The sequence below is a fragment of the Heptranchias perlo genome, chromosome 4, assembly GCF_035084215.1.
Source record: "Heptranchias perlo isolate sHepPer1 chromosome 4, sHepPer1.hap1, whole genome shotgun sequence".
Taxonomy (NCBI): Eukaryota; Metazoa; Chordata; class Chondrichthyes; order Hexanchiformes; family Hexanchidae; genus Heptranchias; species Heptranchias perlo.
The window spans coordinates 103703940-103767682 of NC_090328.1; the positions used below are offsets into that span (position 1 = coordinate 103703940).

Consider the following 63743-nt stretch of genomic DNA (forward strand, 5'->3'; position numbering starts at 1 on the left):
GGTGTATAAAATTATGAGGGGCCTAGATAGAATGGTTAGAAAGGACCTATTACCCTTAGCAGAGAGGTCAATAACCAGGGGGCATAGATTTAAAGGAATTGGTAGAAAGATTAGAGGGGAGCTGAAGAAAAGTTTTTTCACCCAGAGGGTGGTGGGGGTCTGGAACTCACTACCTGAAAAAGTGGTAGAGGCAGAAACCCTCATCACATTTAAAAAATACTTGGATTTGCACTTGAAGTGCCATAACCTACAAAGCTGGAAAGTGGGATTAGGCTGGGTAGCTCTTTTTCGACCGGCACAGACACGATGGGCCGAATGGCCTCCTTCAGTGCCGTAAATTTTTCAATGTTTCTGGACTAGGTCATGAGCGAGGTAATGAGAAGTAGACACATCGAGACACTGAAGGTGGTTAACTTGGTAAAGAACCTGGAGTATGGATGGTGTTGGCATTCTTACTGGATCCTTGGTTGTCATCATCACAAAGCCTAAGGAACTGGGTGATGAAAGAAAGAAGTTGGAGCTCAGTGTCAATTTTCCAAAGACCAAGGTAGACCTACTTTATGAAGAAGAGCACAGAAAGATGAAATGATACTGAACAACAACGACTTGCATTTATACAGCACCTTTAACGTAACAAAACATCCTAAGGCACTTCAAGGGAGGGTAATCAGACACTGAGCCAAAGAAGGAGACATTACGACAGGTGACCAAAAGATTCTGGACCGGGAGCCAATGTGAGCCAGTGAGCACAGGGATGATGGGTGAAAAAGACTTGGTGTGAGTTAGGATACGGGCAGCAAAGCTTTGGATGAGCTCAAGTTTATGGAGGGTGGAAGATGGGAGGTCGGCCAGGAGACCATTGGAATAGTCAAGTCTGGTGGTAACGAAAGCATCGATGAGGGTTTCAAGGGCTGAGGCAGGAGCAGAGACTGGCAATATCATGGAAGTGGAAGTAGGCGGTCTTGGTGATGGAGAGGATCTGGGGATGGAAGTTCAACTCAGGGTCAAATAGGACATCAAGATTGCGAACATTCTGGTTCAGCCTGAGACAATATCCAGGGAACAAGTGGACTTTGATAGTGAAGATGGTGAATGCGGTGGATGAGTTTATATTCCTGGGAAGTTTTATGCTCAATGAGAGGCTTGCAAGAAAGGTGCAAAGCCATAGTTCTCTGTCGGAAAGTGTTTTTGACAGATTATGAAAACAACTTTGGAAGAGGAGAGACATATCATGGGATGTGAAAGCTCATACACGTGTAGCTCACATGTAGTCAACACTTCTATATGGCACTGAAATTTGGATGCTGAAAAAGGCACAGAAGAAAGGCTTAATGCTTTTAGGATAAGCTGTGGATAGAGGATATTGAGTACCAGCTGGGAGCACAAAGTAATCAATGCTGAAAAACGACAAGAAGTGGCCTGTGTATCGTAATAGAATGACTTAAGCTGAAAAGATTGCATGGTCGGAGATGTTTACAACATAGTGGAAAATCTGTAGCAAGGAAAGGGCCACACAGGGAAAACCAAAACTGAAATGTGGTTCTGTGTGTGGGAAGTCTTGAGTAGAAGATTACCAGCAGACAGCTGCAAAAGCTAGCAAAGGAGAGTAGGGTTATGGCGAGGCTTTGTGGTGTCTGATTATGTTGATTGCAAATATGTGGATGTGTAAGAAGAACATGCCATTAAGCCATCTAAAATTTTTAACAGAAATCATTCCCAAATTGAAAATCTGTGTAAATGATTTGGTGTGGGTTAAGACAACTTATTGATGAGGGAACTTTCACCATCTACCCTATGGTACCTGACCTGGGAATGATTGATGCTGATGGGGAGTACTAAAAGTGGAAAAGGGTTTCATTCACCAGCTCATCTTCATGTTCATTTGAAAATAGGAAACATTTGAAGCACATTATTTTATTCTTTTCCTTTATTGAATTAAAATATGAGACAAAAGAGTTGCCTTGCCCCTTGTTACTTTTCAGGAAAGAAACTCCCGTTTAGCGATTTGCTTTACTTCTGTAAATATGGTGGCTTAGACTGTGATCATGGTCTTGTGTTAAACAGATAGCTGTGTGCAGATATGTTACTTTATTTATCCCCTTTCCATGGTGTGAACCAAGTACCAAGCATGGAAGCAAATCTCTCCTCCATCCATATCAACTGAAGTGACAGAAGGAATATCACACCTATCACAGCATCATCTACCGTCGGGGGTTGGGGCCGGGGGGGGGGGGGGGGGGAATCAAGGGGCAGAAATCAAGGGGCAGATAAATGTTTCTGAATAGCTGCAGTCTCCTGAGCCTGCCCACAATTAAAGTGGTTGCAGGAATTCTACTTTTGTAAACACTTTTGTATGAACTTATATGTTCTCAGTTGGCAAATTGTTAGTGATACAATCTTAATATTAGCAATTCTATCATCAATGCTAATTAAAGAAGTGTCATAAGGCTTTTGACACAAAAGAATAATGTCTAATATCATGATCATTCCACCAACAATTTGCCAATAAAAAATATATCGGCTATAATTCTACCACCTTTAGCAATATTACTGTCTATGGCTACTATTGGTATGGGTATTTAGGCCATAGTGCTACTCTTTCGGATGAGGCGTTAAACTGAGGCCCAGTATGCCCTCTCAGGTGAATGTAAAAGATCTCACGGCACTATTCGAAGAACAGCAGGTTCTGGTGTCCTGGCCAATATATATCACTCAACCAACACCTAAAACAAATCATTTGGTCATTTATCACCTTGATGTTTGTGGGACCTTGCTGTGCACAAACTGGCTGCCGTGTTTCTTACATTACAACAGTGACTACATTTCAAAAGTACTTCATTGGCTGTCCCGTGGTTGTGAAAGGCACCATATAATGCAAGTCTTCCTTTTTAATTACCAAAAGTTTAAATTTTTCACATTGAATTCAACATATCTGTAATAGTTTTGTACATACAGACCTAAATCACAATTAAACTGCTGTTTAAGGTGCAGACCAGACCAAAATAAGAATAGCGATCATTTCTCTTAATGTTCTGCCTGTCGGAGGTGCTGCCTTTTGGATGTAATATTCTTACCTTCTCAGGTGGATGTATAAAGATCCCGTTCCTCTCTTTGAAGAGGAGTGCTGGTGCCCTGGCCAACATTTATACCTCATACAACATCACTTAAAACAAATTATCTGGTCATTTGTTTCATTGCTGTTTGTGGGACTTTGCTGTGTGCTAATTGACTGCCATATTTGCCCACATTACATAAGAACATAAGAAATAGGAGCCCCTCGAGCCTGCTCTGTCATTCAATAAGACCATGGTTGATCTTTGACCTCAACACCACTTTCCCGCCCTATCCCCATATCCTTTGATTCCCTTAGAGTCCAAAAATCTATCGATCAAAGTCTTGAATATACTCAACAACTGAGCATCCACAGCCCCCAGGGGTAGACAATTCCAAAGATTCACAACCCTCTGAGTGAAGAAATTAATCCTCATCTCAGTCCTAAATGGCTGATCCCTTATCCTGAGACTATGCACCCTAGTTCTAGACTCTCCAGCCAGGGGAAACAGTCTCTCAGCATCCACCCTGTCAAGCCCTCTCAGAATCTTATATGTTTTTATGAAATCACCTCTCATTCTTCTAAACTCCAAAGAGTACAGGGCCATTTACCCAATCTCTCTTCAACCCAGTAAACAACCCAGTGAACCTTTGTTGCATTGCCTCGAAGACAAGTATGTTCTTCCTCAGGTAGGAGACTAAAACTGTACACGGTACTCCAGGTGTGGTCTTACCAAAGCCTGTACAATTGCAGCAAGAATTCCTTACTCTTGTATCCAACCCCCTTGCAATAAAGGCCAACATACCATTTGCCTTCCTAATTGCTTGCTGTACCTGCATGTTAACTTCTGTGTTTCGTGTACAAGGGCACCCAAATCCCTCTGAATACAAACATTTAATAGTTTCTCACATTTAAAAAATATTCTGTTTTTCTATTTTTCCTATCAAATGGAATAACCTCACAGTTCCCCACATTATACTCCATCTGCCACCTTCTTGCCCTCTCATTTAACCTGTCTATATCCCTTTGCAGACTTTTTATGTCCTCCTCACAGCTCACTTTCCCACCTAGCTTTGTATCATCAGCAAACTTGAATACGTTACACTCGATCCCTTCTTCTAAGTCATTAATATAGATTGTAAATAGCTGAGGCCCAAGCACTGATCCTTGAGGCACCACACTAGTTACAGCCTGCCAACCTCAAAATGACCCGTTTATTCCTACTCTCCGTTTTCTGTCCGTCAACCAATCCTCTATCCATGCTAATATATTATCCCAATCCCATGAGCTCTTATCTTGTGTAACAATCTTTTGTATGGCACCTTATCGACCCTGCTAGTTACACCCTCAAAAAACACCCGCCCTGATTACCGCTCCCCCCCCCACCCCCAGACTACATCCCCTCCTGGATTATAGCCCCCTCCCTCGCAGATTATACTCCCCACCCCTACCAGATTATGCCCCCCCACTCCCGGATTATACCCTCCCTCCCCTACCGGATTAAAACCCCCTCCCCTCCCAGGTTAAACTCCCCAATCCTCCCGGAATATAGCCCCCCTCCCCTCCCAGATTATAGCCCCCCTCCTGGATTATACCCCCCTCCCCCCAGATTATACCCCCCTCCCCCCAGATTATACCCCCCTCCCATCCCTGGAGTACTGTGTACAGTTTTGGTCTCCTTATCTCAGGAAGGATATACTTGCCTTAGAGGGGGTGCAACAAAGGTTCACTGGATTGACTCCTGGGATGAGAGGGTTGTCCTATGATGAGAGCTTGAGTAGAATGGCCCGAAACTCTGGAGTTTAGAAGAGAGGTGATCTAATTGAAACATATAAGATTCTGAGGGGGCTTGACAGGGTGGATGCTGAGAGGGTATTTCTCCTGCCTGGGGAGTCTAGAACTAGGGGAAATAGTCTCAGGATAAGGGGTTGATCATTTAAGACTGAGATGAGGAGGAATTTCTTCACTCAGAGGGTCGTGAAGGCTAAAATAGATAGATTTTTGGACTCTATGGGAGTCAAGGAATATGGGATCGGGCGGGAAAGTGGAGTTGAGGTTGAAGATCAGCCATGATCTGATTGAATGGTGGAGCAGGCTCGAGGGGCCGTATGGGCTACTCCTGCTTCTACTTCTTATGTTCTTATCCCAGATTATACTCCCTCCCATCCGTGATTATATACCCCCCCTCCCTCCCCTCCCCTCCAGCATTATAATCCCCCTCCCGGATTATATACCCCCCTCCCTCCCCTCCGGGATTATAATCCCCCTCCGTACCCCTCCCCTCCGGGATTATAATCCCCCTCCGTTCCCCTCCCCTCCGGGATTATAATCCCCCTCCGTTCCCCTCCCCTCCGGGATTATAATCCCCCTCCGTTCCCCTCCCCTCCGGAATTATAATCCCCCTCCGTTCCCCTCCCCTCCGGGATTATAGACCCTCCTCCCTCTCTACTCCCGGATTATAGACCCCCCCTCCCCCACCTCTCCCGGATTAAAGACCCCCTCCCACACCCCTCCTGGAATATAGACCACCTCCCCCTCCACTCCAGGATTAAAGACCCCCCTCCAGGATTATAGACCTCCCTCCCCCTCCGGGATTATAGACCTCCCTCCCCCTCCGGGATCATAGACCTCCCTCCCCCTCCGGGATCATAGAGCCCCCCTCCTCCTCCAGGATTATAGACCCCGCTCCGCCTCCGGGATTATAGACCCCCCTCCCCCTCTGGGATTATAGACCTCCCCCTCCCCCTATCCTCCAGGATTATAGAACCCCCTCCCCCTCCGGGATTATAGACCTCCCTCTCCCTCCGGGATTATAGACCTCCCTCTCCCTCCGGGATTATAGACCTCCCTCCATCCTCCGGGATTATAGACCTCCCTCCCCCTCCGGGATTATAGAGCCCCCCTCCCCCTCCATGATTAGAGACCACCCTCCCCCTCCGGGATTATAGAGCCCCCCTCCAGGATTATAGACCCCCCACCCCCTCCAGGATTATAGACCCCCCTCCCCCTCCGGGATTATAGACCTCCCTCCCCCTCCGGGATTATAGAGCCCCACTCCCCCTCCAGGATTATAGACCCCCCTCCCCCTCCAGGATTATAGACCCCCCTCCCACTCCGGGATTACAGACCCCCCCTCCCCCTCCGGGATTATAGACCTCCCTCCCCATCCGGGATTATAGACCTCCCTCTCCCTCCGGGATTATAGACCTCCCTCCATCCTCCGGGGTTATAGACCTCCCTCCCCCTCCGGGATTATAGACCTCCCTCCCCCTCCGGGATTATAGACCTCCCTCCCCCTCTGGGATTATAGACCTCCCTCTCCCTCCGGGATTATAGACCTCCCTCCATCCTCCGGGATTATAGACCTCCCTCCCCCTCCGGGATTATAGACCTCCCTCCCCCTCCGGGATTATAGAGCCCCCCTCCCCCTCCAGGATCATAGACCCCCCTCCCCCTCCAGGATTATAGACCCCCCTCCCCCTCCGGGATGACAGACCCCCCCTCCCCCTCCGGGATTATAGAGCCCCCCTCCGGGATTATAGACCCCCCTCCGGGATTATAGACCCCCCTCCCCCTCCAGGATTATAGACCCCCCTCCCCCTCTGGGATTATAGACCCCCCTCCCCCTCCGGGATTACAGACTCCCCTCCCCCTCCGGGATTAGAGACCCCCCTCCCCCTCTGGGATTATAGACCTCCCCCTCCCCCTATCCTCCAGGATGATAGACCCCCCTCCCCCTCCGGGATTACAGACCCCCCCTCCCCCTCTGGGATTATAGACCCCCCTCCCCCTCCGGGATTATAGACACCCCTCCCCCTCCGGGATTATAGACACCCCTCCCCCTCCGGGATTATAGACCCCCCTCCCCCTTCGGGATTATAGACCCCACTCCCCCTCCGGGATTATAGACCCCACTCCCCCTCCGGGATTATAGACCCCCCTCCCCCTCTGGGATTATAGACCCCCCCTGCCCCTCCGGGATTATAGACGCCCCTCCCCCTCCGGGATTATAGACCCCCCCTCTGGGATTATAGATCTCCCCCCCCCCTATCCTCCAGGATTATAGACCCCCCTCCCCCTCCGGGATTATAGACCTCCCCCCATCCTCCGGGATTATAGACCTCCCTCCCCCTCCGGGATTATAGACCTCCCTCCCCCTCCGGGATTATAGACCTCCCTCCATCCTCCGGGATTATAGACCTCCCTCCCCCTCCGGGATTATAGACATCCCTCCCCCTCCGGGATTATAGAGCCCCACTCCCCCTCCAGGATTATAGACCCCCCTCCCCCTCCAGGATTATAGACCCCCCTCCCACTCCGGGATTACAGACCCCCCCTCCCCCTCCGGGATTATAGACCTCCCTCCCCCTCCGGGATTATAGACCTCCCTCTCCCTCCGGGATTATAGACCTCCCTCCATCCTCCGGGATTATAGACCTCCCTCCCCCTCCGGGATTATAGACCTCCCTCCCCCTCTGGGATTATAGACCTCCCTCTCCCTCCGGGATTATAGACCTCCCTCCATCCTCCGGGATTATAGACCTCCCTCCCCCTCCGGGATTATAGACCTCCCTCCCCCTCTGGGATTATAGAGCCCCCCTCCCCCTCCAGGATTATAGACCCCCCTCCCCCTCCAGGATTATAGACCCCCCTCCCCCTCCGGGATTACAGACCCCCCCTCCCCCTCCGGGATTATAGAGCCCCCCTCCCCCTCCGGGATTATAGACCCCCCTCCGGGATTATAGACCCCCCTGCCCCTCCGGGATTATAGACCCCCCTCCCCCTCCGGGATGATAGACCCCCCTCCCCCTCCGGGATTACAGAGCCCCCCTCCCCCTCCGGGATTATAGACCCCCCTCCCCCACCGGGATTATAGACCCCCCTCCCCCTCCGGGATTATAGACACCCCTCCCCCTCCGGGATTATAGACCCCCCTCCCCCTTTGGGATTATAGACCCAACTCCCCCTCCGGGATTATAGACCCCACCCGCCCTCCGGGATTATAGACCCCCCTCCCCCTCTGGGATTATAGACCACCCCTGCCCCTCCGGGATTATAGACGCCCCTCCTCCTCCGGGATTATAGACCCCCCCTCTGGGATTATAGATCTCCCCCTCCCCTATCCTCCAGGATTATAGACCCCCCTCCCCCTCGGGGATTATAGACCCCCTCCCCCTCTGGGATTATAGACACCCCCTCCCCCTCCGGGATTATAGACCCCGCTCCACCTCCGGGATTATAGACACCCCCTCCCCATATCCTCCGGGATTATAGACCCCCCTCCCCCGCTGGGATTATCGACCCCCTTCCCCCTCCGGGATTATAGACCCCACTCCCTCCCCCTCCGGGATTATAGACCCCCCTCCCCCTCTGGGATTATAGACCTCCCCCTCCCCCTCCCCTATCCTCCAGGATTATAGACCCCCCTCCCCCTCCAGGATTACAGACCCCCCTCCCCCTCCGGGATTATAGACACCCCTCCCCCTCTGGGATTATAGACCCCCCTCCCCCTCCGGGATTATAGACAACCCTCCCCCTCCGGGAATATAGACTCCCCTCCCCCTCTGGGATTATAGACTCCCCTCCCCCTCTGGGATTATAGACCCCCCCTCCCCCTCCGGGATTATAGACCCCCCACCACCCATCCTCCGGGATTATAGAACCCCCTCCCCCTCCGGGATTATAGACCCCCCCTCCTCTCATCCACCGGGATTATAGACCCCCCTCCCCCTCTGGGATTATAGACCTCCCCTGTCCCTCCGGGATTATAGACCCCCCTCCCCTTCCGTGATTATAGACCCCCATCCTCCTCTGGGATTATAGACCTCCCCTGTACCTCCGGGATTATAGACCCCCCTCCCCTTCCGGGATTATAGACCCCCCTCCTCCTCTGGGATTATAGACCCCCCCTCCCCCTCCGGGATAAAAACCCCCCTCCCCCTCCGGGATCATAGACCCCCCCTCTGGGATTATAGACCTCCCCCTCCCCATATCCTCCAGGATTATAGACCCCCCACCCCCTCCGGGATTATAGACCTCCCTCCCCCTCCAGGATTATAGAGCCCCCCTCCGGGATTATAGACCCCCCTCCAGGATTATAGACACCCCTCCCCCTCCGGGATTATAGACCCCCCTCCCCCTCTGGGATTATAGACCTCCCCCTCCCCTATCCTGCAGGATTATAGACCCCCCTCCCCCTCCGGGATTATAGACCCCCTTCCCCCTCCGGGATTATAGACACCTCCTCCCATTCCGGGATTATAGACCCCCCTCCCCCTCCGGGATTATAGACCCCCCTCCCCCTCTGGGATTATAGACCCCCCCACCCCCTCCGGCATTATAGACCCCCCTCCCCCTCCGGGATTATAGACCCCCCTCCCCCATCCTCCGGGATTATAAACCCCCTCCCCCTCCGGGATTATAGACCCCCCCTGCCCCCATCCTCCGGGATTATAGACCCCCTCCCCCTCTGGGATTATAGAACCCCCTCCCCCTCCGGGATTATAGACCCCCTCCCTCCCCCACCGGGATTATAGACACCCCTCCCCCTCTGGGATTATATACCTCCCCCTCCCCCTCCCCTATCCTCCAGGATTATAGACCCCCCTCCCCCTCCGGGATTACAGACCCCCTCTCCCCCTCCGGGATTATAGACACCCCTCCCCCTCCGGGATTATAGACCCCCCCTCCCCCTCCGGGATTATAGACCCCCCTCCCCCTCCAGGATTATAGAGCCCCCTCCGGGATTATAGACCCCCCTCCAGGATTATAGACACCCCTCCCCCTCCGGGATTATAGACCCCCCTCCCCCTCTGGGATTATAGACCCCCCCCACCCCCTCCGGGATTATAGACCCCCCACCACCCATCCTCCGGGATTATAGACCCCCCTCCCCCTCCGGGATTATAGACCCCCCTCCCCTCATCCTCCGGGATTATAGACCCCCCTCCCCCTCTGGGATTATAGACCTCCCCTGTCCCTCCGGGATTATAGACTCCCCTCCCCTTCCGTGATTATAGACCCCCCTCCTCCTCTGGGATTATAGACCTCCCCTGTACCTCCGGGATTATAGACCCCCCTCCCCTTCCGGGATTATAGACCCCCCTCCTCCTCTGGGATTATAGACCCCCCCTCCCCCTCCGGGATAAAAACCCCCCTCCCCCTCCGGGATCATAGACCCCCCCTCTGGGATTATAGACCTCCCCCTCCCCATATCCTCCAGGATTATAGACCCCCCTCCCCCTCCGGGATAATAGACCTCCCTCCCCCTCCAGGATTATAGAGCCCCCCTCCGGGATTATAGACCCCCCTCCAGGATTATAGACACCCCTCCCCCTCCGGGATTATAGACCCCCCTCCCCCTCTGGGATTATAGACCTCCCCCTCCCCTATCCTCCAGGATTATAGACCCCCCTCCCCCTCCGGGATTATAGACCCCCCTCCCCCTCCGGGATTATAGACACCTCCTCCCACTCCGGGATTATAGACCCCCCTCCCCCTCCGGGATTATAGACCCCCCTCCCCCTCTGGGATTATAGACCCCCCCACCCCCTCCGGCATTATAGACCCCCCTCCCCCTCCGGGATTATAGACCCCCCTCCCCCATCCTCCGGGATTATAAACCCCCCTCCCCCTCCGGGATTATAGACCCCCCTGCCCCCATCCTCCGGGATTATAGACCCCCTCCCCCTCTGGGATTATAGACCCCCCTCCCCCTCCGGGATTATAGACCCCCTCCCTCCCCCTCCGGGATTATAGACACCCCTCCCCCTCTGGGATTATAGACCTCCCCCTCCCCCTCCCCTATCCTCCAGGATTATAGACCCCCCTCCCCCTCCGGGATTACAGACCCCCTCTCCCCCTCCGGGATTATAGACCCCCCTCCCCCTCCGGGATTATAGACCCCCCTCCCCCTCCGGGATTCTCGACCACCCTCCCCCTCCGGGATTATAGACCCCCCTCCCCCTCCGGGAATATGGACCCCCCTCCCCCTCTGGGATTATAGACCCCCCCTCCCCCTCCGGGATTATAGACCCCCCTCCCCCTCCGGGATTATAGACCCCCCTCCCCCCATCCTCCGGGATTATAGACCCCCCTCCCCCTCCAGGATTATAGACCCCCCCTCCCCCCATCCTCCGGGATTATAGACCCCCCTCCCCCTCTGGGATTATAGACCTCCCCCTCCCCCTCCCCTATCCTCCAGGATTATAGAACCCCCTCCCCATCCGGGATTACAGACCCCCTCTGGGATTATAGACCCCCTCCCCCTCCGGGATTATAGACCCCCCTCCCCCTCCGGGATTATAGACCACCCTCCCCCTCCGGGATTATAGACCCCGCTCCCCCTCCGGGAATATGGACCCCCCTCCCCCTCTGGGATTATAGACCCCCCCTCCCCCTCCGGGATTATAGACCCCCCTCCCCCTCCGGGATTATAGACACCCCTCCCCCCATCCTCCGGGATTATAGACCCCCCTCCCCCTCCAGGATTATAGACCCCCCCTCCCCCCATCCTCCGGGATTATAGACCCCCTCCCCCTCTGGGATTATAGACCTCCCCCTCCCCCTCCGGGATTATAGACCCCCCTCCCCTTCCGGGATTATAGACCCCCCCTCCCCCTCTGGGATTATAGACCTCCCCCTCCCCCCTATCCTCCAGGATTATAAATCCCCCTCCCCCTCCGGGATTATAGACACCCCTCCCCCTCCGGGATTATAGACCCCCCTCCCCCTCTGGGATTATAGACCCCCCCTCCCCCTCCGGGATTATAGACCCCCCTCCCCCTCCGGGATTATAGACCCCACTCCCCCTCCGGGATTATAGACCCCCTCCCCCTCCGGGATTATAGACCCCCCTCCCCCTCTGGGATTATAGACCCCCCTCCCCCTCCAGGATTACAGACCCCCCTCCCCCTCCTGGATTATAGACCCCACTCTGGGATTATAGACCTCCCCCTCCCCCTATCCTCCAGGATTATAGACCCCCCTCCCCCTCCGGGATTATAGACCCCCCTCCCCCTCCGGGATTACAGACCTCCCTCCCCCTCCGGGATTATAGAGCCCCCCTCTCCCTCCGGGATTATAGACCCCCCTCCAGGATTATAGACCCCCCTCCCCCTCCGGGATTATAGACCCCCCTCCCCCTCTGGGATTATAGACCTCCCCCTCCCCCTCCCCTATCCTCCAGGATTATAGAGCCCCCTCCCCCTCCGGGATTACAGACCCCCCCTCCCCCTCTGGGATTATAGACCCCCTCCCCCTCCGGGATTATAGACCCCCCCTCCCCCCATCCTCCGGATTATAGACCCACCTCCCCCTCTGGGATTATAGACACCCCTCCCCCTCTGGGATTATAGACCCCCTCCCTGCCCCTCCGGGATTATAGACCCCTCTCCCCCTCTGGGATTATAGACCTCCCCCTCCCCCTCCCCTATCCTCCAGGATTATAGATCCCTCCCACTCCGGGATTACAGACCCCCCTCCCCCTCCGGGATTATAGACCCCCCTCCCCCTCCGGGATTATAGACCCCCCTCCCCCTCCGGGATTATAGACCCCCTCCCCCTCTGGGATTATAGACCCCCCCTCCCCCTCCGGGATTTTAGACCCCCCCTCCCTCATCCTCCGGGATTATAGACCACCCTCCCCCTCTGGGATTACAGGCCTCCTCCTCCCCCTCCGGGATTATAGACCCCCCTCCCCTTCCGGGATTATAGACGCCCCTCCCCCTCTGGGATTATAGACCTCCCCCACCCCCTATCCTCCAGGATTATAGACCCCCCTCCCCCTCCGGGATTACAGACCCCCCCTCCCCCTTCAGGATTATAGACACCCCTCCCCCTCCGGGATTATAGACCCCCCACCCCCCATCCTCTGGGATTATAGACCCCCCTCCCCCTCCGGGATTATAGACCCCCCTCCCCCTCCGGGATTATAGACCCCCTCCCTCCCCCTCCGGGATTATAGACCCCCCTCCCCCTCTGGGATTATAGACCTCCCCCTCCCCCTCACCTATCCTCCAGGATTATAGACCCCCCTCCCCCTCCGAGATTATAGACCCCCCACACCCTCCGGGATTATAGACCCCCCTCCCCCTTCGGGATTATAGACCACCCTCCCCCTCCGGGATTATTGACCCCCCTCCCCCTCTGGGATTATAGACCTCCGCCTCCCCCTCCGGGATTATAGACCCCCCTCCCCTTCCGGGATTATAGACCCCCCCTCCCCCTCTGGGATTATAGACCTCCCCCTCCCCCCCTATCCTCCAGGATTATAGACCCCCCTCCCCCTCCGGGATTACAGACCCCCCCTCCCCCTCCGGGATTATAGACACCCCTCCCCCTCCGGGATTATAGACCCCCTCCCCCTCTGGGATTATAGACCCCCCCTCCCCTTCCGGGATTATAGACCCCCCTCCCCCTCCGGGATTATAGACCCCACTCCCCCTCCGGGATTATAGACCACCCCTCCCCCTCCGGGATTATAGACCCCTCTCCCCCTCTGGGATTATAGACTCCCCCTCCGGGATTATAGACACCCTCCCCCTCCGGGATTATAGACCCCCTCCCCCTCTGGGATTATAGACCCCTCCTCCCCCTCCGGGATTATAGGCCCCCCTCCCCCTCCGGGATTATAGACCCCCCCTCTGGATTATAGACCTCCCCCTCCCCCTATCCTCCAGGATTATAGACACCCCTCCCCCTCCGGGATTATAGACCCCCCTCCCCCTCCGGGATTACAGACCCCCCTCCCGCTCCGTGATTATAGACCTCCCTCCCCCTCCGGGATTATAGAGCCCCCCTCCCCCTCCGGGATTATAGACCCCCCTCCAGGATTATAGACCCCCCTCCCCCTCCGGGATTATAGACGCCCCCTCCCCCTCTGGGATTATAGACCTCCCCCTCCCCCCCTATCCTCCAGGATTATAGACCCCCCTCCCCCTCCGGGATTACAGACCCCCCCTCCCACTCCGGGATTATAGACACCCCTCCCCCTCCGGGATTATAGACCCCCCTCCCGCTCCGTGATTATAGACCTCCCTCCCCCTCCGGGATTAGAGAGCCCCCCTCCGGGATTATAGACTCCCCTCCAGGATTATAGACCCCCCCTCCCCCTCCGGGATTATAGACCCCCTCCCCCTCTGGGATTATAGACCTCCCCCTCCCCCTCCCCTATCCTCCAGCATTATAGACCCCCCTCCCCCTCCGGGATTACAGACCCCCCCCCTCCCCCTCCGGGATTATAGACCCCCCTCCCCCTCCGGGATTATAGACCCCCTCCCCCTCTGGGATTATAGACACCCCCTCCCCCTCCGGGATTATAGACCCCCCTCCCCCTCCGGGATTATAGACCCCCTCCCCCTCTGGGATTATAGACCCACCCTCCCCCTCCGGGATTATAGACCCCCCTCCCCCTCCGGGATTATAGACCCCCCTCTGGGATTATAGACCTCCCCCTCCCCCTATCCTCCAGGATTATAGAACACCCTCCCCCTCCGGGATTATAGACCTCCCTCCCCCTCCGGGATTACAGACCCCCCCTCCCCCTCCGGGATTATAGACCTCCCTCCCCCTCCGGGATTATAGACCCCCCTCCCCCTCTGGGATTATAGACCCCCCCCCTCCCCCTCCCCTATCCTCCAGGATTATAGACCCCCCTCCCCCTCCGGGATTACAGACCCCCCCTCCCCCTCCGGGATTATAGACCCCCCTCCCCCTCCGGGATTATAGACCCACCCTCCCCCCATCCTCCGGGATTATAGACCCCCCTCCCCCTCTGGGATTATAGACTCCTCACCCCCTCCGGGATTATAGACCCCCTCCCTCCCCCTCCGGGAGTATAGAGCCCCCTCCCCCTCCGGGATTATAGACCCCCCTCCCCCTCCGGGATTATAGACCCCCTCCCCCTCCGGGATTATAGACCCCCCTCCCCCTCTGGGATTATAGACCCCCCCCTCCCCCTCCCCTATCCTCCAGGATTATAGACCCCCCTCCCCCTCCGGGATTACAGACCCCCCCTCCCCCTCCGGGATTATAGACCCCCCTCCCCCTCCGGGATTATAGACCCACCCTCCCCCCATCCTCCGGGATTATAGACCCCCCTCCCCCTCTGGGATTATAGACTCCTCACCCCCTCCGGGATTATAGACCCCCTCCCTCCCCCTCCGGGAGTATAGAGCCCCCTCCCCCTCTGGGATTATAGACCTCCCCCTCCCCCCTCCCCTATCCTCCAGGATTATAGACCCCCTCCCCCTCCGGGATTACAGACCCCCCCATCCCCCTCCGGGATTATAGACCCCCCTCCCCCTCCGGGATTATAGACCCCCCTCCCCCTCCGGGATTATAGACCCCCCTCCCCCTCTGGGATTATAGACCCCCTCCCCCTCTGGGATTATAGACCCCCCCTCCCCCTCCGGGATTATAGACCCCCCTCCCCCCATCCTCTGGGATTATAGACCCCCCTCCCCCTCCGGGATTATAGACCCCCCTCCCCCATCCTCCGGGATTATAGACCCCCCTCCCCCTCTGGGATTATAGGCCTCCCCCTCCCCCTCCGGGATTATAGATCCCCCTCCCCTTCCAGGATTATAGACCCCCTCCCCCTCTGGGATTATAGACCTCCCCCTCCCCCTATCCTCCAGGATTATAGACCCCCCCTCCCCCTCCGGGATTACAGACCCCCCTCCCCCTCCAGGATTATAGACACCCCTCCCCCTCCGGGATTATAGACCCCCCTCCCCCTCCGGGATTATAGACCCCCCCTCTGGGATTATAGACCTCCCCCTCCCCCTATCCTCCAGGATTATAGACCCCCCTCCCCCTCCGGGATTATAGACCTCTCTCCCCCTCCGGGATTACAGACCCCCCCTCCGGGATTATAGACCTCCCTCCCCCTCCGGGATTATAGAGCCCCCCTCCCCCTCCGGGATTATAGACCCCCCTCCAGGATTATAGACCCCCCTCCCCCTCTGGGATTATAGACCTCCCCCTCCCCTTCCCCTATCCTCCAGGATTATGGACCCCCCTCCCCCTCCGGGATTACAGACCCCCCCCTCCCACTCCGGGATTATAGACCCCCCTCCCCCTCCGGGATTATGGACCCCCCTCCCCCTCCGGGATTATAGACCCCCCTCCCCCTCCGGGATTATAGACCCCCCTCCCCCTCCGGGATTATAGACCCCCCTCCCCCTCCAGGATTATAGACACCCCTCCCCCTCCGGGATTATAGACCCCCCTCCCCCTCTGGGATTATAGACCCCCCTCCCCCTCTGGGATTATAGACCCCCCTCCCCCTCCGGGATTATAGACCCCATTCCCCCTCCTGGATTATAGACCCCCTCCCCCTCCGGGATTATAGACCCCCCTCCCCCTCTGGGATTATAGACCCCCCTCCCCCTCCGGGATTATAGACCCCCCTCCCCCTCCGGGATTATAGACCCCCCTCTGGGATTATAGACCTCCCCCTCCCCCTATCCTCCAGGATTATAGACCCCCCTCCCCCTCTGGGATTATAGACCTCCCTCCCCCTCCGGGATTATAGAGCCCCCCTCCCCCTCCGGGATTATAGACCTCCCCCTCCCCCTCCCCTATCCTCCAGGATTATAGACCCCCCTCCCCCTCCGGGATTACAGACCCCCCCCTCCCACTCCGGGATTATAGACCCCCCTCCCCCTCCGGGATTATGGACCCCCCTCCCCCTCCGGGATTATAGACCCCCCTCCCCCTCCGGGATTATAGACCCCCCCCTCCCCCTCCGGGATTATAGACCTCCCCCTCCCCTTCCCCTATCCTCCAGGATTATAGACCCCCCTCCCCCTCCGGGATTACAGACCCCCCCTCCCACTCCGGGATTATAGACCCCCCTCCCCCTCTGGGATTATGGACCCCCCCTCCCCCTCCGGGATTATAGACCCCCCTCCCCCTCCGGGATTATAGACCCCCCTCCCCCTCCGGGATTATAGACCCCCCTCCCCCTCCGGGATTATAGACCCCCCTCCCCCTCCGGGATTATAGACACCCCTCCCCCTCCGGGATTATAGACCCCCCTCCCCCTCTGGGATTATAGACCCCCCTCCCCCTCCGGGATTATAGACCCCCCTCCCCCTCCGGGATTATAGACCCCACTCCCCCTCCTGGATTATAGACCCCCTCCCCCTCCGGGATTATAGACCCCCCTCCCCCTCTGGGATTATAGACCCCCCTCCCCCTCCGGGATTATAGACCCCCCTCCCCCTCCGGGATTATAGACCCCCCTCTGGGATTATAGACCTCCCCCTCCCCCTATCCTCCAGGATTATAGACCCCCCTCCCCCTCCGGGATTATAGACCTCCCTCCCCCTCCGGGATTATAGAGCCCCCCTCCCCCTCCGGGATTATAGACCTCCCCCTCCCCCTCCCCTATCCTCCAGGATTATAGACCCCCCTCCCCCTCCGGGATTACAGACCCCCCCCCTCCCACTCCGGGATTATAGACTCCCCTCCCCCTCCGGGATTATGGACCCCCCTCCCCCTCCGGGATTATAGACCCCCCTCCCCCTCCGGGATTATAGACCCCCCCTCCCCCTCCGGGATTATAGACCCCCCTCCCCCTCCAGGATTATAGACACCCCTCCCCCTCCGGGATTATAGACCCCCCTCCCCCTCTGGGATTATAGACCCCCCTCCCCCTCCGGGATTATAGACCCCCCTCCCCCTCCGGGATTACAGACCCCCCCCTCCCACTCCGGGATTATAGACCCCCCTCCCCCTCCGGGATTATAGACCCCCCTCCCCCTCCGGGATTATAGACCCCCCTCCCTCCCCCTCCGGGATTATAGACCCCCCTCCCCCTCCGGGATTATAGACCCCCCTCCCTCCCCCTCCGGGATTACAGACCCCCCCTCCCCCTCCGGGATTATAGACCCCCCTCCCCCTCCGGGATTATAAACCACCCCTCCCCCTCCGGGATTATAGACCTCCCCCTCCCCTTCCCCTATCCTCCAGGATTATAGACCCCCCTCCCCCTCCGGGATTACAGACCCCCCCCTCCCACTCCGGGATTATAGACCCCCCTCCCCCTCTGGGATTATGGACCCCCCTCCCCCTCCGGGATTATAGACCCCCCTCCCCCTCCGGGATTATAGACCCCCCTCCCCCTCCGGGATTATAGACCCCCCTCCCCCTCCGGGATTATAGACCCCCTCCCCCTCCAGGATTATAGACACCCCTCCCCCTCCGGGATTATAGACCCCCCTCCCCCTCTGGGATTATAGACCCCCCTCCCCCTCCGGGATTATAGACCCCCCTCCCCCTCCGGGATTATAGACCCCACTCCCCCTCCTGGATTATAGACCCCCTCCCCCTCCGGGATTATAGACCCCCCTCCCCCTCTGGGATTATAGACCCCCCTCCCCCTCCGGGATTATAGACCCCCCTCCCCCTCCGGGATTATAGACCCCCCTCTGGGATTATAGACCTCCCCCTCCCCCTATCCTCCAGGATTATAGACCCCCCTCCCCCTCCGGGATTATAGACCTCCCTCCCCCTCCGGGATTATAGAGCCCCCCTCCCCCTCCGGGATTATAGACCTCCCCCTCCCCCTCCCCTATCCTCCAGGATTATAGACCCCCCTCCCCCTCCGGGATTACAGACCCCCCCCTCCCACTCTGGGATTATAGACCCCCCTCCCCCTCCGGGATTATGGACCCCCCTCCCCCTCCGGGATTATAGACCCCCCTCCCCCTCCGGGATTATAGACCCCCCCCTCCCCCTCCGGGATTATAGACCCCCCTCCCCCTCCAGGATTATAGACACCCCTCCCCCTCCGGGATTATAGACCCCCCTCCCCCTCCGGGATTATAGACCCCCCCTCCCCCTCCGGGATTATAGACCCCACTCCCCCTCCGGGATTATAGACCCCCCTCCCCCTCCGGGATTATAGACCCCCCTCCCCCTCTGGGATTATAGACCCCCCTCCCCCTCCGGGATTATAGACCCCCCTCCCACTCCGGGATTATAGACCCCCCTCCCCCTCCGGGATTATAGACCCCCCTCCCTCCCCCTCCGGGATTATAGACCCCCCTCCCCCTCCGGGATTATAGACCCCACTCCCCCTCCTGGATTATAGACCCCCTCCCCCTCCGGGATTATAGACCCCTCTCCCCCTCTGGGATTATAGACCCCCCTCCCCCTCCGGGATTATAGACCCCCCTCCCCCTCCGGGATTACAGACCCCCCCCTCCCACTCCGGGATTATAGACCCCCCTCCCCCTCCGGGATTATAGACCCCCCCTCCCCCTCCGGGATTATAGACCCCCCTCCCCCTCCGGGATTATAGACCCCCCTCCCCCTCCGGGATTATAGACCCCCCCTCCCCCTCCGGGATTATAGACCCCCCTCCCCCTCCGGGATTATAGACCCCCCTCCCCCTCTGGGATTATAGACCCCCCTCCCCCTCCGGGATTATAGACCCCCCCTCCCCCTCCGGGATTACAGACCCCCCCCTCCCACTCCGGGATTATAGACCCCCCTCCCCCTCCGGGATTATAGACCCCCCTCCCTCCCCCTCCGGGATTATAGACCCCCCTCCCCCTCTGGGATTATAGACCCCCCTCCCCCTCCGGGATTATAGACCCCCCTCCCCCTCCGGGATTATAGACCCCCCTCTGGGATTATAGACATCCCCCTCCCCCTATCCTCCAGGATTATAGACCCCCCTCCCCCTCCGGGATTATAGACCTCCCTCCCCCTCCGGGATTATAGAGCCCCCCTCCCCCTCCGGGATTATAGACCTCCCCCTCCCCCTCCCCTATCCTCCAGGATTATAGACCCCCCTCCCCCTCCGGGATTTCAGACCCCCTCCTCCCACTCCGGGATTATAGACCCCCCTCCCCCTCCGGGATTATGGACCCCCCTCCCCCTCCGGGATTATAGACCCCCCTCCCCCTCCGGGATTATAGACCCCCCCTCCCCCTCCGGGATTATAGACCTCCCCCTCCCCTTCCCCTATCCTCCAGGATTATAGACCCCCCTCCCCCTCCGGGATTACAGACCCCCCCCTCCCACTCCGGGATTATAGACCCCCCTCCCCCTCTGGGATTATGGACCCCCCTCCCCCTCCGGGATTATAGACCCCCCTCCCCCTCCGGGATTATAGACCCCCCTCCCCCTCCGGGATTATAGACCCCCCTCCCCCTCCGGGATTATAGACCCCCCTCCCCCTCCAGGATTATAGACACCCCTCCCCCTCCGGGATTATAGACCCCCCTCCCCCTCTGGGATTATAGACCCCCCTCCCCCTCCGGGATTATAGACCCCCCTCCCCCTCCGGGATTATAGACCCCACTCCCCCTCCTGGATTATAGACCCCCTCCCCCTCCGGGATTTTAGACCCCCCTCCCCCTCTGGGATTATAGACCCCCCTCCCCCTCCGGGATTATAGACCCCCCTCCCCCTCCGGGATTATAGACCCCCCTCTGGGATTATAGACCTCCCCCTCCCCCTATCCTCCAGGATTATAGACCCCCCTCCCCCTCCGGGATTATAGACCTCCCTCCCCCTCCGGGATTATAGAGCCCCCCTCCCCCTCCGGGATTATAGACCTCCCCCTCCCCCTCCCCTATCCTCCAGGATTATAGACCCCCCTCCCCCTCCGGGATTACAGACCCCCCCCTCCCACTCCGGGATTATAGACCCCCCTCCCCCTCCGGGATTATGGACCCCCCTCCCCCTCCGGGATTATAGACCCCCCTCCCCCTCCGGGATTATAGACCCCCCCTCCCCCTCCGGGATTATAGACCCCCCCTCCCCCTCCGGGATTATAGACCCCCCTCCCCCTCCAGGATTATAGACACCCCTCCCCCTCCGGGATTATAGACCCCCCTCCCCCTCCGGGATTATAGACCCCCCCTCCCCCTCCGGGATTATAGACCCCACTCCCCCTCCGGGATTATAGACCCCCCTCCCCCTCCGGGATTATAGACCCCCCTCCCCCTCTGGGATTATAGACCCCCCTCCCCCTCCGGGATTATAGACCCCCCTCCCCCTCCGGGATTACAGACCCCCCCCTCCCACTCCGGGATTATAGACCCCCCTCCCCCTCCGGGATTATAGACCCCCCTCCCTCCCCCTCCGGGATTATAGACCCCCCTCCCCCTCCGGGATTATAGACCCCACTTCCCCTCCTGGATTATAGACCCCCTCCCCCTCCGGGATTATAGACCCCTCTCCCCCTCTGGGATTATAGACCCCCCTCCCCCTCCGGGATTATAGACCCCCCTCCCCCTCCGGGATTACAGACCCCCCCTCCCACTCCGGGATTATAGACCCCCCTCCCCCTCCGGGATTATAGACCCCCCTCCCCCTCCGGGATTATAGACCCCCCTCCCCCTCCGGGATTATAGACCCCCCTCCCTCCCCCTCCGGGATTACAGACTCCCCCTCCGGGATTATAGACCACCCTCCCCCTCCGGGATTATAGACCCCCCTCCCTCCCCCTCCGGGATTATAGACCCCCCTCCCCCTCCGGGATTATAGACCCCACTCCCCCTCCTGGATTATAGACCCCCTCCCCCTCCGGGATTATAGACCCCTCTCCCCCTCTGGGATTATAGACCCCCCCTCCCCCTCCGGGATTATAGACCCCCCTCCCCCTCCGGGATTACAGACCCCCCCTCCCACTCCGGGATTATAGACCCCCCTCCCCCTCCGGGATTATAGACCCCCCTCCCCCTCCGGGATTATAGACCCCCCTCCCCCTCCGGGATTATAGACCCCCCTCCCTCCCCCTCCGGGATTACAGACTCCCCCTCCGGGATTATAGACCCCCCTCCCCCTCCGGGATTATAGACCCCTCCCTCCCCCTCCGGGATTATAGACCCCCCTCCCCCTCCGGGATTATAGACCCCCCTCCCACTCCGGGATTATAGACCCCCCTCCCCCTCCGGGATTATAGACCCCCCTCCCCCTCCGGGATTATAGACCCCTCCCTCCCCCTCCGGGATTATAGACCCCCCTCCCACTCCGGGATTATAGACCCCCCTCCCCCTCCGGGATTATAGACCCCCCTCCCACTCCGGGATTATAGACCCCCCTCCCCCTCCGGGATTATCGAGCCCCCTCCCCCTCCGGGATTATAGACCCCCCTCCCCCTCCGGGATTATAGACCCCCCTCCCCCTCCGGGATTATAGACCCCTCCCTCCCCCTCCGGGATTATAGACCCCCCTCCCACTCCGGGATTATAGACCCCCCTCCCACTCCGGGATTATAGACCCCCCTCCCCCTCCGGGATTATCGAGCCCCCTCCCCCGGGTTGCACATCCTCTGCTCTTCCCTCCTCGTACAGTGTCACTTCCTGCTAAGGAGCCCTGTGCCGCCTCTTTGCCCCGAGTCCAGGGCGGGCGGACGGCAGAGTCCCGAGTCCGGGTCCCGGGTCCGGTGAGAGAAGCCGGCGCTCTCCTCTCTCCTCTCGATGATGATGATGGTCGTCTCCCTCCTTCACTGTTAATCCCAAGCCATGGTGGCCCGGGTGTTGTTCCGTGCCATCATCATGGGCCCTCCCGGCTCGGGAAAGGAACCGTGTCCCAGCGCATCGTGAAGACCTTCGGACTCGAGCATCTGTCCAGCGGAGACCTGCTGCGAGCAAACCTCCGGAGTCAAACAGGTACCGGGAGCAGCGGCTCGGCCCCGGCCCCGGCCCCCACCGGGGGAGGTTTAACCCGCTGGGAACATCGACACCCCCTCCCCAAAGGCTGAATTCTGTTCGTTGCAAGTTCAGACTTCACTTGTAATTCTGCGCAGCAAATGAATGGTTTTAAAGTGCGGCGCTGGCGACTAATATAATTATATATATTTGCAACTTTAAGTCTTTGCTCACTGCACGATTTGACACAAAGTTTGGTTCAAGAATTATGCCGATTGAACCAGTATGTTTTTTAAAAGTTACTGGAGAAAGGCGGCGAAATATGTGAGAACCGATTATAAGTAAATGTCATTAATATAAAACAATAAGAGAAGCGTTAGTTCATGATGGACGTTGGGTTAACTTTTTGGCTTCAGGACATATATAACGTTGTTTAACCTTCTTAATTGTGTTAAGTTTATTGTAAACAATTTTACAACACCAAGTTATAGTCCAGCAATTTTATTTTAAATTCACAAGCTTTCGGAGATTTTCTCCTTCCTCATTTGCCTGAGGAAGGAGGAAGCCTCCGAAAGCTTGTGAATTTAAAATAAAATTGCTGGACTATAACTTGGTGTTGTAAAATTGTTTACAATTGTCAACCCCAGTCCATCACCGGCATCTCCACATCGTGTTAAGTTTAGTCAGCTTTCTCTCAGTGGCCCGACTCCAGAGACTTGAGCAAGTGATCTAGTCTGACACTTCTGGGCAGCATTGAGGGAGTGCTGCACTGTCGGAGGTGCCCTCTTTCGGATGACCTGTTAAACCGTCTGCCCTCTCAGGTGGATGTAAAAGATCCCTCCTCACTGTTCCTCAGAAGAGCAGGAAAGTTCTCCCCGGCGTGCTGGCCAATATTTATCCCCCACTCAACATTACTAAAAAAAAAACATGAATCTGGTGATTATCTCATTGTTGTTTGTGTGACCAAGTCTTTCTTTCTTTAGTATATCAGGTGAAGCAAGGTTTTTTTTGTAGAAACAGTGGCCTGATATTTGATTTCTATCATCTGTTTCAACATAGAAACTGAGTAGTTGCAACCATGAAGGCACTATGTCAATACAAGTTAACGTAGTTGGGGGGGGGGGGGGGAATTACGTCTCTGTATTTGTTGTTTTTCAGACTGGAAGAACATATACAGTGGTGTTCCCCAAGGGTCAGAACTAGGACCACTGCTTTTTTTGAGATATAATGACTTTGACTTGGGTGTACAGGGCACGGTTTCAAAATTTGCAGATGACCCAAAAGTTGCAAGTGTAGTAAACACTTGAGGAGGATAGTAATACATTTCAAGAGAACATAGACAGGTTGGTAGAATGGACGGACACATGGTAGATGAAATTTAATGCAGAGAAATACAAAGTGATACATTTTGGCAGGAAGAATAAGGAGAGGCAATATTAACTAAATGGTACAATTCTAAAGGGGGCGCAGGAACAGAGAGACTTGGTATATGTGGACAAATCTTTGAAGGTGGCAGGACAGGTTGAGAAAGCAGTTTAAAAAGCATACGGGATCCTGAGCTTTATAAATAGGGGCATCGAGTACAAAAGCAAGGAGGTTATGATGAACCTTTTATAAAACACTGGTTTGGCCACAACTGGAGTATTGTGTCCAATTCTGGGCATCGCAATTTAGGAAGGATGTGAAGGCCTTAGAGAGGGTGCAGAAAAGATTTACTAGAATGGTTCCAGGGATGAGGGACTTCAGTTAGGTGGATAGACTTGAAAGGCTGAGGTTGTTCTCCTTACAGCAGAGAAGGTTGAGAGGAGATTTGATAGAAGTGTTCAAAATCATGAAGTAAATAAAGAGAAACTGTTCCCATTGATGGAAGGGTCAAGAACCAGAGGACACAAATTTAAGGGGATTGGCAAATGAACCAAAGGTGACATGAGGAAAAACTTTTTTACGCAGCGAGTAGTTATGATCTGGAATGTGCTGCCTGAAAGTGCTTATGATGTGGAGATACCGGTGATGGACTGGGGTGGACAAATGTAAGGAATCTTACAACACCAAGTTATAGTCCAACAAATTTATTTTAAAATCACAAGCTTTCGGAGATTATCCCCTTCGTCAGGTGAATGAGTGAAAGGTTCTCAAATCGCATATCTTATATTAGGCTGGGACACCATCACACCAATCAAAAGGTGTCGTTGGTGTTCAGACAGATTAGCCACGGAGAACAGTACGACCCAGTACACTGAATATACATTGTGTCAAATTATACAGACAGAGAGAAAGAGACCCAAATGGCAGAGAGAGAGAGAATATTAAAAACAGATAACTTTTTTTTCCCCTTGCTGTTGGGGTTACGTGTAGCGTGACATGAACCCAAGATCCCGGTTGAGGCCGTCCTCATGGGTGCGGAACTTGGCTATCAATTTCTGCTCGACGATTTTGCGTTGTCGTGTGTCTCGAAGGCCGCCTTGGAGAACGCTTACCCGAAGATTGGTGGCTGAATGTCCTTGACTGCTAAAGTGTTCCCCGACTGGGAGGGAACCCTCCTGTCTGGTGATTGTTGCGCAGTGTCCGTTCATCCGTTGTCACAGTGTCTGCATGGTCTCGCCAATGTACCATGCTCCGGGGCATCCTTTCCTGCAACATATGAGGTAGACAACGTTGGCCGAGTCACAGGAGTATGAACCATGTACCTGGTGGGTGGTGTCCTCTCGTGTGATGGTGGTATCCGTGTTGATGATCTGGCATGTCTTGCGGAGGTTGCCGTGGCAGGGTTGTGTGGTGTCGTGGACGCTGTTCTCCTGAAAGCTGGGTAATTTGCTGCGAACGATGGTCTGTTTGAGGTTGGGTGGCTGTTTGAAGGCGAGTAGTGGAGGCGTGGGGATGGCCTTAGCAAGGTGTTCGTCGACACCGCGCAACAATCGCCAGACAGGAGGGTTCCCTCCCAGTCGGGGAACACTTTAGCAGTCAAGGACATTCAGCCACCGATCTTCGGGTAAGCGTTCTCCAAGGCAGCCTTTGAGACACACGACAACGCAAAATCGTCGAGCAGAAATTGATAGCCAAGTTCCGCACCCATGAGGACGGCCTCAACCGGTTCATGTCACGCTACACGTAACCCCACCAGCAAGGGGAAAAAAAAGTTATCTGTTTTTAATATTCTCTCTCTCTCTCTCTGCCATTTGGGTCTCTTTCTCTCTGTCTGTGTAATTTGACACAATGTATATTCAGTGTACTGGAACGTACTGTTCTCCGTGGCTAATCTGTCCGAACACCAACGACACCTTTTGATTGGTGTGATGCCGTCCCAGCCTAATATATAAGATATGCGATTTGAGAACCTTTCACTCATTCACCTGACGAAGGGGATAATCTCCGAAAGCTTGTGATTTTAAAATAAATTTGTTGGACTATAACTTGGTGTAGTAAGATTCCTTACATTTGAAAGTGCTTAGTGAACGGGGCAAAACGTTCCTTTTTTCAGTAAACTAAACCACTTTAAAAGAAAACATTTTCTTGAGCCTTGCTTTCTAAATTGATTAAAATTGACAAAAATATGAAGGATTTTGTAAAGCATACCAATAATTAGAAACTTACACTCACACACTAACCGCATTTTGTGTGTGTTTACACACACACACACACACACACACACACACACACAGCGTGTGTATACAGGCATGTGCATATATAACGTGTCTATAGGCGTGCGCGGGTCCATAGGCGTGCATAGCGCGTGTCTATACGCGTGCGCGGGTATACGTGTGCGTGGGTATATACACGTGCTCGTGTGTAGCACGTGTATATGTATGTCGTGTGTATATGTATATAGTGTGTATAATTGTGTGTGTAAATGGATGAACGTGTCTGTAGTATGTGTAGATGGACAGATGTGTCTGTAGTGTGTGTAGATGGATGGACGGATGCACGGATGTGTGTGCAGTGGGTGTCGACGGACGGACGGATGTACGAGCGCAGTGGGTGTCGACGGACGGACGGATGTACGAGCGCAGTGGGTGTCGACGGACGGACGGATGTACGAGCGCAGTGGGTGTCGACGGACGGACGGATGTACGAGCGCAGTGGGTGTCGACGGACGGACGGATGTACGAGCGCAGTGGGTGTCGACGGACGGATGCACGAGCGCAGTGGGTGTCGACGGACGGATGCACGAGCGCAGTGGGTGTCGACCAACGGACGGATGCACGAGTGCAGTGGGTGTCGACGGACGGACGGATGTACGAGCGCAGTGGGTGTCGACGGACGGATGCACGAGTGCAGTGGGTGTCGACCAACGGACGGATGCACGAGAGCAGTGGGTGTCGACGGACGGATGCACGAGCGCAGTGGGTATCGACCAACGGACGGATGCACGAGTGCAGTGGGTGTCGACGGACGGATGCACGAGAGCAGTGGGTGTCGACGGACGGATGCACGAGTGCAGTGGGTGTCGACGGACGGATGCACGAGTGCAGTGGGTGTCGACGGACGGATGCACGAGCGCAGTGGGTGTCAACCAACGGACGGATGCACGAGAGCAGTGGGTGTCGACGGACGGATGCACGAGTGCAGTGGGTGTCGACGGACGGATGCACGAGCGCAGTGGGTGTCGACCAACGGACGGATGCACGAGAGCAGTGGGTGTCGACGGACGGATGCACGAGTGCAGTGGGTGTCGACGGACGGACGGATGCACGAGCGCAGTGGGTGTCGACGGACGGATGCACGAGCGCAGTGGGTGTCGACGGACGGATGCACGAGCGCAGTGGGTGTCGACGGGGGCGGCGCGCGCGCGCGGGCGTCGACGGGCGCGCGCGCGCGTGTGGTGAGTGTGTAGGTGTATGTATAGAAATATAGAAAATAGGAGCAGGAGTAGGCCATTCGGCTCTTCGTGCCTGCTCCGCCATTCAATACGATCATGGCTGATCCTCTATCTCAATACCATATTCCCACTCTCTCCCCATAGCCCTTGATGCCTTTTGTGTCTAGAAATCCATCTAGCTCCTCCTTAAATATATTCAGTGACTTGGCCTCCACAGCCTTCTGTGATGGTGAATTCCACAGGTTCACCACCCTCTGAGTGAAGAAATTTCTCCTCATCTCAGTCCTAAATGTCCTACCCCGTATCCTGAGACTGTGACCCCTCGTTCTGGACCCCCAGCCAAGGGAAACATCCTCCCTGCATCCAGTCTGTCTAGCCCTGTCAGAATTTTATATGTTTCAATGAGATCCCCTCTCATTCTTCTAAACTCGAGTGAATACAGGCCGAGTCGACCCAATCTCTCTTCAGGCGACAGTCCTGCCATCCCAGGAATCAGTCTGGTGAACCTTCACTGCACTCCCTCTATGGCAAGTATATCCTTTCTTAAGTAAGGAGACCAAAACTGCACACAATACTCCAGGTGTGGTCTCACCAAGGCCCTGTATAACTGCAGTAAGTTGCTCCTGTACTCAAATCCTCTTGCAATGAAAGCCAACATACCATTTACCTTCCTAACTTCTTGCTGCACCTGCATGTTTGCTTTCAGTGACTGGTGTACAAGAACACTCAGGTCCCTTTGTACATCAACATTAACCAATCTATCATCATTTAAATAATACTCTGCCTTTCCGTTTTTCCTTCCAAAGTGGATAACTTTACATTTATCCACATTATACTGCATCTGCCGTGTATTTGCCCACTCACTCAATTTGTCTAAATCGCCTTGAAGCCTCTTTGCATCCTCCTCACAACTCACGATCCCACCTAGTTTTGTGTCATATGTTAGGTGGATTTTAAGGAACGTCTTAAAGGATGAGAGAGGGGTGGAGAGGCAGAGAGGTTTAGGGAGGGAATTCCAGAGCTTAGGGCCTAGGCAGCTGGAGGCACGGCCGCCAATGATGGAGCGATGAAAATTGGGGATGCGCAAGAGGCCAGAATTGGAGTAGCATAGAGATCTCGGAGGGTTGTAGGGCTAGAAGAGGATTACAGAGATAGAGAGGGGCGAGGCCATGGAGGGATTTGAAAACAAGGATGAGAATTTTAAAATCGAGGCGTTACTGGACCGGGAGCCAATGTAGATCTGGGAGGACAGGGGTGATAGGTGAACAGGACTTGGTGCGAGTTAGGATATGGGCAGCAGAGTTTTGGATGGACTCAAGTTTACAGAGGGTAGGTGGCTAGCCAGGTGACCACTGGAGTAGTCAAGTCCAGAGGTAACAAAAGAATGTATAAGGCTTTTAACAGCAGACCATTATAGTAGACTATTAGTTGATTTGACAAGGCTCATTAAATTGATGTATGTTAAAACTGGCATTGCCCTGCCAGTAGTAATTCTGGATTAAAGAACAGAAAAGGCTGGAAATACCACAGCAGGTTAATCAGAACCTGTAAAGAAAAAAGATAAGAAAGGACTTGTATTGATATAGCACCTTACATGACCTCAGGACATCCCAAAGTGTTTCACAGCCAATGAAGTACTTTTAAAGTGTAGTAGGGAAATATAGCAACCAATTAGTGCACAGCAAGGTCCCACAAACGGCAATGGGTTAATGACCAGAAAATCTGTGCTTAGTGGCATTGGCTGAGGGATAAATATTGGCCAGGACACCAGGAGAATCTATGCTCTTCTTTATATATTGCCGTGGGATCTTTCATTTCTACTTGAGGGCAGACAGCATCTCTGACACTGAAGTGTCAGCCAACCTTATGTGCTCAAGTCTTCGGAGTGGAACTTGACCCCATGACCTTCTACCTCATAGGCAAGAGTGCTACCACTGAGCCAAGTAGGACACTGTTTATGATGATTGAGGTGAGTACCCTTCCTCAGAACTAAAGGCCGAAGGATAAGCAGGCATTCCCCAAGAGGCAACTATTCATGTGTGAGCCGTGACACCTTGTGTCGTCAAGCTATTTGACTATGGAAGGGACATGACATCTGATCCTGTCCTCATCTGACACTGCACGTGCACTTCCAGTAGAGGTTGCTGGATAGCAGTCAGGATTGTGAATTGTGGTCAACTCCCCCTTTCCACCCATCCCTGCTTTGTTCCATTTCTTTCCCCCACCCCTAACCTGGAGAGACTTGGGACAATTATGTCAGACATCTTATAACTCCCTGCAGAGATCTTGTAACTGATCATAGACTGGGAGTTTCCTGATCTCTGGCTCAACTACTCACTAGATAAACACGCTGAGTTATTAGTGGAGCCCTTTCCTAAAGTTAGAAACTTAACAGTGGCCCAGAGGCCAACATGGCAACATTTTTTAACAACTAAAATTACTGCAACTTTTTAAATTTAAATGTAAGTGTAAAGTCCAACTCCTTGAGAAAGTCTGGCAGCAGAAGCTGAAAACTGAACTGATTCAAGTTTGGCTTCAGTTATACTTCATATTTTGTGCCATTGTGAAGTGGTTTCACTGTGGAAGTGTGCAGTGTAACTTATAATACTGTACAGAATGAAAATATCTGAAGTCTTGTGCAAAGGTTTTAATTGGGTTAGTGTAGACTCATGTTTCTTTGAACTTGTCAGGATATCTTTCTAGATCAATCACCTTCTTCACCAATGTGGATCGAATCATATTCCAGAAAAAGACCAATTGCATTCCACCAATAAAGTTCCCTGACATACAGCATTCTGACAGTTGCCCATCCACACCACTGTGTATCATCAAAAATAACATTTATCAACTGAAGCCTTGGAAATTCAGACTTTCATAAGTTTAACCATTCCACTTTCCAGTCTCTCCAAACAACTTTGCTCCCCAACCTTCCATGCAGGGCTGAATGCTCCCCCATCCCTGGTCTCAATGACCCAGGTACACCACTCCACTCTCCCAATACTTCACTACCCAGCTGAGAATGGACATTCAGAATGGACAACCAAATTATAACTCCAACAAGCCACCATACAGCCTGGTTTCTGGCATAATACGTGGCCAGAAAGGATACCTGAACTGTAAGGCTACTGGATTACAATTTTTTGTTATGCATTCTTGGGTGTGGCTGCAGCTGACAAGGCAAGTGTTTATTGCCCATCCCTTGTTGCCCAGTGGTTTGATACAATGTAGTGGCTTGTTAAGCCACTTCAGAGGGCAGTTAAGAGTCAACCACTTGGGTGTCTGACTGGAGTTACTTATAGACCAGACTGGGTAAAGATGGCAGTTTTCCTTCCCTAAAGGATAGTAGTCAACCAGTTGGGTTTTTATGAAAATCCGACAGCTTCATGGTCACTTTTACTTATCTCCAGATTTTTTAAAGTGAATTCTCAAACTGCCATGGTGAGATTTGAACTCATGTTCTCTGATTTACTAGTCAAGTAAAATAACCACTATGCTACTGTACCCGTAGAATTCTAGAAGTCCAGGTGACACATTTTCCCACTGCCAGACCCAGGCAGGCCTATCTCTATATCAAACCTTTATTTTAATTTGTGTATTAAAGATAACAACAACTTGCATTTATATAGCACCTTTAACGTAGAAAAACTCAATACAGGCATAGACTGTATTTCTAAGATTAGCTTTCTACTTTTATTTGTTGTACAGAAGCTAATCTTTACAAGGACTACCCCTTCCAGAACTAATCTGACCACTGTGATGTCTAGTTTAGTCGGTAGATGTAGCTGGTTTAGATGGCATTGTCAGATAAAATTATTAGTGGCTCGCGGGGAGAAGTTATCAATCCAATGATTTGTTGCATGTTTAAAGCTGCGTGACCTCACAATTCATTGAAACTGTCAATCAAACGTAACCTAATCAGTAATTCGGTTAAAGGAATTGCTAGATGAAAAAAGTCCAAGGTCAATCTTACAAAGAATTACAAAGAACGTACAGCACAGAAACAAGTCCATGTCGGTGTTTATGATCCACATGTGCCTCCTCCCATCCTCCTTCTTCTAACCCTATCAACATATCCTTCTATTCCCTTCTCCCTCTTGTGTTTGTCTAGCTTTCCCTTAAATGCATCTATGCTATTCGCCTCAACTACTCCTTGTGGTAGCGAGTTCCACATTCTAACCACTCTCTGGGTAAAGAAGTTTCTCCTGAATTCCCTACTGGATTTGTTAGTTACTATCTTATATTAATGGCCCCTAGTTCTGGTCTCCCCGCAAGTGGAAACATCATCTCTACATCTACCCTATCTACCCTATCAACCCTTTCATAATCTTATAGATCTCTATCAGGCCACCCCTCAGTCTTTTTTTTAGAGAAAAGAGCACCAGCCTATTCAGTCTTCCCTGATAGGTATAACCTCTTATTTCTGGATCATCCTAGTAAATCTGCACCTTCTCCAGTGCCTCTATATCCTTTTTATAGTGTGGAGTCCAAAACTGTTCGCAGTACTCCCAAGTGTGATCTAACCAAGGTTCTGTACAGGTTTAGCATAGCTTCTCTGCTTTTCAGTTCTATTCCTCTCGAAATGAACCCCAGTGCTTGGTTTGCTGTTTTTATGGTCTTATTAATCTGAGTCGCTATTTTTAGTGATTTGTTTATCTGTACCCCTAAATCTCTCTATTTCTCTACCCCGTTTAGACTCTTATTTTCCAAAGGGTATGTGGCCTCATTATTCCCACCAAAATGTACCACCTCACACTTATCAATATTGAAATTCATTTGCCAATTACACACCCATTCTACAAGTTTATTAATGTCTTCCTGTATTTTGTTGCAGTCCTCTTCAGTATTAACTATACCCCCAATTTGGTGACATCCGCAAATTTTGAAATTGTACTTCCAGTTCCCAAGTCCAAATTATTTATGTATATGGTGAACAACAGTGGTCTCAGCACTGATCCTTGTGGAACACCACTTCCCACCTTTTGCCAGTTTGAGTAACTACCTTTAACCCCTACTCTGTGTTCTTTGTTTTGTAACCAGCTTGCTATCTATTCTGCTATTTGTCCCCTGACTCCACATGCATTGACCTTAGTCATGAGTCTACTATGCGGTACCTTATCAAAGGCCTTTTGAAAATCCAAATATATTACATCTACTGCATTGCCCTTGTCTACACTTTCTGTTACTTTGAAGAATTCAATATGGTTGGTCAAGCATTGGCCTTCCCTTTTGAAATCCGTGCTGACTATTCTTTATTATATTTTCAGTTTCTAGTTGTTTTTCTATTACATTTTTGAGTGAAGATTCCATTATCTTTTCTGCCACCAGCGTTAAGCTAATTGGTCTATATTTCCCTGGACTTGTTCTATCTCCCTTTTTAAATACAAGAATCACATTAGCTGTCAGCCAGTCCTCTGGCACTATTCTCTTTTCTAATGATTTTTTATATATATATATGTAATAGTGCCTCTGCTAACTCTTCCCTAACTTCTTTTAATATGCGTGGATGTAATCCATCCGGACCTGGGGTTTTATCCTCTCTAAGTTTGATTAGTTTATCAATTATCTCCCCCACTTTCTATCTTCAATGTCTTTACATCTTTTTTGATCTCCACTTCTAATGTCCTGCCCACCATATTAGTCTCCCTGGTAAATACTGAAGCCATTTCGCTGTCATTATCTGTGAGTTTATCGTGTGTATCCCTTAGTAGCCCTATCCCTATCCTGATTTTTCTTTTGTTATTTGTGTGTCTGTAGAATACTTTATTTTTTTTATGTTCCTTGATAATTTAAATTCGTGGTTTATCTTTGCCTTCCTAATTATTTTTTTGACTTCTTTCCTAACCTTTTCGTATTCCCATTTGTCATCCTCTCCTTTGTTGTCTACATACTTAGTATGCTTAGTTCACCGTCTACCATCCTGGCAGTCGCACGATACAGCAGTAATGGAGCTGTTGATTAGTCGTATCAATAAATCTCTATCAATTAATCTAAAACATACCCAAACATGACGCATGGAAAACCCCAGTGGTGGAGAGCTTTGGGAACCATACGTCCATAGTCACGTTTTTCCTCCAAAGGGGGAAATTATAATGGGGAACAAAGAAATGGCAGAACAATTAAACACATACTTTGGTTCTGTCTTCACAAAGGAGGACACAAATAACCTCCCAGAAATGTTAGGGAACCCAGGGTCTAGTAAGAGGGAGGAACTGAAGGAAACCAATATTAGTAAAAAAAATAGTGCTAGGGAAATTAATGGGGCTAAAGGCTGACAAATCCCCAGGGCCTGATAATCTACATCCCAGAGTACTAAAGGAACTGGTCCTGGAAATAGTGGATGCATTGGTGATCATCTTCCAAAATTCTATAGACTCTGGAACAGTTCCTACAGATTGAAGGGTGGCAAATGTAACCCCACTATTTTAAAAAGGATGGAGAGAAAAAAAAGGGAATTACAGACCAGTTAGTCTAACATCAGTAGTGGGGAAAATGCTAAAGTCTATTATGAAAGATGTGATAACAGAACACTTGGAGGGCATTAACAGGATTGGACAAAGTCAGCATGGCTTTACGAAAGGGAAATCATGCTTAACAAATCTACTGGAGTTTTTTGAGGATGTAACTAGTAGAATAGATAGGGGAGAACCAGTGGATGTGATGTTCTCGGATCTTCAGAAGGTCCCACACAAGAGGTTAGTGTGCAAAATTAAAGCACATGGGATTGGGGGGAATATACCGGCATGGATTGAGAATTGGTTGACAGACAGGAAACAGAGAGTAGAAATAAACGGGTCTTTTTCCGGGTGGCAGGCAGTGACTAGTGGGGTACCGCAGGGGTCGGTGCTTGGGCCCCAGCTATTCACAATATATATCAATGATTTGGATGAGGGAATTAAATGTAATATTTCCAAGTTTGCAGACGACACAAAGCTGGGATGGAATGTGAGCCGTGAGGAGGATGCAAAGAGGCTCCAATGTGATTTAGACACATTGGGTGAGTGGGCAAGAACATGGCAGATGCAGTATAACGTGGATAAATGTGAGGTTATCCACTTTGGTTGTAAAAACAGAAAGGCAGATTATTATCTGAATGGTGATAGATTGGGAAAAGAGGAGGTGCAACGAGACCTGGGTGTCCTTGTACATCAGTCGCTGAAAGCGAGCGTTCAGGTGCAGCAAGCACTTAGGAAGGCGAATGGTATGTTGGCCTACATTGCAAGAGGATTTGAGTAAAGGAGCAGGGATGTCTTACTGCAGTTATACAGGGCCTTGGTGAGACCACATCTGGAGTATTGTGTGCAGTTTTGGTCTTCTTATCTGAGGAAGGATGTCCTTGCCATGGAGGGAGTGCAACAAAGGTTTACCAGACTGATTCCTGGGGTGGCAGGACTGACGTATGAGGAGAGATTGGGTCGATTAGGCCTATATTCACTAGACTTTAGAAGAATGAGAGGTGATCTCATCGAAACATATAAAATTCTAACAGGACTAGACAGACTAGATACAGGGAGGATGTTCCTGATGGCTGGGAAGTCCAGAACCAGGGGTCACAATCTCAGGATAATGGGGTATGCCATTTAGAACCGAGATGAGAAGAAATTTCTTCACTCAGAGGGTGGTGAACCTGTGGAATTCTCTACCACAGAAGGCAGTGGAGGTCAAGTCATTCGATGTAATCAAGAAGGAGATAGATATATTTCTTAATGCTGAAGGGATCAAGGGATATGGGGGAAAAGCGGGAACAGGGTACTGAGTTAGACGATCAGCCATGATCATTTTGAATGGCGGAACAGGCCCGAAGGGCCGAATGGCCTACTCTTGCTCCTATTTTCTACATGTTTCTATGTAAAGCATGCTACACTTACCACATATCATGTCTCAAATTACTCATATACTATATCGCAAAATGTTATTTTCTGAAAGAAATCTATCTAATTTAATTTTGAGTGAATCAACACTAACTGCTTCCACCGCCTCCCTAACCTTATTTAGTCTTTAAGACTTGACAGTCAGGAGACAGGAAGAGTGAGTTTGGAAAGAGGGCAGATGAGACAGGGGAGAAAAAGAGACAAACCTACTCTCCAAGTGATGTTGCTGCAGTGATTTGTTCCAGGATGCCAACTCAAACTTGAGAAATCTATCCAGAACAGTCACACCTGCAAGATTTCTGGAATTTGTAAGCTGTTCTGGTGGAGTGATTTGAAAGGCCAGGTAGAATTTATGCAAACAGGAAAGTTCACTGCTCTTGTCTTTTCAAATAGCAAAGCAGCATGTATTGCTGAGACATCCGGTCTAAAGAAAGAAAGACTTTTGTCCGCAACTGGATTAGTAGCATCTGCCGCTGGGGTAACTTATACAGACTATACTGCACTTTCTATGGCCTTTAAAATGTGCTATAAAGTGGACGAGCACCAATGATGCTTGCCATAGAACAGTCCTGTAATAAGGTAGTTGCTGGGCTCCTACTAACAAATGCACTCCTCCTTTCAGTAAATAATATTGACTGTCACTGAATGTGCACAATGGCCCAAGGAACTCAACATATTTTTCTCACAAGTTCAATTCACCACTGCCATTATAAACATTAGCAAGTGGAGCTTCTAAGCTTTTTTTTATTGATCACACGTCAGCCCTTTACTTCTTTGAGGAATTAATGTAATTTAAATTTGTGTTCATTTACTACAGCGAGAGAAAACAGGGAACTATAGGCCAGTTAGCCTGACATCAGTAGTAGGGAAAATGCTAGAATCTGTTATTAAGGACATAGTAACAGGGCACTTAGAAAATCATAATAGGATTAGCCAGAGTCAACACAGTTTTATGAAAGGGAAATTGTGTCTGACAAATCTATTAGAGTTTTTTGAGGGTGTAACTGGCAGGGTAGATAAAGGGGAACCAATGGATGTAGTATTATTTGGATTTTCATAAAGACATTCGCTAAGGTGCCACATAAGAGGTTGTTACACAAGATTAGGGCTTATGGGATTGGGGGTAATATATTAGCACGGATTGAGGATTGGTTAACGGACAGAAAACAAGAGAGTAGGAATAAACGGGTCATTTTTGGGTTGGCAGGTTGTAACTAGTGGGGTGCCGCAAGGATCAGTGCTTGGGCCTCAGCTGTTTACAATCTATATCAATGACTGATGAAGGAACCGAGTGCAATATATCCAAGTTTGCTGACGATACAAATCTAGGTGGGAAAGTAAGCTGTGAGGAGGACGTGAAGAGTCTGCAAAGGGAAATAGACAGGTTAAGTGAGTTGACGAGAAGGTGGCAGATGGAGTATAATGTGGGGAAATGTGAAATTATCCACTTTGGTAGGAAGAATAGAAAAGCAGGATATTTTTTAAAAGGTGAGACATGAAAGAAATGTTGATAGTCAGATGGATTTGGGTGTCCTTGTACATGAATCACAGAAAGTTAACGTGGGCACAGCAAGCAATTAGGAAGGCAAATGGTATGTTAACCTTTATTGCAAGGGAGTTGGTGTATAAGAGTAAGGAGGTCTTGCTGCAATTTTATAGGGCTCTGGTGAGACCACACTTGGAGTACTGTGTACAAATTTGGCTTCCTTACCTAAGGAAGGATATACTTGCTCTAGAGGGGGTGCAACAAAGGTTCACCAGATTGATTCCTGGGATGAGTGAGTTGTCCTATGAGGAGAGATTGCATAAAATGGGCCAAAATTCTTTGGAGTTTAGAAGAATGAGAGGTGATCTCATTCAAACGTATAAAATTCTGAGAGGGCTTGACAGGGTAGATGCTGAGAGGCTGTTTCTCTTGGCTGGCGAGTCTCGAACTTGGGGTCACAGTCTCAAGATAAGAGGTCAGCTATTTAGGACTGAGATGAGGAGGAATTTCTTCACTGAGGGTTGTGAATCTTTGTAATTCTCTACCCCAGAGTGCTGTGGATGCTCAGTCATTGAGTATATTCAAGATTGCGATCGATAGATTTCTGGACGCTAAGGGAATCAAGGGATATGGGATAGGGCAGGAAACTGGAGTTGAAGTCGAAGATCAGCCATGATCTTATTGAATGGCAGAGCAGGCTTGAGGGGCCATATGGCTTGCTCCTATTTCTTATTTCCTATGTTCTTAAACCAAGAGGATAATATAAGGCACTGTGTCAGATTCAAATTGGTATATCTTAAATAGAGAGACATTGATTGATTTCCTTTGATTGAGATGTATTTGCACAAGTTGACATTATTAAATGATGTGGGAAGTATTATCCTCTCATACTATCAAAGAGATGCCTCAATGTCAGAAAACGCTGGGAATTTTATTTCTATTAACCCACAGATGATTCAGACTCGTCTTACATAATCTGAATACATTTCTCAGGAAAATTAAAGGTGACCATCCTCGTTGAACTCTCAGGAACTATGCCACAGAAAATGCCTCCAGGCAAATGCCTCTCAATCTCACTTCTGTGCAAAGGATCTTCAGAAAGTATTTGTGATAAGTGAAAGAAAGACTTGCATTTGTATAGCGCCTTTCACGACCTCAGGACTTCCCAAAGCGCACTTACGGCCAATGAAGTACTTTTGAAGTATAGTCACTGTTGTAGTGTAGAAAACACATCCTCACATAGTCACAAAGTGCTTCACAGCCAAACAATGATCTGTGAAGTGTGGTCACTGTTCACAGGGAAAATGTGGCTCCCAATTTGCAAACAGCAATGAAATAAATGACCAGATAATCTGTTTTAGATGTTGGTTGAGGGATAAATGTTGGCCGGGACATCAGGAGAACTCCCCTGCTCTTCAGATAATGCCATGAGATCTTTTACACCCACTTGAGAGGGCAGACTGGGTCTCAGTTTAACGTCTCATCCAAAAGACAGTATCTCCGACAATGCAGCACTCCCTCAGTACTGCACTGGAGTGTCAGCCTGGATTACGTGCTCAAGTCTCTGGAGTGGGTCTTGAACCCACAATGTGGCTCAATATCTTCTTTTTAAAACTTTTTTAAAAATGCCAGTTAGAGAAATGGGAGATGATGGATATGGTGTCGATGCCGTGTTAAATTGCAGGTGAAATTATGCACTTGGCACAAGAGGTTTTACTTCATCCAGTTATAGTCAGTTGATAACTTTTCACTTAACACTGCATTCTGTACTAAGTAATTAATTTACATGAACTAAGGTTCAGCACCAACCACCACGCTGCAGCTGTGCAGTAGCTTGTGTACTTACTTTTAATGTTTTGCTGAGTCACATGGGGTTCTTGTTTAATTTCTAATCATTTTAACATTTTATTTCTGACATGTTGACATCACTTAAAAATGCATCTTATTCTTAAAAAAAATCTAACCCAACACCCGAAAGTGCCTGATTACGAAATTAACCTGAGGTGATTCATAATTAGTTTGCGTTGTTGGACAAGTTGATCTAAGACATTTAATACCTACATTGTCTTGTGCAATTAAGATTTCCTGGCCTGCATGAGTAAGATGGGTGTTGACTTGTCAGCGATGCCTGCATCTATCTCACCACCCCAGAACAGAGTGTACTAAAGTTTCAGTATGGCAGAGTTTGTATTGTGTGTGTGGTTACCAATAGTGTTAAATATTGTCTTTACCACTGACATTTAAAGGCTGCTTAGTTACTAAATTCTTTTCTCACAGCATGAGTGTGTTACATCAAGGAGACGACTTTAAACTGAGACCCAGGGAATGACTGTTAAAAAAAAATTATTTTTTTTTTGGAGGGGGGAAAGGAAAGATACTATTGTATGGCACACACTGAATTCCTTTTGCAGATCACATCGTTAATCCCTCTTATGTGGGGAGAGATTGAGTAGAATGGGCCTATACTGCCCGGACTTTAGAAGAATGAGAGGTGATCTAATTAAAACATATAGGATTCTGAGGGGGCTTGGCAGGGTGGATGCTGAGAGGATGTTTCCCCTGGCTGGAGAGTCTAGAACTAGGGGACATAGTCTCAGGATAAGGGATCGGCCATTTAAGACTGAGGTGAAGAGGAACTTCTTCACTCAGAGGGTCATGAATGTTTGGAATTCGCTACTCAGAGGGCTATGGATACTCAGTCGTTGAGTATATTCAAGGCTGAGATCGATAGATTTTTGGACTCTAGGGGAATCAAGGCATATGGGGATCGGGCTGGATGGTGGAGTTGAGGTCGAAGATCAGCCATGATCTGATTGAATGGCGGAGCAGGCTCGAGGGGCCATATGGCCTGCTCCTGCTCCTATTTCTTATGTTCTTATTTCTTATGTTCAAATAAAGTCAGAACTGATGTAACTTCTGTACTTATACGTTCTGATTGAAATGTATAAAATTCTTAGAGGGCTTGTCAGGGTAGATGCTGAGAGGCTGTTTCACCTGACTGGAGAGTCTACAACTCGGGGTCATAGTCTCAAGATAAGGGGTCAGCCATTTAGGATTGAGATGAGGAAAAATTTCTTTACTCAGAGGGCTGTGAATCTTTGTAATTCTCTACCCAAGAGGGCTGTGGATGCTCAGTCATTGATTATGTTCAAGACTGAGATCGATGGCTATTTGGACACTAAGGGAATCAAGGGATATGGGGATAGGGCAGGAAAGTGGAGTTGAGGTCGAAGATCAGCCATGATCTTATTGAATGGCAGAGCAGGCTCGAGGGGCCGTATGGCCTACTCCTGCTCCTATTTCTTATGTTCTAATCCGTGCTATTTGATTGTTTTCATGTATTTTTTTTTAAAGGCGACTTGCTTTTCTGTTTATGAAATTAATTTTGAAAAAACAGATTATATTCAAAATAAAAACAAAATACTGCGGATGCTGGAAATCTGAAACCACTAAAAGTAGCGACACATGGTTAATAAGGCCATAAAAATCGCAAACACAGTACCAGGGTTCATTTCTAGAGGGATAGAATTGCAAAGCAGAGATGTTATGTTAAACTTATATAGAACCTTAGTTAGACCATACTTGGAGTACTGTGCACAGTTCTGGTCTCCATACTATAAAAAGGATATAGAGGCACTGGAGAATGCGCAAAAATGATTTACAAGTATGATACCAGAACTCTGAGGTTATACCTATCAGGAAAGACTGAACAGGCTGGGGCTCTTTTGGCTAGAAAAGAGGAGTAAAAAGTGACCTGATGGTGGTCTTTAAGATTATGAAAGGGTTTGACGGGGTACGCGTAAAGAAAATGTTTCCATTTGTGGGGGAGTCCTAAACTAGGGCCATAAATATAAGATAGTCATCAATAATTCCAATAAGGAATTCAGGAATAACTTCTTTACCCAGAGATTGGATAGAATATGGAACTCACTACCATAAGGAGTAGTTGAGGCAACTAACATAGATGCATTTAAGGGAAAGCTAGATAAGTATGAGGGAGAAAGGAATGGAAGGTTATGCTGATAGGGTTAGATGAAGAGTGGAGGGAGTCTTGTGGTGCATAACCTAGTTTGGCCAAATGGCCTATTTCTGTGCTGTTAATTCTACATAAAAACAGAAAATGCTGGAAACACTCAGCGGAATAGGAAGTATCTGTGGAGAGAGAAACAGAGTTAACGTCTCAGGTCGATGACCGTTCATCAGAGCTGGAAGATGTTAGACATGAACAGTTTATAAGCAAGTGCAGAGCCAGGGAAAAGGGGGCAGGAAAAGAACAAAAGGGAAGGTCTGTGTATTGGGTGGAGGGCAAGTGTGATTAAATGATAAAAGGAATGATGGCAAAAGGAGGTGATAATGGGACAAGTATAGAAACAAAAGATGGGCCCAAATGAGGTGTAAATGGTTAGCAGATTTTACTCTTAATTGACATTCTTTTTTCAAGTCCAATTCTTTCGATAAACCTACTACTTAGGATCAGATCTCTTGATTTAAAGTTTCTAACAGGCCTAGTAAGCTGGTGTACTGAAGTACTGTTGTAGAACTTATAGTTGATGTCTCAAGTGCCTTAATGCCTATCAAGTTATCTTTACCACCTGGTTTAGGTAGCAATGGACAGGCCTTGGAGTTCTTTATTACCTGACCATATTCAAAGGCTGATGGTTGTGGTGCAGGAGGAGAAAAATACCGACACATGGAAAAAGTGGGCTTGAAAAGGGATTGTCTGTGTGCAGTATGGGAACATTGGTGGTCAGTGGCTTGAGGTTGGTGGGATAGAAACATAGAAAATAGAAGCAGGAGTAGGCCATTCGGCCCTTGAAGCCTGCTCCGCCATTCAATATGGTCATGGCTGATCCTCTATCTCAATACCATATTCCTGCTCGCTCCCCATACCCCTTGATGCCTTCTATGTCTAGAAATCTATCTATCTCCTTCTTAAATATATTCAGTGACTTGGCCTCCACAGCGTTCTGTGGTAGAGAATTCCACAGGTTCACCACCCTCTGAGTGAAGAAATTTCTCCTCATCTCAGTCCTAAATGTCCTATCCCGTATCCTGAGATTGTGACCCCTCGTTCTGGACCCGCCCCCCCCCAAGCCAGGGGAAACATCCCTGCATCCAGTCTGTCCAGCCCTGTCAGAATTTTATACGTTTCAATGAGATCCCCTCTCATTCTTCTAAACTCGAGTGAATACAGGCTTAGTCGACCCAATCTCTCCTCATACGACAGTCCTGCCATCCCAGGAATCAGTCTGGTGAACCTTCGCTGCACTCCATCTATGGCAAGTATATCCTTTCTTAAGTAAGGAGACCAAAACTGCACACAATACTCCAGGTGTGGTCTCACCAAGGCCCTGTATAACTGCAGTAAGACATCCTTGCTCCTGTACTCAAATCCTCTTGCAATGAAGGCCAACATACCATTTGCCTTCCTAACTGCTTGCTGCACCTGCGTGTTTGCTTTCAGTGACTGGTGTACAAGGACACCCAGGTCCCTTTGTACATCAACATTTCCCAATCTATCACCATTTAAATAATACTCTGCCTTTGTGTTTTTCCTTCCGAAGTGGATAACGTCACATTTATCCACTTTATACTGCATCTGCCATGTGTTTGTCCACTCACTCAACTTGTCTAAATCGCCTTGAAGCCTCTTTGCATCCTCCTCACAACTCACAATCCCACCTAGTTTTGTGTCGTCAGCAAACTTGGAAATATTACATTTGGTTCCCTCATTCAGATCATTGATATATATTGTGACTAGCTGGGGCCCAAGCACTGATCCCTGCAGTACCCCACTAGTCACCGACTGCCACCCCGAAAAAGACCCATTTATTCCTACTCTCTGTTTCCTGTCTGTTAACCACTTTTCAATCCATGCCAGTATATTACCCCCAATCGCATGTGCTTTAATTTTGCACACTAACCTCTTATGTGGGACTTTATCAAAGGCCTATTGAAAATCCAAATACACCACATCCACTGGTTCTCCCTTATGTATTCTACCAATTACATCCTCAAAAAACTCCAGTAGATTTGTCAAACACAATTTCCCTTTCATAAATCCATGTTGACTTTGTCTAATTCCATTGATATTTTCTAAGTGTCCTGTTATCACATCCTTTATAATAAACTCTAGCATTTCCCCTGCTACTGATGTCTGTTCTTCCCTGTTTTCTCTCTCCCTCCTTTTTTAAATGGTGGGGTTACATTTGCCACCCTCCAATCTGCAGGAACTGTTCCATAATCTATCGAATTTTGGAAGATGACAACCAATGCATCCACTATTTCCATGGCTACCACTTTTAGTACTCTGGGATGCAGATTATCAGGCCCTGGGGATTTATCGGCTTTCAGTCCTATTAATTTCTCCAGCACTCTTTTTATTACTAATACTAATTTCCTTTAATTCCTCCTTCTCACTAGACCCTTGTTTCCCTGGCATTTCTAGGAAGTTATTTGTGTCCTTTTCTGTGAAGACAGAACCAAAGTATTTGTTTAATTGCTCTGCCATTTCCTTGTTAGTATTTGTTTAATTGCTCTGCCTTTTCCTTGTTGATGTGAGGTTGTACTATTGCTGTAGACTCCTGCTCTTCTTTGGCCTAGAGGGTAATTGTGGAACTTAGGTTTAAATCAAATCTCATGCCAAATTTTAAAGAGGGGAATGATAGCAATAGTTTTATCTGGGCATGGGATTTACTAGCTGGTTACAAAAGAGAATGCCAACCAATTCATGACATCATTAAGCGCTGCATTCTCTCGTTAACTCTGCCAATAGTATGGACTATGATGTTGTAAAGCATGCTGTTATTGAGCCTTATGATTTAGCGCCTGAAGTATACAGGCAGAAATTAAGAACATAAGAAATAGGAGCAGGAGTAGGCCATACGGCCCCTCGAGCCTGCTCTGCCATTCAATAAGATCATGGCTGATCTTCGACCTCAACTCCACTTTCCTGCCCGATCCCCATATCCCTTTACTCCCCTAGAGTCCAAAAATCTATCTATCTCAGCCTTGAACATATTCAACGACTCAGCATCCACAGCCCTAAGGGGTAGAGAATTCCAAAGATTAACAACAGAGTGAAGAAATTCCTCCTCATCTCAGTCTTAAATGGCTGACCCCTTATCCTGAGACTATGCCCCCTAGTTCTAGACTCTCGAGCCAGAGGAAACAATCTCTCAGCATCTATCCTGTCAGACCCCCTCAGAATCTTGTATGTTTCAATGAGATCACCTCTCATTCTTCTAAACTCCAGTGAGTCTAGGGCCATTCTACTCAATCTCTCCTCATAGGACAGCCCTCTCATCCCAGGAATTAATCTAGTGAACCTTTGTTGCAACGCCTCTAAGGCAAGTATATCCTTCCTTGGATAACGAGACCAAAACTACACAATACTCCAGGTGAGGTCTCACCAAAGCCCTGTACAATTGTAGTAAGACTTCCTTACTCTTGTACTCCAACCCCCTTGCAATAAAGGCCAACATGCCATTTGCCTTCCTAATTGTTTGCTTGTACCTACATGCTGACTTTTTGTGTTTCTTGTACAAAGACACCCAAGTCTCTCTGAACACCAACATTTAATAGTTTTTCACAATTTAAAAAATATTCTGCTTTTCTGTTCTTCCTACCAACCTCACATTTTCCCACATTATACTCCACCTGCCACCTTCTTGCCCACTCACCTAACCTGTCTATATCCCTTTGCAGACTCTTTGTGTCCTCCTCACAGCTTACTTTCCCACCTGGCTTTGTATCATCAAACTTGGATACATTACACTCGGCCCCTTCATCTGAGTCATTAATATAGATTGTAAATAGCTAATCCTTGTGGCGATCCACTAGTTACAGCCTACCAACCTTGAAAATTGAAGAAACTAAGAAAGGATCTTGATAGCATTTATAGAGAAATGGTTATCCAGCGCGAAGACACATCGCTGATATGGCTAGAAAGCAATAGCATAACAGACATTGTCAGCCTTGGCTCAGTGGTTACACTTGCCTCTTGAGTCAGAAGGTTGTGGATTCAACCCCTACTCCAGAGACTTGAGCACATAATCTAGGCTGGCACTTCACTGAGGGAGTGCTGCACTGTCGGAGGTGCCCTCTTTTGGATAAGACATTAAAGCGAGGCCCCATTTGCCCTCACAGGTGGACATAAAAGCTCACACGACCCTATGGGAGTCCTTCTAGTGTCCTGGCCAACATTTATCCCTCAACCTTATCTTATGAGGAAAAGTTGGACAAGTTGGGCATGTATACACTGGAGTTTAGAAGAATGAGAGGTGATCTTATTGAAACATATAAGATCCTGAGGGGACTTGAAGGGGTAGATGTTGAGAGGATGTTTCCCCTTGTGGGAGAGACTAGAACTAGGGCCCACAGTTTAAGAATAAGGGCTCTCCCATTTAGTACGGAGATGAGGAGAAAATTTTTCACTGTGGGTGGTGAGTCTGTGGAACTCCCTTCCCCAGACAGCGGTGGAGGCAGGGTCATTGAATATTTTTAAGGCTGACTTAGATAAATTCCAGATTGGAAATATATTGCCGTTCCTTCATCGTCGCTGGGTCAAAATCCTGGAACTCCCTTCCTAACAGCACTGTGGGAGAACCTTCACCACACGGACTGCAGCGGTTCAAGAAGGCAGCTCACCACCACCTTCTCAAGGGCAATTAGGGATGGGCAATAAATGCCGGCCTCGCCAGCGACGCCCGCATCCCATGAACGAATTTTTAAAAAAGGGAGTCAAAGGTTATAGTAGGTAGACAGGAAAGTAGGGTTGAGGTCACCATCAGATCAACCATGATCTTATCAAATGGCAGAGCAGGCTCGAGGGGCCAAATGGCCTACTCCTCTTAATTTGTATGTTCATATAACCTACACTTAAAACAGATGATCTGGTCATTTATTTCATTGCTGTTTGTGGGACCTTGCTGCGTGCAAATTGGCTGCCGCATTTCCTACATTGCAACAGTGACTACACTTCAAAAGAATTTAATTGGCTGTAAAGTGCTTTTGGACGTCCTGAGGTCATAAAAGGCGCTATATAAATGCAAGTTCTTTCTATCAGGGTCGGAGGACAGATTCCTGGAAATAGTCTCAGATGGTTTAAGAATCTGGTTACTTGATCAGAGATGTAAAACTCTTGAGCTAGGTGCACATGCTGATCATTTTATGGCCTCACGAACACAAGTAAGCTGTTGCACAGGTGGGGGACCCAATGCCTCGCACTGTCCCACGGAAACGCCGCTTGGTGAACTAACCGCTCGATCCACTCTGGGCTGGGCCAGAGAGTTGGCAGCTTAGCAGAAAAAGGGCAATGGGCATTTTAAAGTTGGCAAGGCAAGCCACAAAGCAAACCAGTGCTGGTCTCCCGCATTGCAAACTGGGAGGCTGCGTGAGCTCGTAAGATATGAGATGACCAGTTATCAGGTGACTAACAATGTAGATAGATTGACCCCTTGCCTTCACCCAGTCACTGTGAATGGGACAATCGTAAGGAGGTTGTGAGACACTGGCTGCTCGTTACGATATTAGATGGTAGCCTGGTGAAAGACTGCCATTATGTAAAAGGCATAGTTGCCTGCAAATTGAATTTAAATGGGCACGACAGCCTCAGAGGATGTGCTCAGCCGCCCAGTACAACACGAGGTGTTCAGGAAGCAGGTCTGTTCCACACAGTGTGCAGGAGGGAATAGCTTTGTGTTTTACCTGCTTCGGGGGTGGGAGGGGGGGGGGGTCACGTGGTACTCTGGGGGGTGGGTGGGGGTGATAGGGCATGGCTGCCTTATCTAGGTGGCAGATGGACAGGCATATGCAGCCTTTGGCAGAACCCAGGAGCTGCTCCCAGTTGCTATCCTGGGTCAAAGCATGGCGGACCAGTTGCATGGGCTTCAGCGTCTATTCAGGGCCCACTAGATGGAGCCTGCTTACATCGCCGCACAACACTTGGAACTGTGATTGGCACAAGGAGTCGGAGGTGCAGGAGCTGCACGCCTCTTGGGCGGGTTTCGATGCACCGTGTAGGCTCCTGGGGTCTGCGATAATTGGCTGGCATGGCGGTGCACTTAATGAGGAGCACACGGTCTTGGCAAGTGAGCTGTAGGGCTCACTTTCAGGGAATCTACCCGGCGGGTGGGGTGAGGGGGGGAGGGAGGCGGAGGTATGTCATGGTTTGGGATTCTTTGGCCATTTCCCCACAGAGAAGATTTGGACACAAGTGATTTTAAAATGTGTTTTGAGCAAAAGCTGCCTATAAGGCATTAACATTTTGGGACAGTCCCATGCTGAGTTGCAATTCTGTATGCAGACAATTGATTTGAAGAAGTAAAAGGAAGAGTAGACATGGGTAATGCAATGGATGTAATATACATGGACTTTCAAAAGGCCTTTGATAACGTACTACGTAGTAGACTCATGACTAAGGTCAGAGCACGTGGAGTAAGGGGACGAGTAGCAGAATGGATAGCAAAGTGGCTACAAAACAGAAAACAGAGAGTAGGGGTTAAAGGTAGTTACACAGACTGGTGGAAGATAGGAAGTGATTACAACCCATCTACTAACACGAAGATTGGCTAGTTAGCTGAGCTACCGGAGGGCCAGCAGCATCTGTGGACCATAAGCCAGCACCTCCAGGAGACGAGGGGAGAAAACTGGAGATAGAACTTTACACTTCTAAAGTAAAGCACATGTATTCTGGCTTTGGATGGTTATAACTATATTAATTCAGTGTTTGGTGTGTTTTCCAGAGGTTGGGTTGCTAGCCAAGACCTTTATTGATGAGGGAAATCTGGTGCCAGATGACGTGATCACTCGGATCATATTGCATAAACTGAAAGAAATGAACCAGTCCCACTGGCTGCTGGATGGTAAGAACATATGCACTATGTACAGAGCTCCAACTGTGTACGTAAAATGCTCCTTTTGCAAAAGTCTAGTACCTGAAAACCTTGAATGCTGGGATATTTGCTGCATTGCACAACTTTGATCAATGAACCACAAGTATCAAGTCCCGGTTTGAACAGTTATGGTTATGGCAAGAGATTTTGCTTGGCCACTTGAAAAAATACAGCAAGCTACTCCCATGGTTCACCTAGTTAAGATGTGGAGATGCCGGTGATGGACTGGGGTGGACAAATGTAAGGAGTCTTACAACACCAGGTTCTAGTCCAACAGCTTTATTTGAAATCACAAGCTTTCGGAGCTTTCCTCCTTCGTCACCTAGTTAAGACATTGAATAGTTGGGCCTTCCAGACCAGAAAGGTCCTAGATTATATCTTCGGTATGAATTGAGATAGTGGCCCAGATTTTCCCGCAATGGCAAGATCGTCGACGTACGCCACTATTGATTTAGCCATCTATACTCGCTGTCAGAAAGTTCCTCCGTATTTTCCTGCATTTCTAATTCAAATAGGCCGCAGCGAGGATGGTGGCGAATCGGAAGCGGCTGTTTTTATCCCAGCGATTCACCGAATGTATTTGCTGAGCTGGGGGAAGTCAGCCCCCTACTCGGGAAGTGGCCGGGGAGGAGCAGCTGGTCTCGGGGATAATTCAAGCACATCCCTGAAGAGGAATCCGCTCGGGCCTATAAAATAACGGTTGCTGCGACGCATCTTGACGCTGTTCCTGGAAAACCGATTCGCCAGGAGGGAATTGAAGGTGCTGACTAGGGTGTGCTGTGTTTCCGATTTTTTAAAAAAAATGATTTAATTGTTCTGATTTTTAAACTCTCTTTTTCTGGCATTTGATTTTGTGATAAATTGTGAGCGAAGTTGCTGTATGATTTAACACCCCCGCCCCCACTAAAAGCAGCATTCGGCTAGGGAATCAGGCTCTCCGGAAACTAAACAAACGAGCTCAGGCCAACTGTTTAAAGGTCTCTGAGCAATAACTCGTGCTGCTGCCAAGTCACCAAGGGCACACTGTTATTTTTGAGGAATTCTTGTCTCTGTTACCTATTGATCCTGCTGGAATTTTTTTATTTTGGTCAGCTGGGTACCTTGACGTCTGAGGAAACCCACCAACACGTTTGAGATCCCACATCGAGCCACTGAGAAATCTCTATACCCAATAGGAAGTGCTCACAATATTCATTGAATTCCACAGAGTATAGAAGATTGAGGGGTAAACTGATCGAGGTGTATAAAATGTTAAAAGGGATTCAATATGTTAGATACAGAGAAACTATTTCCTCTGGTGGGGGAATCCAGAACAACGGGTTGCAATCTTAAAATTAGAGCCAGGCCATTCAGGAGCGAAATCAGGAAGCACTTTTTCACACAAAGGGTAGCAGAAATCTGGAATTCTCTCTCCTTCCAAGCTCCCCCTCCCCCAATTGGAGCTTTCAATACTGAGATAGATAGATAGATTTTTGTTAGGTAAGGTTATCAAGTGATATGGCGTTAAGATGCAGATCTAATTGAATGGCGGAGTGGACTTGTGGGGCCGAATGGCCAGCTGCTGAGCCTGTGTTCCTAGAACTTAGGCACGTTTTGCAGAACCGTGGCTTAGGGACCCTCCAGGCTAGAACTACGTCGCCTACCATCCCAGAGCATTGATAAGCTTCCTGCTGCTTGTTCAGTCAAAAGTATCTGTCCATCAGGACATTGGCTTGCAGGGTATCTGGGTGCAAGGAATCTCTGCTCTCAATGACAGGCCTACCTCTCCAGGTTCCATTGGTGAGCCTGGATGACTGGTCAAGCATCAACCATACCCTACAGCATTGCAGACTGGTCTTACTCAGTGATTTTGGGTTACTGAGTCTGCCACGAAAGGTCAATGCCATTCACAACTTCCATTCCAGACATGCCACCTTGTAGCCAATTTGATTCCAAGGAGACCCCTGTTTACCGCCCCCCCCCCCCCGCCCTCCCAAACAAGGAAGATAGTTGGTTAATCAACTGATGAACATGGAGTTGAGTTCTTGCTTGATGGAAAACATGTACTAGGAGCCCCTCACAAGTGGCATGGTGAGTAGCACAATGCACTAAAAAGTGTGTGTGTGTGCACTGCCACCATCCCCCTCACAACTAGAAGGGTATGATTATGCTTGAATAGCAGAAGTAAATTCTAAAAACACATGTAGTTTAAAAAAATTAAAAATACACGTCTTTATGAAACTTGAAGACCGTGCTCTTTTGAGTCTGGGCCAGATTCATACAGTTGGTCTATATACAACACTAATTAGAAAATGGACTTCCCCTTTAATTCAACGTTCGTCTTGTTTAGGGTATTGGTAAGGCCACCATTCCCCTACTTTAGGAAGTAGTAATGTTGATTAGTTCTTCAGTGCCGAATAAACTGTAGCTAAGTAAATATTCCTTTTATACTCCACGTGGTCTCACAAACATTTTCTTTCAGTGGGTTGCATGTGTCTTTTTGTGTTTTAGTAAATTAAAACTCCTTTAAACGCCAGAAAGGAAAACCTTTATTTTTAAGATGGCTAGTTAAAGTTTTTCTAAGTTAAGTATGATTTACTGCATTGTCTATTTCTTGCCATGATTTAAAAGGGTTTCCCAGGACAGTCCCTCAGGCAGAGGAACTGCATAAAGTTTACCAACCAGACGCTGTAATCAAGTTGAACGTCCCCTTTGAGACGATTAAAGAACGACTGACATCTCGCTGGATCCACCCAGGCAGCGGTAGAGTGTACAATATTGACTTCAATCCTCCAAAAGTAACAGTTAAGTATCCAATGTTGAAACGTGAATAGGCTTCGTTAACGCGTTTGAAAAAGTAAGAGGAGGTTATATTCGATAACCCCTGAAACCGGGTGTGGGCATCGTGGTCAATGATTAACCCGCACCCGGTGCTACGAGGCATTCGTCCTGCCTGAACACTCACCTCAGCCAAGCGTTGAAATCCTGCATTGACATGATGATTCCACGACATTCGCACTTTCTACCAGCATAAGGAGCCCGAATCACTGGCAGACAGGCTGTACCTCTGACAGGTAGCCTGTTCCTCTTATTTGCAAAAAATATGATACGGATCTGCACGGAGTCTGAACAGAGATCAGACATCGCACACGTAAAACACAGATGCAGGTCCGTCCCTATGTTTACAAACTGTTGAGTCATGTTAAAACATTGAATAAAGGTTGCGCACCACTAAATCCCACATACTCCCATCTACGTGCCAGAACTCACCAGTCTGCCGGTCCGATTTGGTACCACGCCTGCGAGAGTGTGTGCACCAAGGTTCTCTGCTGATGCACTAGAGGCCTTGGTGCAAGAGGGCAAAGAAGGAGGGGCATCCTATATCCGCGGGGGGGGGGGGTGGGGGGGGAGAGCGGTAAGAGGCCCTCCAGACTTATGCTCAAGTGACATTGGGAGGCAGTAGGGGATGCAGTCAATGCCAGGCGTATAACACCACGAACATGGATGCAGTGCTGGAAGAAGTTCAATGCTTTGACACAAGTGGTCAAGGTGAGTGAGGCCAACTGTCAAGTAGCATCTCCTACCAACTGCACCACTAGCCGCATCCACTGCTCCACACACTACACCTCCCATCATGCACCTACCAACAAACACTTTCAATCAGTACTCAACTCTGCCAATCAGATGCATCCTCTCACCCTCACATTACCACTGTAGCAAGCTGTCCACCCACAACTCACAGGCTGCATACACTGGCAGCCATTCAACCATGACAGGCACATCACCCAGACATGCTTCTCGCTTTCTTGCAGGAGACGGTAGCGCATAACAGGAGGCGGCAAGCGGCAATGGCATTTAGCCCCTCGAGCCTGTTCCGCCATTCAATGAGATCATGATGGACCTGTGACCTAACTCCATATACCCGCCTTAGCCCCATATCCCTTAATACCCTTGGTTCACAGAAATCTGTCAATCTTAGATTTAAAATTCACAATTGAGCTAGCATCAACTGCCGTTTGCAGAACAGCGTTCCAAACTTCTTTGCGTGTAGAAGCATTTTCTAACTTCACTCTTGCACATCCTGGCTCTAAATGTTAGGCAATGTCCCCTCATCCTAGTATTCAAGTCTAGGAGACCTCCAAAAATAGTTACAAATGCATCAGCAGCCAGAAGCAATAATCCAGCAACTAAACTGTAAATCCTGCTTGGTCCCTTTAAATAGCGCTGGTGGAGGGTCCTCCAGGCACTCTAAAACATGTTTGGATGGTCGTGGTTAAGAGAGTGCGTTGAGTGGAGCATTAAGTGCTAAAATTGTGTGGCTCACTTCAAATCAGCGTTGCACACTGATCAAACGCATAGTCTCCCTACTTTACATGATGCCGGCATTCGTTATCTGCGCATGTGATAAACCCTTTACCAAAATGGTGTCTGGCGCACACATGCGCATCCCGGATGCCATCTTGGACATTCAGGAGGCCGCATTCCGCTGAAATAACGGGCGCTACATGGCCCAATTTAGCGCCCAATATGCGTCCACAGAAAAATTCTGTTTTTTTCATCTACCACCTGTTAGGAGCTGACAATGTGCTTTCGCATGTCAGTGAAACATTTTTTTCAACTCGATTTATTCAGTGGAAGTAGAGTATCTAATGCTGTTTTCTCTGGATTGTACTCCCTTTAATTTACAATTCAAAAATACTCTTTTAAAATATTGGTTTCAACAAGTAGATTGGATGTTTGGACCACTTTGGACGTAAAAGATAGAACAGAATATTTCCTAAATGATGAGAAGCTTTAAACTGGAGGAGCAGAGAGATTTAAGGGTCCATGTGCAGAAATCAGTTAGAAACTAGTGGACAGGTATAAAAATAATTTAAAAGGCTAATGGAATGTTAACCTTCATCTCAGGGGGGCTGGAATACAAAGTGTTGCAAAGAAAGAAAGACTTGCATTTGTGTAGCGCCTTTCACAATCTCAAGATATCCCAAAGCGCTTTGCAGGCAATGAAGTACTTTTGAAATGTAGTCACTGTTGTAATATAGGAATCGCAGCAGCCAATTTGTGCACAGCAAGCTCCCACAAACAGAAATGTGATAATGACCAGATAATCTTTTTTTTAAGTGATGTTGGTTGAGAGATAAATATTGGCCAGGACTTCGGGAAGAACTAAGGAAGTAGTAACAGGGCACTTAGAAAATCATATGATTAGGCAGAGTCAGCATGGTTTTATGAAAGGGAAATCGTGTTTGACAAATCTATTAGTGTTTTTTGAGGGTGTAACGAGCAGGGTCGATAAAGGGGAACCAGTGGATGTAGTAAATTTGGATTTTCAAAAGGCATTCGATAAGCTGCCATACAAAAGGTTGTTACACAAGATTAGGGCTCATGGGGTTGGGGTAATATATTATCATGGATAGAGGATTGGTTAAAGGATCGAAAACAGAGAGTAAGGATAAAAGGGTCATTCTCAGATTGGCAGGCTGTAACTAGTAGGGTGCCGCAAGAATCGGTGCTTGGGCCTCAGCTATTTACAATCTATATTAATGACTTAGATAAAGGGTCCGGGTGTAACGTATCCAGGTTTGCTGATCATATAAAGCTAGGTGGGAAAGTAAGCTGTGAGGAGGACGCAAAGAGTCTGCAAAAGGATATAGACAGGTTAAGTGAGTGGGCAAGACGGTGGCAGATGGAATATAATGTGGGGAAATGTGAGGTTATTCACTTTGGTAGGAAAATGGAATATTTTTTAAATGGTGAAAAACTATTAAATGTTGGTGTTCAGAGGGAACTGGGTGTCCTTGTACACAGAAAGTTAACATGCAGGTACAGCAAGCAATTAGGAAGGCAAATGGTATGTTGGCATTTATTGCAAGGGGGTTGGAGTACAAGAGTAAGGAAGTCTTGCTGCAATTGTACAGGGCTTTGGTGAGACCACACCTGGAGTACTGTGTACAGATTTGGTCTCCTTACCTAAGGAAGGATATACTTGCCTTAGAGGGACTGCAACCAAGGTTCACTAGATTAATTCCTGGGATGAAAGGGTTGTCCAATGAGGAAAGATTGAGTAGATTGGGCCTGTACTCTCTGGAGTTTAGAAGAATGCAAGGTGATCTCATTGAAACATATAAGATTCTAAGAGGGCTTGACAGGGTAGATGCTGAGAGGATGTTCCCCCTGGCTGGAGAGTCTAGAACTAGGGGACATAGTCTCAGGATAAGGGATCGGTCATTTAGGACTGAGATGAAGAGGAATTTCTTCACCAAGAGGGTGGAGAATGTTTGGAATTCTCTGTCCCAGTGAGCTGTGGATGCTGAGTTATTGAATATATTCAAGACTGAGATAGATAGATTTTTGGACTATAGGGGAATGAAGGGATATGGGGATCGGGCGGGAAAGTGGAGTTGAGGTCGAAGATCAGCCATGATATTATTGAATGGCAGAGCAGGCTCGAGGGGCCTTATGACCTATTCCTTCTCCTATTTCCTATGTTCTTATGTTCTTAATTCATTTGGAGTCCAGTATCTAGTCATTTTATAAACAGTCATTTTGGTTTCTTTACCAGTTTAGTGTTGAATCTCCTGTTTTGGTTAATTTTCTGTATTAAGTACTTAATTTGCAATTTGTGGGACAATGTTCCTTTCTGGTCAAAGTACAGTCTCAAAGCTTTTTGGGTGAATGCCACGATCAGGGTTTTGCATGTATCGACAGTGGGCATTTCCAACAGCTGGTATAGAGGCATTCTCAACACCGTCCAGAGTCAGAGGCCCCTATTTCCCAGGACCATGGGTTTTAAACAATAAGAAGTGTTTAGTGTCACCATTATTATTGCTGAATCTTTCAATGTCGATCCCTCTAAGACCCATATTCACTTCCCTAGCACTAGACAAAAGTATTGATTGGCACCTTGTCATTCTGTTAAGAATGTTAGCAGCGGCCTGGACTGAGCAGATGTTGCTGATGTACTGTACTGCACTGACTGTGCAAAGCAGGGGTACGACAGCGTAGTGGTTACGTTACTGGACTTGTAATCCAATGGCCTGGACTAATGATCCGGAGAACGTGAGTTCAAATCCACCGTGACTGTTTGAGAATTTGAATTCAGTTGGTATCAGTAAAAGTGAACATGAAACTAACGGATTGTCATAAAAACCCAAATGGTTCACTAATGTCCTTCAGGGAAAGAAATCTGTTGTCCTTGCCTTGTCTGGGCTATGTGTGACTCCAATCCCACACCAAAGTGGTTGACTCTTAACTGCCCTCTGAAGCGGCCTAGTATCAAACCACTACCGCTTCACCACATGGACTGCAGTGGTTCAAGAAGACGACCCACCACCACCACCTCAGGGCAACTAGGAATCGACAATAAATGCTGGCCTTGCCAGCAATGCCCAACTCCCAAGAATGAATAAGACAAAAAAAATTTGCTTTGGCCTGAAATTATTCCTCTACAGCTATAAGCTAGGTTTTGAGTCTTTTGATCAACCATCCCACGTAATCACAATGGTACAACTACGACTGAGGATTGAACAGCAAGTGCCAGCGATCAATGGAGCCAATTAGTTTCTACCAACATTGTTGCGTGCTGCCCTGGCCCACATAGTTTACCATCCTTACCAGTAAACCAGGAAGGATAACATTTACCTTTATTTGCTTAAATTTTTGTTTGCATTTAACAAAAAAATTTTAGAATTGAGTGATGTGTAACATACATACCTTGGCATAAAATTCATAGGTTCTTTGACATTAAATTATTGCTGGCACTTTTTTATATTGACAAAAGAACTCCTTCACATGCGTTTCACTCTATATTTCAAACTGCTGATTTCAGAAACTACTACGATGTGCAGTTTTGTACATTCGCCTGCCCACAGCACTGCCTTGAAAGCCTACCTAGAGACCCACTTGTAGTATGGCATCTTTTGTGCTAACAGGGTTATTCTGGAGGGAAATGTTAAAGGTAGTTTTTTTGTGGCTGAAATACAAACTTCTTTGCTTCACTTATGCATTAATTGTTTTGTTCTCTGAATTATTCCAAAAAAAGGGGATTGATGACCTAACGGGGGAACCTCTGATTCAGCGTGACGATGACAAGCCAGAAACTGTGACTTTAAGGCTTCGGGCATATGAAGAACTAACGCAGCCAGTTTTGGAATACTATCAGTAAGTGGTGAAACTGGTTTTTTCTAACAATGTGAAAGCTCTACTCCCCGAATCGTGCCCCTTGGGTGTTCGTGAAACATTGGTATCTGGGCCATTCAATTCTGCTCTCCTATTTGACAGAGTTGTGTAGCTAATAATCAGCATACTTGCAGAAAAATTAGGAGTCAGATTTTCAGGGTAGCAATGCAGTAACAAACCTATTACAAAGGCTTGATTTTTATACATGTTAGTTTAATGAAAAAGTATATGTAAATTGGGCTTGTTCTCACTGGAAGAGAGAAGGTTGCGAGGTGATATGATTGCTGTTAAGGGACCGGATAATGTACACCATGATGAGCTGTTTCACCTTGTCCAGAACAGCAGAACCAGAGGACATGGCCTGTGCTTGAAGTAGGGTAAATTCAAAACTAATATGCAGAAACAATATTTCAGCGAGTGAGTGGTCAATCTATGGAACAGATGCCCCAGGGAGATGTTGGAAGCAGTTAGTATTGATTCATTCAAATGCAAATTAAATTAATTTCAGAAAATAACATTTTGGGATAGAATATATGAGTAATTTGAGACATGACATGTGGTAAGTGTAACATGTTTGGGAGGAACAGGTTACTTTGGACCTATGGTTCCCAAAGATCTCCACCACTGGAGTTTTCCTCACGTCATGTCTGGGTCTGTTGTAAACTAATTGATAGAGATCGATTGCTATGATTAATCAACTGCTCCATAATCAGTGAATCGTGCGACCACCAGGATGGTAGAAGATGAACGAGGTGGACCTTGGTCTTTTGCCATCTACCAATTCCTATGTTCTTATGTATATTGGAGTGCCCGATAGAGGGTCTATTCTATGAGTGAAGGTTAATTTTTGTGCTTTTTATAGAAATAAAGGCATTTTAGAAGTCTTCTCGGGAACAGAAACCAACAAGATTTGGCCTCACGTGCATGCCTTCCTCGGCAAGAAGCTGCCGACACTCCGTTAAATCAAAGAGTGCAACAGTAAGAAGACAGCAGACAAACTTTCCATCAAGTGGCATCTTGGCTGATCACTAGAAGGGAAAAATGTGAAACTGAGTTTTGATTGGAGTTTTTTTTTTAAAAATTGGTATGGATTTTTAAGAAAAGAACATTTCTCAGTAGCGGAAAACTTTTTAAAACATTCTGAAATGATTGTTATGACTGACTAGAGTAAACTAGCAAAACTACCATTTAATTACAGTTAAGAATTCAAAGAACTAGTTTGATTGCATAGTGCAACAAATTATCAGCTATCAACAATTATTTCACACTGACCAATAATTCACACAACTAATCAAGATGCAGATCGATGGGTATGCTATGAATGGTTAACTACAAAGTGTTCGATTCGGCATTTCTCCAAACAAGAGAAGCAAATGCCTGTACATATTGTTGCCCAGGAACTGCAGATCAACTGGTTGATTGGAACACAAGATTTGTTCCTGACTTGGTATGTGTGAGATTTATAAACTAAAATCTGGCACAGGATGGTACATATAATTCTCTGTTCTTTCAGAAGTATCCCCAATCAGGTATAGTACCGTGTCTTCCTGGGGCGAGTGGCTGACGGACTGTGCCGTACTTGTGGTGCTGCACCGAGACACTTCCCACCACTTACCTCACCAGAGCAGCCTAGCGGGAAGGGAGACTGATTTGAGGATCTACATGCAGGCAATAATGTTCACTTTTTTTAAGCAAAAATGTCAAAATTCTGGTTAGTAGTTATGAGTTATAAGTGAATAATTTAAACAAAATGGTAGTCCCTGGACTTCCCCTTTAAGTCAGGCAGTACAGCATAGTGTTCTATATCAAGTACGTAAGCTGTAGCAAGAAGCTGTGTCCCATCTAAAATTAAGTAGAAAAAGCAGCATGCTAAGGTGCGTTTTGCTCTCAAGGATCCCCGGACATTAAAACTAAATACACAATTTACAATTGAAAATTGCAGTTTAGAAATAAATATTAATAGTTTGTAATTTTAGAACAATTTTTTTTTTAAATGTTTTAAATAAAGGCAAGTGGTTAATCTTGTAGAACAATCAAGTTTCATGGGAAGAATTGTTGATGGGATCTATCATATTGTTAAGTCATACTGACTGCCAAGCTACAGCCTCCGTCTGATTTCTCAAAGAAGATCCATTAGCTTTACTACTAAAGAGGGCAGCCTAGGAAAAGGTGAGTTGTGTAAACAGGTTGACCAGATGTAACCTGCTCTGACAGCCTTCCGCAACCAACTGAATCCGTTTATCATTTATACTCTATGCCAAAGTGTTCATACCTGTTCAGCAATGTAAAACATTTATCATTGTTACTGTGTTATCTCTACAATTTTCTTTTTGTGGAGAAACTTCATTGGCAGTTGATTTGACTTTAGATGCTTATGAGAGCTATCCCAATTGATTCATTTGTGCAAGAGGGCAAAACTTAAGCCAAAAACTGAAAGAAGTAGAATTGAGAGGGAAATTGGTATGTTTAAACTAATGAATAAAATGGAAGGAATCTTGGACTATACTGGTTAGATAGGGCAACATGAATATATTTGGTTTCAGAGAACCTTCATCATATAAATGATTTTAAAATACTAAAGTAATTTTTTTTAAATTCCCTGTCAAACTAAACCATTATCTATTTTCCTATGTCAAGCTATAATGACTAAATATATTATGTGCAATTAGCAAAACAATAAAATGCAAAAAGGCATACCTTAGACCAGAGAATATTATTTTGGCCCATTTTATTTGTGTATGCGTTTGGGGGAGGAAACGATTAAACACCTGGATGTGGAGATGCCGGTGATGGACTGGGGTTGACAATTGTAAACAATTTTACAACACCAAGTCACCTGAGGAAGGAGGAAGCCTCCGAAAGCTTGTGATTTTCAAATAAAATTGTTGGATTAAACACCTTGATTTGTTCGGTCCCGGTTACATGTTTCACATCCAGCTACAGTGTTTTATTGTTAGTGCACACAAAAAGTGAACTCGATATGAATAGTTCTGGAATATCGGCTGGCAAGTAATTTAGTATCTGGGGACTGAGGCAGATGATGCTACCTAATCCAATGAAGACTATTATTTCTACAGTACGTGACTCCAATAGAACATGGTTGTGACGTACCTTCAAGGATTGGAAGACATCCTGAAGTGTGGATACTATTTGGAGCAGACTTTGAAGGAATGTAAATTGAGTTTTAGAAGGTCAATTATAACACAATAGTTGTTGGAATATCAACAGTAGAAAAGTGGTAAGTACTTAAGGAAATGTTGGTGAAGCTACAGTTGAAATTCATTCTGGCCAAATGAACATAGGAAGGAACATTTGGAACAGGAATAGGCCATTAAGCCCCTCAAGCCTGTTCCGCCATTCAATTAGATCATGGCTGATCTGTATCTTGACTCCATCTACCTGTCTTGGTTCCATAACCCTTAATACCCTTGCCTCACAAAAATGTTATATAAAAATTTTATGTCTTCAGTTTTGACATTTTCAATTGACCTAGCCTCAACAGCTTTTTGAGGGAGAGAGTTCCAGATTTCCACTACCTTTTGTGTGAAGAAATGCTTTCTGACATCACCGTTCAACGGCCTAGCTCTAATTTTAAGGTTATGCCCCCTTATTCTGGACTCCCCCACCAGAGCAAATAGTTTCTCCCTATCTACCCTATCAAATCCTTTAATCATTTTAAACATCATTTCGATTACCCCTTAATCTTCTATATTCAAGGGAATACAAGCCTAATCTATTCAACCTGTCCTCATAATTTAACCCTTTTAGCCCCAGTATCATTCTGGTGAATCTGTGTTGAACCCCCTCCAAGGCTAATATATCCTTCCTGAGGTGAGGTACCCAGAACTGAATGCAATACTCCAGATAGGGTCTAACCAGAGCTCTCTGCAGCTGTAATATAACTTCCACCCCCATGTATTCTTGCTCCCGTGAGATAAAGGCCAACATTCTATTAGCCTTTTAAATTATTTTTTGTATCTGTCCATGAGAAGGGATAAAGCCAACACTGTAAACGTGGCTAAGTAGGAATATGAAAAGTAGTATTGGGGATATGCAGAAGGTTTTAAAAAAAATATAGGCAACAGAATTGAGCAAAATTTAAATGACAAGCAAAAGCAGGTGAAAAAGTAATAAGCACAATTGTTAGCATCTTGAGTTCTTCAAATACAGAGGCAAACCGTTAAATGAATAATGATCTTGCCAAATAATTTTATTCACTTAACTGTTCCATTTGTTTATCAGTTTTAACTGATTAGTTTGGCAAGAATCTAAGAATGGAATGCAAACTGGATTGCCATGCAGTACCGTAAAAACGGTCACACAGCTGTTATGGATAACTGATAATGTATTTTTAAATTCATTTTTGGGATGTGGGTGTCACTGGCAAGGCTGGCATTTATTGCCCATTCCTAGTTGCCTTTGAGAAGGTGGTGGTGAGCCTTCATTTTGAATCGTTGCAGTCCATGTGGTGAAGGTGCTCCCGCAAATCTGTTCGGCAGGGAGTTCCAAGATTTTGACCCAGCGACAATAAAGGAACGGCGATATATGTCCATATCGGGATGGTGAGTGACTTGGAGGTGATGATGTTCCAATGCACCTGCGGTCTTGTGTTTCTAGGTGGTGGAGGTCGTGGGTTTGGGAGCTGCTGCCGATGAAGCCTTGGCTGTTCCTCATGTCTGCACAATGCCGCCTTGTGTTGATGTTGGCACTCCTTTTAATCCTCCCTATCCTTCTGATGCTTCTTCTGCCGCATGCAGGTGTTGATCCTTTTCTTCAGCCTTATACCTGCACTTCTGCTTTTCAGCCTCTGGTTGAAGCACTTCTAATTAGTGCAGATGGGCCTTACCTTTCCTTTTCTGCTCCTACTGGAAAGCACGCTGTTCCCTTTGCTTAGCTAGCTCTCTTTCCCTCCCCCGCCTTCAACTCGCTGAATCGACTGGACAACTTCCACCAGCACGTCAACTAATACTCAGCCACTCCATTGGCTCCTGGATCCAGCCCTTCTTTACTACTGACTCCAAACTTGAGCAAGTTGGTAGGCTGCTCCAAACTGACTCTGCTGTCTACAAATGAACTTCATTCCACCACACCCTCCTGTCCTCTGCTTGTGATCCTGGAGTGGAAACCATCAGGTCCTGGAGATTTATCTATTTTAAGTCCCATTATTTTTTCCATTACCATTTTGTTACTTCTATTGAATCCAATAAGTTCCTCCCCTTGATTTATTTTTAGTTTCCCTTTTATCACCGATATTCTTCTGTGAAAACAGATAAATCTTCCATTATCTTGATGTCTCTTATAGTACAGTATCACCTGAGCCTGTCTGTAATAGGCCCACATCTCCCTTAGCCACTCTCTTACTCTCAATATATTTATAAGAACTTTTACTATTTGCCTTTATATTAGTTTCAATTATCGTTTTTGAACTCCTTTTTGCAGCTCTTAATATTTTCTTTGTGTTCCTTTGTTGCTTTCTATATGTCTCCAAGTCCGCTGGATGACCACTTTTCTTGGCATTTGTGTAAGCCACTTCCTTTAGTTTTATACTCCGTCTTATCTCATATGTTCACCGTGGTTGCTTAACTATACAAGTGGAAATTTTGTTCTTTAGGGGTATGTATTGGTTTTGTATTGTACTAAATACTTTGAATACCTCCCTTCTCTGTCTGTTTACCTGTTAGCAGCTCAGCCCAGTTTAATGCGTTCAGCTTGCGTCTCACTTTGTTGCCCAAGGTTGAGTACCCTTTCAGTAATGGTGACTGGCTGTTTGATCTAATGTATCAGCCTTGGCTCTGTGGTAGCACTCTAGCCTCTGAGCCGGAAGGTTATAGTTTGAAGCCCCACTTCAGAGACTTGAGCACATAATCTAGGCTGACACTTAAGTGCAGTACTGAAGGAGCACTGCACTCATTGAGGTGCCATTTTTCAGATGAGGTGTTAAACAAGGACCTGTCTGCCCCCCTCTCAGGTGGGCATAAAAGATCCCTTGGTACTTTCAAAGAAGAGCAGGGGAGTTATCCCAGTGTCCTGGCCAACATTTATCTCTTTTAAAAAGAAATCACCAAAACAGATTATCTGGTCATTTATTTTATTGCTGTTTGTGGGATCATATCGGTCGGCTGCTGTGTTTCCTCACACTACAACAGTGACTACACAAAAATGTTTCCATAATCTTAAGGCATCTAATACTTAACTAAACAGAGTTAAGTACAAAGAACAGCTAAAGAAAACTAAGGCTGCTATTAGATCAGCTAAAAGGATAATGAAGAAGAGGATTGTAAACAATTGCAGAAGTAATAGGAAAAGTTACATGAAGAATCAGAGAACTGTCAAAGACTGTATTTAAAGACCCTCGAGGACAGGTCACGAAGGACTCGCTGGGTATGGAAGAAATAGTAAATGAGTACTTTGCATCAGTCTTCACTCTTGAAAACGATGCTCGACTGTTACAATTCAATGATGTTAATAAAATTAGTAATATTAACATGCAAGATCATATTGTTTTAGATAGAGTTAAGAACCTAAAAATAGAAAGTGCACCCAGGCCGGATGATATCTATCTGAGGGTCCTCAGGGAGATGGGACACATGCTGTGCGAGCCCCTTGCCCGTATTTTTAATAGCTCACTGCACTGTGATGGAATACTCTCCACTTGCCTGGATGAGTGCAGCTCCAACAACACTCAAGAAGCTTGACACTATCCAGGGCAAAGCAGCCCACTTGACTGGCAGCCCAACCACCACCCTAAACATTCACTCCCTTCACCACCGGCGCACCGTGGCTGCAGCGTGTAACATCTACAGGATGCACTGCAGCAACTCACCAAGGCTTCTTCAACAGCACCTCCCAAACCCACAACCTCTACCACCTAAAAGGACAAGGGCAGCAGGCACGTGGGAACAACACCACCTGCACGTTCCCCTCCAAGTCACACACCAACCCGACTTGGAAATATATCGCCGTTCCTTCATCATCGCTGGGTGAAAATCCTAAAACTTCCTACCTAACAGCACTCTGGGATAACCTTCACCACACGGACTGCAGCTGATCAAGAAGGCAGCTCACCACCACCTTCTCGAGGGCAATTAGGGATGGGCAATAAATGCTGGCCTTGCCGGTGACGTCCACATCCCGTGAACAAATTTTTAAAACTCTGGGACAGTTCCCGTAGACTGGAAGGGGGCTAATGTAGTCTCCATCTTTAAAAAAGGAGACAAGACGGATCTGGGTAACTAAAGCCCATTAGTTTGACATCGGCAATAGGAGAGATGCTTGAGGCAATCGTTAGGGATGTAATATATGATTACTTGGATAGAGACGGACATACTAGGGACACCCAACATGGCTTCAAAAAAAGGTCATGTCTAACAAATTTGATTATATTTTTGAAAGAAGTCACCAAGATGGTGGATGAGGGAGGCCCAGTAGACATCGTCTACTTATACTTCCAAAAAGCTTTTGACAAGGTACCGCAAAAGAGGTATCTCTACAAGATCGAAGCCTCCAGTATCAGTGGTAACATATTGAACTGGATTGAGAACTAACTGGCTGGAAGACTGTAGGCAGAAAGTAGTTATAGATGGATTTGGATTCCTGCGGAGATCGGTGTAGGGACCTTAGCTCTTTACTATTTTTATTAATGATCCAGATGTAGGAGTTGGGGGTACAATCTGCAAGTTTGCAGATGACACCAAGATCTGTGCGAGTGTTGGGACTGTAGACGATGCTCGACTGCTTCAGGCGGATCTTGATCTGTTGGAGGATTCGTGAATAGCAAATTATATTTAATTTGGAGAAGTGTAGTATTAAGCATGTGGACAGGACAAATGCTCAACATACATACACCCTTGAGG

The 63743-nt window shown here is 48.5% G+C and overlaps 1 protein-coding gene across 1 annotated transcript; it reads left to right on the top strand.

The window, feature by feature from the left end:
* The first annotated feature begins 22440 nt into the window (after positions 1–22440).
* On the top strand, positions 22441–58789 carry LOC137321169 (GTP:AMP phosphotransferase AK3, mitochondrial-like). Its single transcript, XM_067983429.1, is given in 6 exon segments — positions 22441–22588; positions 22591–22689; positions 47584–47703; positions 50344–50516; positions 55754–55872; positions 56753–58789. Coding segments are annotated over 6 exon segments (657 nt in total). The 5' UTR covers positions 22441–22542; the 3' UTR covers positions 56853–58789.
* The last annotated feature ends 4954 nt before the right edge of the window (positions 58790–63743 follow it).